This window comes from Pituophis catenifer, unplaced genomic scaffold (genome assembly GCF_029215685.1).
Source record: "Pituophis catenifer annectens isolate HBS135680 unplaced genomic scaffold, rPitCat1.0.hap2 SCAF_1, whole genome shotgun sequence".
NCBI classification, from domain to species: Eukaryota; Metazoa; Chordata; class Lepidosauria; order Squamata; family Colubridae; genus Pituophis; species Pituophis catenifer.
The window spans coordinates 17,054,203-17,122,369 of NW_027256881.1; the positions used below are offsets into that span (position 1 = coordinate 17,054,203).

At 42.1% G+C, this 68,167-nt stretch overlaps 3 protein-coding genes across 3 annotated transcripts in view; 2 read left to right on the forward strand and 1 right to left on the reverse strand.

The window, feature by feature from the left end:
* The first annotated feature begins 4,212 nt into the window (after positions 1–4,212).
* Positions 4,213–37,060, forward strand: MMP28 (matrix metallopeptidase 28). Its single transcript, XM_070931967.1, has 8 exons — positions 4,213–4,317; positions 14,449–14,525; positions 15,384–15,571; positions 23,591–23,812; positions 25,437–25,682; positions 29,198–29,344; positions 31,176–31,343; positions 35,794–37,060. Exons 1-8 carry the CDS (start codon positions 4,213–4,215, stop codon positions 36,189–36,191), a joined length of 1,551 nt encoding a protein of 516 aa, XP_070788068.1. The 3' UTR covers positions 36,192–37,060.
* Positions 37,061–44,741: 7,681 nt separating this feature from the next.
* Positions 44,742–50,627, reverse strand: CUNH17orf50 (chromosome unknown C17orf50 homolog). The gene is made up of 3 exons (XM_070946060.1): positions 50,401–50,627; positions 46,289–46,485; positions 44,742–44,803 (listed from the first exon to the last, which is right to left on the reverse strand). Exons 1-3 carry the CDS (start codon positions 50,625–50,627, stop codon positions 44,742–44,744), a joined length of 486 nt encoding a protein of 161 aa, XP_070802161.1.
* A 12,918-nt stretch (positions 50,628–63,545) lies between these two features.
* The window catches only part of GAS2L2 (growth arrest specific 2 like 2), a 20,894-nt gene continuing 16,272 nt past the window's right edge, over positions 63,546–68,167 (forward strand). The window contains exon 1 of the mRNA XM_070946073.1: positions 63,546–63,903. Within this exon, the coding sequence (XP_070802174.1) occupies positions 63,546–63,903 (358 nt within the window). The remainder of the gene's footprint in view (positions 63,904–68,167) is intronic.

Here is a 68,167-nt window from a genome sequence, read left to right on the forward strand (position 1 = left end):
TAGCTTGCCTCCTAATTGGAGTGATGGTCCATCCTTTTAAAAGCTTCACAGTGCCTTGTCAAGTGTGATTCATGCCTCTGGCTTGCTGAGTATGGCACTTTCATCTGGCTCCAGACAGTATATCAGCTGCTGTTGGGTGCTACTCAGTTGCCACTCCTCATTCTTTAAATAACTGATGCCAGAATCTGCATTCCTTGTATTTTTATGACCAGGAAGATTTTTTCTTCGTCTTTTCCCATTAGTCTAAACATTGTACCGAATGAAATTGATTGATAGCAGAAAAGACTACATCACTAACTACTCTCACTGATGTCTAGCCTCCGTTGCTGCCTAATAACATAGACCAGTGATGGCTAACCTTTTTGCCGTCGCGTGCCAAAAGCGGGAGGAGCATGGGGGGTTGTGCATGCCCACACCCATAATTCAATGCGCCCCGTTCCCTGCACTCCCCTCGCTTCCCTCGCTTTTGGCACGCGATGGCATGCTGGGCCCGGTAGGCCTGTTTTTCGCCCTCCCCAGGCTCCAGAGGCTTTATTGGAGCCTGGGGAGGGTGAAAATGGCCTTCCCCACCCCCCTGGAGGCCCTCCGGAGGCTAGAAACGGCCCATTTCCCGACTTCTGGTGAGCCCGGAAGGCCCAAAAATCAGCTGGCCGGTGCGCGCATGCATACTGGAGCTGAGATAGGGCAACACTCGCGTGTTGCTTTTAAAAGTAAAAAAGAAAGCCTCTGATGATCACGCGGCTCAGCTGGGAACATCAGAGGCTTTTAAAAGCATTTTGTTTACAACCTCTTTGGCCGAAGAGGTTGTAAAAAATGTTTTTAAAAGGCTCTGACTATCCCAGCTGAGTTGCCTAATCGTCAGAGCCTTTTAAAGCATTTTTTACAACCTCTTCAGCCGAAGAGGTTGTAGAAAAAATGGTTTTAAAAGTTAAAAAAAAAAAGTTGGCCACACTCACCCAGTCACATTACCCCCCCCCCTACCAAGCAACGCCCACAGAACCGGTAGTAACAAATTTTAGATTTCACCACTGTCTGGAGTATGTGTGTGTGTGTGTGTGTGTGTGTGTGTGTGTGTGTGTGTGTGTGTATATATATGTTTTCTCAGGTTTTCGCGGGTGTTTGTATGTAGGTCTTTGGTTATTAGGGTCTTCTCCCACGTAAAATTGGAAGTGTCTTGGCGACGTTTCGACGAAGTCTCATTCGTCATCTTCAGGCTGGTGTTCTCGGCTTCGTGCTTCCAGGAGCAAATAACGAAGTACAATAGTACTTAGTACAATAACGAAGATACACAAAATATTTATGCTAGAAATTCCCAGACTGGATGGAGACAGAAAATATTCTTTCTTTGGAACAGAAAGTTTTCAAGAGAAACAAAAGTCTACATCACTGTTTCCCAAACTTGATAATATTATGTGGACTTCAATTTCCAGAATACCCCAGCCATGAATTCCCCAGCCAGTATTCCTCAGCCAGTCATGAATTCCCCAGCCAGCCATGAATTCCCCAGCGAGTCATTCTGGAAGCCATCCCAGGAGTTGAAGTCCACATAACTTAAAAGTTGTCATGGTTGACAAACTATATGCCTATCTGAACTTCTTTAAGGAGTGGAATTGGGACGCCATCATTCCTGCCTGGGTGAGTCTATCTGATCCAGGTTTTTAAGGAAAATCAAGTGGTATCTTGTACTTAATACAGCATTCTCTCCAAGTCTGTTACCAGTCTGGGTGAGAATATGTAATGTCTCGCTAAGTAGAATTTCCTCCCACAAGACCTGGCCCCACTGATATTGGTGAATTCCTTCCATGCAGTCTGGAAAGATAAGGTAGGGCAGAAGATAATGTGCAGTGGGGCGTTCCCCCAGGATTTGGGGAATGCCAAATACATCCTGTATATATAGGGCCATGTCAAATACATCCTGGAATGGAGACTAAGAAATGGGCAGGTAGAAAGATTAAGCAGAATTAAGTGTGTAGTTAGTCACTTTGTATATATTCCATAAGCAACATAATGTCTTAACTCATTTTCCCAAAATATTGGAGAGTTTTCAACTTCCCTTGCTTTGATATTCTCCCATCATCAAATCTTGAAGGGAGATACAAGATCTCATGTGAAGTTTCTTAGAATGTTGAATGTATTTTAAGGTATTTTAAAGATTGGTATTATTCCCTTAAAATTTAGAGAGGGGTTTTTTGTAATGTTATTATCTCTGTTCTAAAAAAGTTGGAGATCATTTTGTTATAGATTTGTTTGATATATTTTTGTCATTTTTAAAATCTGTCCTGTTGCTTTTTATTTTAGTTTGTACTTTAATGTTTGATTTTGAAATTGAATACAGATATTTTGAAAAGAAAAAAAAGAAGAGCTGATGCCTCTTCCATCCTTGCATTTGAGCCTTTATCTTAAAACAATACATTAGTGCAATAAATGACAAATTTGAAATATCTGCCTCCAATATACATTACTAGTTTAGATTTGCAAAGCAGTCTCTGGATTAGAGGTCTTAGTTTGACTAGCTGGCACATTGTCAGCAAGCGAATGGTAAGATGGGGCTTTGGTGGCCTTTATAGCAAACCAGGGGTGAAATCCAGCAGGTTCTGACAGGTTCTGGAGAACCAGTAGCGGAAATTATTATTATTATTATTTTTTAAATTTGATTTATATGCCGCCCTTCTCCGGAGACTCAGGGCGGCTTACAATGTGCTCAGCAATACCCTTCATCCTTTTGTATATTTTTATACAAAGTCAGCTTATTGCCCCCACAACTGGGTCCTCAATTTACCTACCTTAGAAAGGATTGAAGGCTGAGTCAACCTTGAGCCTGGGGAGATTCGAACCTGCAGAAATTGCAAGCAGCTGGTCTTAATAACCAGCTTAATAACAGGGTGCCTTAGACCACTGTACTACCAAATTTTGAGCAGTTCGGAGAACCAGTAGCGGAAATTTTCAGTAGTTCAGAGAACCAGCAAACCGTCTGGCCCCAGAGTGGAGTGGGAATGGAGATTTTGTAATATCCTTCCCCCAGGAGTAGGATGGGAATGGAGATTTTACAATATCCTTCCCCCAGGAGTGGGGTGGGAATGGAGATTTTGCAGTATCCGTCCCCTGCCCCGCCCATCAAACCACACCACACCACGCCTACCAAGCCACGCCCACAGAACCGGTAGTAAAAAAAATTGGATTTCACCACTGTAGCAAACTGCCCAAAATGTGCCAAAGCTGACTTTGCTGAGACTTTATCTTGCCAAAACCACTGTTGAGAAAGTCTCAACTCAAACCAAAGCCATGTGGAATACCAGAAGTGCATTTCCATGGGCCGATCAGTGGTAATTAACTACCGGTATTGGACAAATGCCCGTTCTATTTCCTTTGGCTTAGCATGCCTCTATTCTGGAGATGGGTAAGCCACGCACGATCTGAAATCCGCGGGGAGCACTAGCTAAAATCTCCCTGGGATCCTGTTGGGGGGGGGGGGGGAAGAGCGCCGAATGACGTCATCGGCCAGCTTGATCGGGGAATCGATGGATCTGTTTTTTGCTCTGGCACGTGAGCGGTTTACTATAACCGAGGCTTACTTTTCTGACTGCTGTTTGCAACACATTAGTTTACCGGATGCAACCCGTCAACCCGATCTAGTTACTAATTCCCCGGGCTTGCCTTTCTTTTTTTCCTTCCTCGCAATTCCCATTTCCACGTAGCGTTTCTCCTTTCCTGCTGGAGAACACCGGCGGCTCCCATAGAAAGTCTTAGGAAGGGGATCCTCCTGTTCGGAAGCAGCGGGGACTGCAAACTAAGGGTTGGGGGGGGGGAAATCCCCAAAAACCATCGCAAGTGCTGGCGTGCAAGTTTTCCCCCCAAAGAAAAGAAGGGATCGGGACCTTCGGGAACCGGATCCAGCGATTCCCACGTTCAGAGGCGCTCAGGAGGTTCCGGGCGAGAAAATCCCTCCACTCCCTTCCCGAGGTTGGACTTTAGTTCTTTGCCTTCCCCGGTTGGGCTTCTGCCCACCCCGAAGCCCCAGGAGGCGCGGCCGAGTTACGCGGCGGGGCGAGGCGAAGCTACCTTCTCGATTGAGCCCGGGAGGGCGGGCGGGCGGGCGGAGGGCTTTTCAACCGGCGCCGTACCGGATGGGAGGAGAGACCGAAGCCGAAGGGAGCTGAGCGTGGCTAAGCTTCCCGGCTCCATCGATCGGCTCCTTCGGCGGGACGGGAGGCGATGGCCGCCGCGGCTGCTGCTGCCCTGATCGCGGCGCTGCTCGGGCTCCTGCCCGCCCAGACGAGCACCGGCGCCGCAGGGAGAAGCCAATCCGGAGAGGCTCAGGTGAGGCAGGCAGGGATGCCGGAGTTCGGGACCGAGCAGAGCTTAGTCAGCCCGAAAAAGAGAGAGAGAGAGAGAGAGAGAGCTCTGTACATGCCCAGAGACACGATCCGCATTAGATCTCGGCCTACGGTCCCTTAAGGACTAGATGAAGAGGTAACTTTCATCATAAAAAGTGAAAGAAGTGACTTGAACGAGGCTGTGGTTCTAACCGCAACAATGCCCTTCATGCTATATTGAGGTTTTCCTGATGTGTGGGTCTAAAATTCCTTCCTAGAGAAAATGGAAATCAAGCTAGTTGGAGAGCCCCAGACTGGCTCCTGTGTGCCTGATCTCTGACAATGCTTCCTTTTGTGTAGAGAGGCTCTGTTAACTCTCTACCTTAATAACTGTTTATTGTTGTTGTTGTCCTTAGTTGCGAAATCAACATTCCTCCAGGCCTTTTTTTTTTTTAATTTGATTTATATGCCACCCTTCTCCTGAGACTCAGGGCGTCTTACAATGCGTTAAGCAATAGCCTTCATACTTTTGTATATTTATACAAAGTCAGCTTATTGCCCCCAGAAACTGGGTCCTCAATTTACCTACCTTAGAAAGGATGGAAGGCTGAGTCAACCTTGAGCCTGGTAAGAATTGAACTCGCAGTAATTGCAGGCAGCTGGATGTTAAATGCTGCCTTAGGAGGCATTAGCCTCCTACGCCACTCAGGCTCCTACTCAGGTAGAGGACACTCAGGTAGAGGACAGGCCTTCCTGTCCTCTACCATCCTCTGGAGTCCATTTAAGCTCACACCAACTGCTTCAGTGACTCCATCCAGCCACCTTGTTCTCTGTCGTCCCTTTCTTCTTTTGCTCTCAATTGTTCCCAGCATTAGGCTCTTCTCCAGTGAGTCCTTCCTTCTCATTAGGTGGCCAAAGTATTTGGGTTTCATCTTCAGGATCTGGCCTTCTAAAGAGCAGTCAGGGTTGATCTCCTCTAGGACTGACCGGTTTGATCGCCTTGCAGTCCAAGGGACTCGCAGGAGTCTTCTCCAGCACCATATTAACTGTTAGTAGAATTGAATGTCCATAGAGATTCTCAGTCATCCAGGTCATAGTTGTCCCAACTATGTGCTTTTTTTCAAGAGGCAACTGGACTTTCTGGTTTTTCTTTGAAGACATTTTGCTTCTCATCCAAGATGCTTCTTCAGCTCTGACTGTTAGTAGGACTGTCCTTGGTCACTCCTTTCTTTTAAAGCCATTTAAACCGATACCCATGCTGCAAGCCACTTTGATTAACCAGGCTCCAGACTAGAAAGTGGGAGACTGAGAGTTCTAGTACCACCTTAGACACAGCTGGGTGACCTTGGGCCGATCACTCTCAGCCCTGGAAGAAGACAATGCAAACCATTTCCAAAAAACCTGGCAGAGAAAACTGCTGGGACTTGTCCAGCCGATTGCCAGGAGTCAATGCTGACTCAAAGGCACCCCCCTTTACTGGGGTCAAAGCCAGAACCGCAAAGAGGCATCCCTGGAAAGGGGGTGTCAAAAAAAATAAAGAAGGCAGCCACAACCATGCAACTGAAGCCCCATTCCCTTTTTATGTGGGCCACATGTGCGTTGTAGTCTCAGCACTCTTCCAGGGGAGAAGTTGCAGTTGGCTGTTCAACTCTCGCCATTTACACCTCAGCTATTTGTAAAAATAATAAAGGTGGGATACAAATAAAAAACAGAAGAAATAAATAAAGACAGCATTGCTGGCTGAGAATGATGGGCATTGTAATAGAACACATTTGGAGAGCGCCAATTTAGAGAAGGCTGACTTGATATTGACTTCCACTGACACGGATTCTATTTGTGTCATGTTGTTGCTATGTCATTTCAAGTATTCCCCCCTCCATGTCTATGTTCTATCATGGAACTTCGATAAAAGTATACCTCTTTAAGATGTCTCACCTACAACAGTGGCCAAAATTGTGGAAACCTTTTGGGAAAAGTGTATTTTCTAAAACTAGCTAATAACACCACTTTTGGGGGGAGTAGTGCCATAAAATTATATATCAATGGAAAGATAATTTAATCAAGAATGTAATGCAATAACTTTTATGAAGGATTTGCTATTAGAATAGCAGTTACAGTATAAAGAAGAAAAGTGAAACACGTAGAAAAAAACGAGATATACAATTTTTTTTTTAAAAAATAATCTTTATTTACATTTTCCATTAAAAACAAAAGAAGAACAATACATCATATAAATAACAAACAATACAACACAATACCAACCAACAAACAAAAAAATAAAAAACAAAAAAGCAAGCATACCTATAAACAGTACCTTAATAAACTAGTATTCGGTACTGTATATCTATATTATAATCCGGAGAAGACAGAACCTTTATAAAACAATTAGGTCTATCCGACCTCACTTTACTTGTATAATATAAGTTTCTCAATAGATATAATTCCTCATCTAATCTGAGTTATATTTTCCTCTTCTCTAGCCACCTATAGAATTTTTCCCAAGATAAACATATTTGTGTTTGGTCTCTGTCTTTTAATTTTTTGGTCAATTTATCTGCTTCTGCACAATCTAAAATCTTCTTTATAATAGCTTCCTCTGATGGGATATTTTGATTTTTCCAAAGTTGAGCATATGTCAATCTCGCTGCTGCGATGATGTGTAATGCAAGATACCATAAGTCTCTTTTAATACTTTCCGGCTTGGAGCCGAGCAGGCATGTCTCTGGACGCCATTCGATCTTTTGATTTAAAATCTCATTCAGCCATTTTTTTATTTTCCCCCAGAATTCTACTGCTTTTGGTAGATGGTACCACTGATGGTAATAGGTGCCACGCTCAAACCCACATTTCCAGCATTCCGCAGATTGTCCAGCGAACATTTTAGCTTTAGGGGGAAGATGCCACCTGGAGATATACAAAAATTATCCCCATGCCAGTTAATACTTAGTTGGGTAACCTTTAGCATGAATTATGGCCTTACAATGTCTTCCCATGGAGTGAACCAAGTCTTTTAGTTCTGCAGCTGTTATAATGTTGCTGAGCACATTGTAAGCCGCCCTGAGTCTTCAGAGAAAGGCGGCATATAAATCAAATTAAAAAAAAAAAAAAAGTGAAACCAGGATTGAATGATTGCTTCTATTAACTGGGTATTTGCACTTGTGGCCATCACAGTGTCCCCATGGTCACGTGATAAAAATTGGGGCACTTGGCAACCAGCATACACATTTCCAACCGTTGCAGTGTCCTGGGGTCCCTGATCACCATTTGTGACCTTCCCAGTTGACCTCCAACAAGCAAAGCCAATGGAGGAATCTGGGTTTGCTTAATGACTGTGAGATTTGCTTAATGACTGCAGCAAAAAAGATCATAAAAGTGGATGTGACTCCACTTAACAACTGCTTCACTCAGCAATAAAAGTTCCAATCCCAGTTGTGGTTGTAGGTTGAGAACTACCTATACTGGGTGGTCCAGAACCCCCGAGTTGCAGCCCACTACTGGGCTGGCAGCCCTGTTCAAAACTGGGCCGTGTAAGTGGCGGGCGAGTGAAAATGTGCAGCTCCACTTGCATGAATGGCATACAAGTGTGTGCAAAGCTCCATGTGGGCAAGCAGTGGTACTCGCACACTCGAAGCTCCATTTGCACAATGGAGCTTGTGCAAATGGAGCTGTGCACACTTGTGCACATGCCTGCCATTCACACAGAACCATCCCCTCTTCCCCCCACTCTCGTCCGCCAATCCAGAAAGATTGGGGACAGCTGTGACAATTTATACAATTTTGTAAACAGGAACTGGCTCCTGAGATATTCCCCCAAGATACACTGTTGAAAGATTAATTCAGTCGGAACATGTTCTCCAAAGAAGTCTGGGTCTTCATAAATAAAGATATGTGTCAGCCCCACTAGATAGCCCAGACCATAAAATCGGTTCCACAGGAAGGCTAAAACTTCCTTTATTGAGTTTGGCTCTAATACCAAAATCTTGCAAGCCTAATTGTGCTAGATTTCCTCCCACTCCTTATAGTTCAGTAAATTAGGTGGCATCCAGCTGAGCTGATTCTGAATGTTATCTGGCTGCCCTGGATAAAAAAAAAAAATCAGCCCTTTTGCCTCCTATAAGGTAATCTTCCTTACTCTCTACACTACTGGTACGTGAATTATGGACCTGAGAAAGGGCTTTGTGGCTAAATCCGGATTAAAATGAAGGCATTCATTGGGCAGAAGGTATAAGCATCTGGATTATGAGGTTAAGCATCAGCGCTGGAATCACTTGCCATATCTGTCTGGCTAGACCAGTCAGTGGCTATGAAAGTCATTGTATGGGCTAGCGCTAGCAAATAGGATTCAGCTAGAAAAGAACCTGGATAACCAGTGAAAATAGGACCGTTTAGGGCAGTGACGGCTAACCTTTTTTTCCTCGATGTGTGCCCACACCCATAATGTAATGCCCCTCACGCATGCTCCATCCCCCTGCACATGCACGTGCAACTCCCCCCGCGCTACCCCACCCCCTGCACAGGCACGTGTAACCCCCCCTGCACTCCCCCACCCCCTGCGTATGCACACATGACCCTCCTGCCCCCCATTTTGGGCCTAGCAGGCCTCCCTGAAGCCTCCGGAAGCTGGAAATGGCCCATTTCCAGACTTCTGGTACTTCCTGTAGGCCCATTTTTTGCCCTCCCCAGGCTCCGGAGGCTTTCCTGGAGTCTCCCAGGAAGGCGAAAATGGCCTCCCCCGGCCCTCCGGAGGGCATCTGGAGGCCAGAAATGGCCTGTCTCCATGCTTCTGGTACTTCCGGGATGCCCGTTCTTCACCCTCCCAGAGCCTCTGCGCAAGCTCTGTACTTACCTGGCATCCGAAACAGACCATGTGTAGATTCCTGGGAGGGGCGGGGTGGGCCAGCATGGGCATGCGTGGCAGAGACCCAAAAATCAGCTGGCCAGCAGGAGGCACGCATGCATGCGTGGTGGAGCTGATCTAGAGTAACGGCTTGCGTGCCTGCAGAAATGGCTCCGCATGCCATTTGTGGCATGCGTGCCATAGGTTCACGATCACGGGTTTATGGGTTGCAAGATACGTTGTGTTACACAAACTGCTCCATGTTCCCACTTGTTGCCAGTCTTCTCTTCTGTTCAGCATCAGTGTCACACTGTATTCAGGGGTGTCAAACTCAAGTCATCACAGTGGTGTCACATGACGTATCGGGACTTCCCCCCCTTCACTAAACCCCCTTCGTTAAGCCAGCACATGACGCATCCGGCCTGAGGGCCGGGAGTTCGACAGCACTGCTGTAGTTGGTTCCCAGACTGATAAGGATTTAGAAGACCATTATATAAACAACCAGCTGCCAGATTTCCTGTTACCAGTGAAGACACCTGCTGTAGAAAAACTGTTTGAAAGAAAATCAGAAAGTCTCCAGCCTGTAACCATATGGGGACGTACTGGCTGTAAAAGGCAGTTGCTGTCATTCTTGCAGCTCCATCCAAAAGAAACTCTGAGGAAATTGTGCTTGAAAAAGATGTGGCCCTTGGCTTTAAGACAGTTGCCAAAGAACCTGACAATCTGCCACTTGCAGCAGCTCATCTACCAGTGGGATAGATCCTGTGAAAGTGTCCGCAGGACCTGAGGCGTTTGTTGAAATGACAAAACTAGCAACGTGCCAGTATGATGCAGACTTCCTTTTTTTCTGTGTATGTTTGCAACATTACTTATGCTTGCAAAGAGCTGTGGTGGCACAGTGGTTAGAATGCAGTACTGCAGGCTACTTCTGCCGGCTGCCTGCAATTTGGCAGTTCGAATCTCACCAGGCTCAAGGTTGACTCAGCCTTCCATCCTTCCGAGGTGGGTAAAATGAGAACCCAGATTGTTGGGGGCCATAGGCTGACTCTGTAAACCACTTAGAGAGAGCTGTAAATCACTGTGAAGCGGTATATAAGTCTAAGTGCCATTGCTATTATGACACAGGTGAAAAAGGAGTGGACCTTGTATCATAACGGTGCAATGTTAGTTTTGTCATTTGTCAACCCCTTGACCCCCTTTCCCACTTCTTAAAATCTCTGGAGCAACCCTCCTTAATTTGCAGAAAGCATCTGCTTAGAAATGCATTTCCCAGCCTGTTTCTTTGGCATGACTACTTCATGTCCTAACAAGAACATGCAGTTTAATTCTTGCTTCTCAGCTGCCTTGTAGGAACAAAGAGCTTCTCTCCCACCCTCTCTAAAATTCTGGTCCTTGTGGAGCTACTTGTCATCCAAGCAGCAGTCAGTCTTGACAGGCCTTGATTTGTGGTTTCTGGGGGCAGCCTCTGGTCTTAAGCCTGGAGAGAAATTAATGAGGTGAGTGGGTTGTCTGCATCTGTGCGGCTTTCCTTTTTTCGCCTCCCCAGTTACACAGAACAAATGGGAGAGAGATCTCTTCAGTTTAGGGCACGTTTTTTGCAGGGTGTTTTCCCATGATGCTCACTTCTTTACTTCCTGCTGTTTCAGAATATCCTATAGAAAATGGAATTTCCTCCTTGTGGAAATTAGGGCAGGGGGAAGAGACCCAGATTTACTTATGACTCCGGGGGTCAAGAATAAAGCTCAGGGGTGGGTTCTAACTGGCTTTACTACCGGTTCTCTTTGTGCGCGCACTTCACGCGCAATCGCATCTTCGCTTCACTCGCATGCGCACTTTGTGCAAGTGCATTGCGAATCTGCCCAGCTGAGGTGCGGCAATCTGCTCTGCCACACCTCTCAGCTGGGTGAAAAAAGAAGAAATATAAGGTCGGAATAACGCGGGGCGGGCGGGAGGGCCCAGCTCCCGAAGAAAGAGAACCGGTTTGGTGATGTAATAGCGTCACTGCTACCGGCTCGACCGAACCGGGCCGAACCGGGAGCAACCCACCACTGATAGAGCTGTTAAAAAGCTGTTTTGAAGGAGAGTTGATAGCCCTGATTTGAGTTGACTCATGAAGCAGCTTTTAATCCTGATGTGATCTGGCCAGTTTATAGCATTATGTTTTTTCTGCCAAGTGTCATGAATGTTCCAATTTGGAGCTGATGTGCAGAGAACTCAATGTTTATTTTTTATAAACACATTTTATCTCTTTCTCAGCCTTACAAAACTTACCAAATTAGACATTTCTCCCCAATTAAAACTGTGATCAATTTCACTCCTTGAAATGTTGACTGTACAGGCTAAATATCACACGTTTAAATTCCTTTCATGATTGTTTTGAAATCTTCTGCTGACTTCTGTTAAATATGATTCCTTATAAGTTGTCCTATACACATTCTTTCTACTGTGACTTTGACATTTGTCCGTTGCTCAATTTTGGTCTAAACATCTGAATTTCCTCTTGCCCCCAATTAAACTCATTACTGCAGCCACATATTGCAGTTATTTTATTTGTATTTCTGTCAAGATGCAGATATAGCCTTTCACCTCTGCTTCCAAGGCACTTTACAAAAACTTACAATAAAAGAAATTTTGTACTGTGGGAAAGTGAGGGAAGCGATAAAAATAAGAGAGTAATTAATATATAATAGCATAGGTATATATAATTACATATTAGGGGTGGGCTTCAAAAATTTTACCAAGGGGATCTCTGCTCGGTTGCTGGGTAGGCGTGGCCATGGTGGGTGTGGCTTAATCGGCCTCCTGCACCACGGCGGGGGGGGGCATTTTTCCCCTCCCCAGGCTACAAAGGCTTTTCTCGAGCCTCTGGGAGGTTGAAATTGGCCTCCCCAGGCTACAGAGGCCCTCTGGAGGCCAGAAACGGGCCTTCCTGAACTTCAGATAGGTCTGTTTTTTGCCCTCCCCAAGCCTCCGCGTGCACCCTGAACTTACTTGCATCCAAAACAGGCCACATGGGGACTCCTGGGAGGGGCGGGGTGGAGTGGGTGGGGCTAGCCAGGAGTGGGATTTGGGGGTTCTCTGAACTGCACAGAATCCTAGCTAGAGGTTCTCCTGAACCCCTGTGAACCCCCAGTAGCCCACCCCTGCATATTATCCACACACATGCACAAATATATAAAAAAATAATCATCAGCCAAATCCATTGCATGGGTTTTTATGGAAAGATCTTACTAAGCTAGTCCAATGCAGTTGGCCTAATAGATCTTTTTTGACTATTCAATCCAAGGCCAGAAGTCACCCAGTCAGCTTCTGTGTCTAAGGGAGGATTGGAATCAGTGCCTCCCTGTCAGCAATACTTTAACTATTACATTACATTGTCTCTTGCATATGTGTGCATGATTCCAAAAAAACAATACTTCGATTTTCTACAAGGTCTTTTCCTCCCAATTACAACTGAAGCTATGGAAGCCTGCTAATTACCGGTCAGGAAAATGGCTTCCTTGCACTATTTATAGTTTCCCATAATGATACAAATCTGCTAGTGGTCACCCATTGTTATAAGGGCATTTCTCAACATCATTACAATTGTATCCATGGTGATCTTGTCACAGCAATTTCCTGAAATGCAGATGAATATGTATACGCAGTTTTCCTGGCAGAAGGTATTGTTTTCACATGGTAAAGGTTAAGGAACTCCTCTGGTTTATGCATTTGTTGTTGCACAACAATCTGGGTGATCCCCAGGGTCAGCATTAACTCAAAGGCACACATACCCATCCACCCACAACTCCATACACAAACACAACTTTTGACAAACTGTACAAGCCGATCAGTTGTCTGGCCTTTTATGATCCATCTGTCCCATCCATCCATCCATCCATCCGCCAGTAAACCATCCATTTTGTCTCTTGTAACATGCCAGAAAGGAAAACAAAAAGTGGAAGGGAAACATAATTGTATGTGTGTTATTTGCCTCTGATCTCCTCCCATTGTCCAGGGATATAGACAAAGTGGTAAAAAGCCTTGTCAATTTCACTTTAAAACTGATAGGAATAAAGTGTCAGTAACATTAATTTGTCTCCCCACTTCAGAATTGATGAAAATGGCATCCCTACCCCTCAGTGTTTTTCGGGCCCATACATTTTGCTGTTGTTTCCATATCTTTTAGAAGTATTTGATGCTGGTTTTTATAGTTTTCATTTTGTTTCTAAAAAAACCCACAACACCCTCTGAAAAAATATGGAACAAATGTCGCTTCCTTCCCAAACTTTCCATTTCTGCATCAGTAAAAATTCACCTTCATTCCACCTAAGAGAATTAAAAGAGAGTCTAATGGGGGAATCACCTGTAATTTGACACTTTCTGCTGCGCTAAAGCATAAACAAAAACAATTAAGGGTTTTTTCCCCCTCTCTATTAATCTCTTTCAGATTTCCTCCTTTTTCAGGCTTATCCTTTATTTTTTCCAAGAAAAATGTAGTCATAGTACATATCCCAGATATTGCATTATCAGGTCTTCTGTTGTGGGGGATCTCTGTTGATTATCTGGTCTTTGGAGAAATAATAGGGCTGGAAAAGGAAATTCTCTCCCTTTTGCTCTGCTCAGTCTGGAATGAATTTGTTTTAGGAATCAAAAGCTGATAAGGAAAGGGAGTGCTGGGAAAAAACAGAGCTGATAGAGACTTTAGAATGAAGAAGTTTCTCTGGCAGATACAATAACTGCAAGACAAATTGCAACTCAGAATTGAAACTGGATTCTCAGCAGGCACAAACAGTGTTTGAAGTGGGAGGCATGCAGCTACAAATGGATATTCTTTGAGTTGGGCCCAGTTAGTATTTAAAAGAGGGAGCTCACTATAATTTCTAAAACTGACCAAGAATATTCAGAATATGAAGTATGCAAAGCCTTTGCATACATTTCACAACCTTTGCGTAGAAAGATTGTGGGTTTTGTTACAAGGAAATCAGTGGTGGGTTTCAAATTTTTTTACTACCGGTTCTGTGGATATGGCTTGGTGGGCATGCAGGGGAAGGTTACTGCAAAATCCCCATTCCCTCCCGATCAGCTGGGACTCGGGAGGCATAGAATAGGTGGAGGCGGGGCCAGTCAGAGGTGGTATTTACCGGTTCTCCGAACTACTCAAAATTTCCGCTACCGGTTCTCCAGAACTGGTCAGAACCTGCTGAAACCCACCTCTGAAGGAAATAATAAAAGAATGCCAGGGGTTTGTTTATTTGTTTGTTTTTCATATAAAGCCTAGTGTCTTATCTATTATTATTTATTTTGATTTGATTTTAGAGGTTTCTGGAGAAATATGGCTATTTTGAGTCTGTGCACCAAGTACCGGACTTAGCAGGATTCCCAGATGCCATAAAGTAAGCCTGTAATTCTCATTCTTCTCTTACTGGTTTTAGTTGTTCACTTCCGTCTCCATGTAATAACTAGCTAATCCCTAAATCCCATGCCTTCCTATACAGTCTGTTGCTAGCTTAGACCATGCAGCTGGCCAGCTTTCATTGACGACGGGTTCTGCTCAGTGGTTTCCCTTGTATGGGCTTAGATTCTTTCTTACTATGACCAATGCAGCAGTTTTGACCCAGCTGGTAGATTCCTCAAATGCCAATGCTGCCTTCTGGATTCAGGCCATCTTCCACTACTCCCTCTGAGTTGCTTTCTTTCTTAAATCTTTTATTTCCTTTCCCTGCTACCAGCTTCAAGTTTTATAGGGTTATAAGTGGCAAATGCTTAAAAATGGTGCGGTGGCCTAGTGGTAAAGTCACTCGCCTCACATTTGGATGGTTGAGGGTTCAATTCTAGGTAGTGGCAGATGTTTCTTTCCTAGGATGCAAAGAAAAAATATCTGTTGTGAATTCTGCATAGGTGTCAGGAAGGGTATCCGACCGGTAAATGCTCAGTTCTATCCAGTTGTGACTCTATCCAAATAGGGACTATAGGGTCATAAAAAGGGGGATTTGTGTGTTTAAAAATCAAGGGCTAAATTATTATTTCTCAATTTATCTATTTAAAACATTTATATAGACACCCATCTTTCAACCAACTCTGGATTTCTCCAGATCAATGCTGTCAACTTTTAAGATGTGTGGACTTCAATTCCTAGAATTCCTCAGCCAGCCATGAAGTCCGCACACCTTCAAGTTGCTGAGGTTGAGAAATACTGGCTTAAATGAAGGAAGCGTCATGCAACTTCCATCCCACTTCATGTACACTTACAGGGAATTTCAATGGATTTCTCACCTGCCCCTCAGTGGCACCCTGGATGCCATCACCCTCCGTCACATGAGTCTCCCTCGCTGTGGTGTCAATGACGCAGAGAGCCACACGGCATGGAAGGAGCGCATGGATGCCCTGTTCTCAGGAGGGAAAGCCAGGAAGAGTCGCAGGAAACGATACTTGCATCAGAGTAAGTCTGCCTGAGTGTGGAAATATGTATCCTTCTTCTGGGCCAGGTTGTAATTTCCAACCATTGTTTTAAAGTGGGAACTCCAAGGAGATGTCCAGCAGCCCCATGGAGTTTCTGAACATCTACTCTATGGCTAGTACATATCCGGGCACAAGAGAACTTTGGAAACTCTCCACTCAATTTCTGGAAATAATAATTGGATGGGTAATTTCTCCAAGGGAAGGTGACTTTCTCCGATCATCTTTCAAGGAGAGAGCTTCTCCTTAGCAGCGTTATTCCTGAAGTCCAGTGTAAAGAGTTCCGTCCTGAGGTCTTCTCTTGATGTTGAGTGGGATGCCTGGGAGAGTTGCAAACCAAAGAAGAGTTGAGTGCAGCAATAGCAGTAACAATAGCATTATAGACTTAGATATCGTCCCAAAGTGCTTTACAGCACTCTGTGGGCAAGTTTACAATGTAGAAGCATTATTTGCTTATTGACCCCAACAATCTGGGTCCTCATTTTACCGATCTCGGAAGGATGGGAGACTGAGTTAACCTTGAACCCCATCAGGATCGAACTCCAGGTTGTAGGCAGAATTTGCCTGCAATATTGCACTTAACCACTGCGCCACATAAGTGCACAATGAGAGACAGTCATATGTGCTTGCATACATTCATAAACAATAGAGTTCTTGGCTGCATCCTAATTAAGTGTGCCATGCGCTAGAAATTCTTTTCTTTATGAGGAAAAGTTCTTTCATCAATCTATACAAGAATGAATAGAGGAAAATACAATATATGTTCTCTATCTGCACTTAGAAAAGTATGGAGGCCCATTTCCCAGACACCACCGTAATTCAGGAAGAGCATTGGCAAAAAACCCGGTTACCTAGCCTTCCAAAGCACAGTCACTTGGAGAAAAGACCATTAAGAGGGATAGTTAGGACAACTCTCCTCCTTTTCTCCCTCAGGCTGGTCCCATTGATCCTCTCCTATCCCCTTGTCTCCCTCAGGCTTGACCCACAGAGGCCTCTCCTATCTTATCCCCTTCTCTCCCTTTCAGGTGGGGAGTAGAATGTCTAAACTCCCAGCCCACAGGCCGGATGACTCACACACTGGCCAGGCCCATGCCCAAGTGGCAGTTGGAACAGAGTTCTTTTCAGGTGGGGAGGGGGAGTAGAACATCTAACTCCTTAGCATCAGAGCGTGTTAATAATAATAATATAAGAAATACTTATATTTCTTATAATATTATATTATAAGAAATGATCTGATGGTCATTTTGAAAAATCCTTTCTTAGTGAGCACCTAGAAGCCAAGAGGAACATATGTGCCAAATTTCAAGTTTGTAGGCTTTACAGTTCTGGAGATTTTGTGATGATATGTGAGTGGTATTTCGCTTTTATATATATAGATTTACTTATAAAAATTACGTAGCTGCTCATCTCGTGACAAGTGACTCTGGGTGGCATACAGCAAAAAAAAAGTATAAAAGCAATAAACATGTCAAGCACGTTTATATTAAAAAAGAAAAAAATCACACACGAGAGATTTAACCAGCAATGAATGTGTCCTCCTCGCTGGACTCATTCCAGAAAATTAAAAAAAAACAACAAAGTGCTGACTAAATAAGCTCTGAACCACTTATTCACGTGGGGATTTCAAGTGCCAGGCATTAGGCTCTTTGCCTACTTACCAGCTCGGTAGGCTTAATAGCTTTCCTAGACAGCAGAAGTCAGAGAAGCTGAGAGAGCAGCTGTTTTGAAGACAACCCCCCAGGAAACATTTGAGTGGAAGGATTAGGTAATTGCCTGTGCAGGCTTCAAATTGGGCCTGACAAGGCTGCATCTGGGTAGGAGGCCAGAAACACCGGGTTGCTGACCCCCCACCTGCAAAGTTTCCATGGTTGTCTTCTCTAGCATGAAGCAGGCCTGTTCTTTGTCACAAATGCATGGCCTTCTCCCCCCCATCCTGCATTTGTGCCTGAGGAGACGTGCCTGGATTGATTCATTTATTTATTGAATTTGGAGGCTGCCCTGACTCTAAATGACTCGGAGAGGCTTATATTTTTAAAAAAACACGAAGGCCAGTGAAATAATAAGAAAAGATAATGCACATCTAGAAAAAGCAAAGTAATAACCAAAGAAGAACGAGAACCAGTTTGGTCTAGTAGTTTTGTCTAAAGTACCAGGCGAGAAACTGGGAGACTGTGAGTTCTAGTGCCGTCTTTAGCATAAAAGCTGGCTGGGTGACTTTGAGCCAGTTACTCTCTCTCTCTCTCTCTCTCTCTCTCAGCGTAATCTACTTCACAGGGCTGTTGTTATGGGAAAAATAGGAGGAAAGAACATTAGGTATGTTTACTGCCTTGAGTTATTTATAAAAATAACAAAGGTGGGATAAACACATTCTAAGATAAGCTAAAAGAAGAAAGTATGGGTTTTTTTCCCTGTCTGTGACCCCATGCGGGGTAAGTCTATCCTATTTCTACTGCATCGTCTTGTCTCAAGTGAAATATATGCCTCACCCTCAACCTCTCTTCACAGGATTTAGCTTTCAGTCCTTCAATCATCCTCACTGCCTTCTCTTGCGTTTGTTGCAATTTGTGAAAAAGTGAAACCTTTGTAAAGTGTGGTAACATGAACTGGACACTGTACTTATTCTGGAGTCTAACCAATGCAGAACAGAATGAGATGAAAGGTAGCCCTTGACTTAGGATCATTCACTTAGCAACCTTTTAAAGTTACAGTGGTGCGGGGAAAAAATCCAGTCCTCACACTTCTGACCGGTGCTTGCATTTTCAACTATCCCCTTAGTGATGTGATCGCAGCTTACATGTGAGTTGGCTCACATTTACGACCGGTTGCAGTGAACCTGCATACAATCACATGACTACATTTGACAATAATTTTGCTGAAAACCGGCATTTACTTCAGGTTATCAGCAAAACTGGCCTATAGAAAATCATTGGTTCACTTAACAACCAGGGCATTTGCTTAATGACCACTGCAATAAAGGCCACATAGGTGACCCCATTTATGAGTGTTGTGACTTAACAACCATTATGGTCGTAACTCAAGGACTACTTGTAAGCTACCTTTAGTATGACAGAAGACAGGGCAATAAGGCTAAGAAGCACCAGATTGGTAGCAAACTACTGAATAATCAATTTTTTAAAATGATGTAGGAAGCTTTAGAAAGGTTTTACAAACAAATGGTGGCAGTTGGAATTGGGCCTTGTTCTAAGCAAGGGAAAAAACACCCCCACAGTGGCTGCTTTTTTTGCCATGAAAATACTGCGAGAAAACCTTTCCCCTTTGTAAATGATTTTTGCCTTCCTTCAAGGAACACACCTACAGTATACTTTAAGTCTGAGAACCCTGCGGCTCATTTTACAAGCTTTGAGTCATGGTTCCCTCCCCCCCTCTTAAAAATCTTAATTGCAGCTGTCATTTGTTAGCTACCACTTTGTGGGGAAATAAACGGTTTGCACCCATCCCAAATGCAGGTGTGCTTCTTCGGGCCTGTTGAAACTGGGCCGTGTTTCACTTCTAGAAGATGAGCATCGGAAGTTAGGCTCTTATAAAATAGATGATCCTGTTATCAGTTGATGCCTGTTAGGACAGACTTTTGTTACGGTTTTTAAAACTTTTGTACTTGAGCCTCTGGAGATAGAAAGAGTAGCTCTATTCACAAATCATAAACTTGTCAGTCCCATTTTAGCCTAACATTTTGTCTAGAATCAGTCGGTGAGATTCGTTTGTGGATCATGAATTCTGTAGATCTAGAAAACTGGAATAAAGTAAACCAGGTTTAAATTAACCAAGCCTGAATTCCCACTCAACCCGATGATCAACATAATCCATTTCCTGCATTTGCACAATTCAAACTTGATTTAAAAACACACTAAGCCACAAATAAGCTATCATGCTTAGCCTTAATCACATTTAGCCTGCTCTTGAATACACATTTTCTTCCAAGCCAGGTTCAGAAGGTTTTATGTGAACACAGCCTAAAAGTGCCATGGAAAACACAATTGGTGGGTGCCTCAGAGCATATCTGGCTGTCGGATTTTGGAGAGTGTTTGGCAAGTCTAGGTACAGAATTAAACAGCAATGGCTGCGGGGCAGCTGTGTATCCCTATTTACAGAGAGTGATTCTCTGATAGAAGAGAATAATTGTAGGTTGAACTCTGGCTTTCTTGGTGCTGTCTGAACTTGGCTGTTCTCTTGCAGGCATTTCATCACCAAACTAGACAACACCATCAATGCTAGAAGAGAATGGCGTTTGCTCTCTTTTTGTATGCTAGTGGCTTGCCCTGTAGGTGTTAGTGGAGTACTGGTGATGGTTCCTTGTTGTTTATTGTTAGCTTGTTTGTCTGACTTGGTAGTTCCTTGATTGAGGTATTGTTTACTTCTTGATTATTTGTCTAGCACTAACCTTGGTGTTAATGACACCAAGGATGCGGTGGCTGAGTGGCTAAGATGCTGAGCTTGTTGATTGAAAGGTCGGCAGTTCAGCGGTTCGAATCCCTAGTGCCACGTAACGGAGTGAGCTCCCATTACTTGTCCCAGCTTCTGCCAACCTAGCAGTTCGAAAACACGTAAAAAATGCAAGTAGAAAAATAGGAACCACCTTTGGTGGGAAGGTAACAGCGTTCCTTGCGCCTTTGGTGTTTAGGCATGCCGGCCACATGACCACGGAGACGTCTTTGGACAGCACTGGCCCTTCGGCTTTGAAACAGAGATGAGCACCACCCCTTAGAGTTGGGAACAACTAGCACATATGTGTGAGGGGAACCTTTACCTTTACCTTAACCTTGGTGTTAACCCTTGCTCACCTTGGTGTTGATTGCTGGTGAGATGCTTTGGTCTTTTTGTTTCCTTTTTGGCTTTTTGATTGTCTTTTTTGAATAGTATGTAGATGTTGTTTATCTCTATGTGCCTGTTGATGGCTGATTTGTCTGAGGGGCAATCTTCCTCTGTGATGTTTGAAGGCTTGTCAGAGTAGCCCTTTGACTGAGGGTATCCTTTAAGGGAAGTCTTACTGGAGCAAATCAAGTTCTTAAAATTAATTATAAGGAAGGAGAGTAGGAGCTTTGAAGTTGTCCATCTATGGCAGAAGTGGGGAACTGTGGCCCTTTTATGAATTAATGCTGGCTCAGGAATTCTGGGAGTTGAAGTTCACAAGTCATAAAAGGATCATAGTTCCCCACCCTTGATCTATGGTAAGCATGCGAACACAGGAGGAATCTCTCTCAAATCACTCCCCCCTCAAAAGTTGAAATAACCAGGTTTTAATTGCTTTCCTCAACTAGTTGGGTAGGAATCTCTCGGGGAGAGGGGGATGCCATTCCAGTGTCTGTGTACACAATGGAGAAAGAGCCACTTCTGAGAACTCTGTAGATCAGGGGTCTCCAACCTTGGCAACTTTAAGACTTGTGGGCTTCAACTCCCACAAAGCTGCCTGAGGAATTCTGGGAATTGAAGCCCACAAGTCTTAAAGTTGCCAAGGTTGGAGACCCCTGCTCTAGTGGGATCAGGATAGGAATAGTGTGACAGTCTTGGTGCCCCTTGGTCTTTCAGCCATTTTCAATACCTTTGATCATGGTACCTTTCTTCAAGGAAAGCTGGCTGAGGAATTCTGGGAGTTGAAGCCCACCAGTCTTAAAGTTGCCAAGGTTGGAGACCCCTGCCGTAGATGACATTCATTAAGAGAGGGTACCCACAAGAAGTCTGCCATTCTCAATTTAATCGGGTGGAAGTATATGATCCCCAAGAGGTATTAGTTGAACAAAATGGTTGAAGCTTGGTCTATATCTCCCATTACCCTGAATGCTAACAAGGGATAATAGGGGTTGTAGACCCAAGCCTCTAATCAGTGTACAATTTTGGAAGAGTGTTTTAATAGGCATACATAGGCAGACTCTTAAAACATTTGTTAACGGTTTCTTACAACCAAGCTGTGCTTTTTTTTTTTATCCCAATCAAAATTTATGCGCTAAGCCATTTTGCAGTTCATAGAGTCTTTAATCTTCTCTCCAGGGCTTGTTGTGTTTGGCAGATATAGGGCTGGAAGGATGATCTATTAGAGTAATTGGAGGGAGGAAGATTGACATCTTGGCCCCAAACGATGGTCTGTGAGGCTCCCTTGATCCCTCGGATGAGCTCACTCTTTTTCCTGTGCCCAAAGCAGGAAACAACTCTTTGGGGAATGGAACTGTCTTTTTCTCTTAGAAAGGAAATGCTTTCAAGAATCCAATGTCTGAAAGAAGCAGTCCGTGTCCTTTCGTTTACCGTGAGAATCACAACAGGCTGCCGAATGTGGAGCCCTTTCTGACCGAGACAGACTGTCAGTCTGATGTCGACTCAATCTCTCAGAGATCTAGAATCACACTAGATTCAAATTCCTGGGAACAAGCAAACTACTTCTATATTCTCACTTGCTCTAAACTGAGGAAATGTTTTTTTTTTTTTTTAAGGGCTAGATACACTGGCATTTCTGGATGGAAGGTATGCCCAGGGGTGAAATGCTACCAGTTCGCTCCAGTTTGGGCGAATCGGTAGTGATAAAAACTACCGGTTCAGGTGAACCGGTATTAAAAATATGCAGCACAGATGTGAATCTTTTTTTTTTACTTTTTTAAAGCATTTTTTTTACTACCGGTTCAGGCGAATAGATAGTAAAAAATGCTTTAAATTTTTTTTTTAAAAAAGTTGACCACACCCACCCAGTCACATGATCTCCCCACCAAGCCACACCCACAGAACTGGTAGCAACAAATTTTACATTTCACCACTGGGTATGCCCCCATTCCAGTAGTAGCCCATTGTGGGAATAATCACAGCTTATTTTGTAAGAGAATAAAACCCATTTCCACTGCCCCAAAGCCACCCATTAGCCAAAAAGGCAAGAAACAACCTAGCTAAAGATTGCTAAAAGTGCACTGGTCCAAAACAAAAGAACTGAGACAGATCAACATGGCAAGGGAAATTAAAAAGACAAAAACCCCATGCCCATATTTCCCTTCACCCACAAAAGGGATAACTAGACACCATATACACAACAAAGAAAGAAGCACACAGTTATAGAAAAGAACAAATAGAATTGCCCGCTCTGGTTATAAAGCACCAGAAGGCAAGACAAGAAACAATGGATGGAAACTAATCAAGGAGAGAAGCAACCTAGAACTAAGTAGAAATTTCCTGACAGTGAGAAAATTAATCAGTGGAACGACTTGCCTCCAGAAGTTGTGAATGCTCCAACACTGGAGGCTTTTAAGAAGATATTGGACAGGCATTCATCTGGCATGGTATAGGGTCTCCTATTTAAGCAGAGGGTCAGACTAGTAGACTTCTAAGGCCTATTCTGTTATATTAACATGACTCAGGATTGGAGGAGGAAATTACCAAGCCCATCTTAGCCTGACATGTGGATTGTGTCATATGTGGTGAAAATGATGTTGTGCATCCTGCTAAAGAGAAGGAAGGGTTACTGTTGTTAGGGAATGAATTTCTTCAGCTGTAGGGAATTGGGGTGGTAGGAATTTTATGAGGAAATTACAATTGGAGAGACAAAATTTGGATGTTGGTGTCCTTGACTTTTCAAATGGCACCTATGAACACCCCATTTAGTTTGAATAAGACCCTAAGCATAATTTATGCCCTTAGTCCCTTGTGACTTTATCTTCTTTGTAAATGAATGTGGGCTGTAATTAATAACGCTTTCATTTTCACTTGAATTTCATTTAGTGGTTTCCTGCAGAAAATCACAGGATTTCAGAATCAATACACACAGACACAAGATACTGTTGTGGAAGAATGAATTTTAGTTGTATTTCTTAAATTTCTGCTCTCCTCTAACTCCGGGACTGTTTACATATTTCTTTAAAACATTCGCTTTGAAGATGCTGAGAACATGCTCTTATTGTTATTATTGATGTGCCTTTAACGAGGATGCTGGAATTAATCACCTTATGTCTGATTCATTTTTTCTGATCTTCCCTCCACTAATTTCTCTCCCTCCTCCATCTCAACCTTGTAGGTGGCAAATGGTATAAACGACACTTGACTTACCGGCTAATCAACTGGCCTTGGTACCTGCCAGAGCAGCAGGTCCGTCTGGCAGTGAAAGCAGCTTTTGAGCTCTGGAGCAACGTCTCTTCCTTGGTTTTTGGGGAAGTAGCAGAAGAGCCTGCAGATATTCGCCTGACATTCTTCTATGGGGATCACAATGATGGAGTTGAGAATGCCTTTGATGGCCCAGGTGCTGATTTGTTATGTCTTACCTCATGAGCATCTTTTGGTTACAAAACCATATTGGTCCAGAGTTCTGATTTCATGCATCTCCTGTCGTGGGGTTCATACCAGGGGTGAAATCCAGCAGGTTCCGACAGGTTCTGGAGAACTGGTAGCGGAAAATTTGAGCAGTTTGGAGAACCGGTAGCGGAAATTTTGAGTAGTTCGGAGAATCGGCAAATATCACCTCTGGCTGGCCCCAGAGTGGGGTGGGAATGGAGATTTTGCAATATCCTTCCCCCTGGAGTGGGGAGGGAATGGGGATTTTGCAGTATCCTTCCCCTGCCACGCCTACCAAGCCACGCCCACCAAGCCACACCATGCCCACCAAGCCACGCCCACAGAACCTGTAGTAAAAAAATTTGGATTTCACCACTGGTTCATACTATTTCTGAAGTCACTTTCAACAAGTCAGGACTTCAAAAAAAAAAATGTGACCAAGAGCCCTAGACTTAGAGAGGGGCAGAGAGAAAGCTGGTAGGACAGAAATTAGCTTTACCCATCCTGATGTTCTTCAAATGTGTAGAAAACACCATTTCCTTGATACTGTAATCTGGGTTTGCTCTACACTGTCAAGACATGTTGTAAATAAAATAAATATTGGTAGTCAACCTGGCTGAAGACTTGAGATTCTGATCCTAAGTTTGAGGAGCCTCATAGTTTCTGAGATTCTTCTACATGGGATTTATGCAAACTTCAAAATGAGTTTTGCACCTGTATGCAGAATTCCTCCCTCTCCTCATCTTTGTCTGGCAACTAAGCAATTTATTTCTCAGAAATTATCTTATTTTTTTTTTAACATTTTCAGTGCTGAGGTCCTGCAGCAAATATTCCCCTTGAAGAACAATTTTTGAAGAATCCCTTTTTCTTCCTGGCTTTCAATCATCCCAGCAGGTCTTTTAAGGGGAAAGGTGGCTTGGTAGCTTTTCACTTTCCTCCCCATAGGAATCACTTAGATTTCCCCCCATACAATTAAAAAAAGCACACAGTATTAAGTAAGAATATGACAGCAGGGGTGAAAGCAATTTATTTTATATATCTTTGGCCTGGAATTAGGATGTGGGCTTTTTGTTTCTCCACTGCAGCAACTTCGAGTCAGGCATTTGTTCTTCTGCTCCTAAAATTGGGAAGTTGGCAGCAATAAACATGATTTCAAAGAGCCTTGGTGGTGCAGCGGACTAAGTGCTGTTATGTAGCACTTAGCTGCCAGCTGCCTGCAATTAGTGTAAGTTCAAATCTCACCAGGCTCAAGTTTGACTCAGCCTTCCATCCTTCCGAGGTAGGTAAATTGAGGAGCCAGATTGTGGGGGCAATAAGCTGACTTTGTAGAAACACCGCTTATGGGGGGCCAAAAGCCCTAATAAGCAGGTATATACAAAAGAATGAAGGCTATTGCTATAAGTGCATTGTAAGCCGCCCTGAGTCTTCGGAGGAGGGCGGCATATAAATTGAACTAATAAATAAATAAATCAAATGATCATAGAAGAAGCATCAGCAGTATGGAATTCTCTGATGGATGGAGTTGACTGACTTTCATAGCTAAATATAAATAGTGTTCAAATTGATCTGGGATCTGATTTCTCTTTCCTTAGGGGGTGCTCTGGCACACGCCTTCTTCCCACGCCGTGGCGAGGCCCATTTTGACAATGATGAGAGATGGTCCCTGGACAATGGGAAAGGCCGTAACCTCTTTGTGGTGATGGCACATGAAATTGGTCATACGTTGGGCCTGGAACACTCCCCTGTGTCCAATGCTCTTATGTCCCCCTACTACAAGAAGCTGGGCAAGGGATTTGTCTTGAACTGGGATGATGTTCTTGCCATTCAGAATTTATATGGTAAATAGAACTTAATTTCTCAAGAGTAAAACTTTCTCAAGGCACATGACCACATCTTCAAATATAGACTGCAGCTTTGGAACCAGTTGGAGTGAATGAGACTCTAGAAAGAGTGCAGACAAGAGCAAAAAGGATAATTAAGGAATTGGAAGCTAAAACAATGATGAATGGTAGCAGGAATTGGCTAGACTACAGTCTAACGAAGAGAAGGACTAGGGGTGAAATAACAAAATAACAGAGTTGGAAGGGACCTTGGAGGTCTTCTAGTCCAACCCCCTGCTCAGGCAGGAAACCTACACCACTTTAGACAAATGATTATCCAATATTTAATATTAATATTTTAATATTTTATTAAATTTCTATACTGCCCTTCTCCCGAAGGACTCAGGGCGGTGAACAGCCACAAGATAAAACACATAAATACAAAAATTTAAAATAAATTAAAAACGAATTAAGTAATTTGGCTGAATTTAAAATACCCCATAATTTAAAAACAAATTAAAATTTCCATTTAAAAGGGGAGAAGATTTAGGCCAGGCCAGCTTGATGAAATAAAAAAGTCTTAAAAATATCTTCTTAAAAATTTCCAGTGTTGGAGCAGTCACAACTTCTGGAGGCAAGTTGTTCTACTGATTAATTGTTCTAACTGTGAGGAAATTTCTCCTTAGTTCTAAGTTGCTTCTCTCCTTGATTAGTTTCCACCCATAGCTTCATGTCCTGCCCTCAGGTGCTTTGGAGAATAGCTTGACTCCCTCTTCTTTGTGGCAGCCCCTGAGATATTGGAACACTGCTATCATGTCACCCCAGTCCTTCTTTTCATTAAACTAGACATACCCAGTTCCTGCAATCGTTCTTCATATGTTTTAGCCTCCAGTCCCCTAATCATCTTTGTTGCTCTTCTCTGCATTCTTTTTAGAGTCTCAACATCTTTTTTACATCGTGGCGACCAGAACTGTATGCAGTATTCCAAGTGTGGCCTTACCAAGGCATTATAAAGTTGTATTAACACTTCACGTGATCTTGATTCTATCCCTCTGTTTATGCAGCCTAGAACTGTGTTGGCTTTTTTGGCAGCTGCTAGACACTACTGGCTCATATTTAAACGGTTGTCCACTAGGACTCCAAGATCCCTCTCACAGTTACTACTATTGAGCGAGGTACCACATATATTGTACTGTGCATTTTGTTTTTCTTGCCTAAATGTAGAAGCTTGCTTTTTTCAACATTGAATTTCATCTTGTTAGACAGCGCCCAATGTTCAAGTCTGTCAAGATCCTTCTGTATCTTGAGCCTATCTTCCGGAGTGTTGGCTATTCCTGCTAGCTTGGTGTTGTCTGCAAATTTGATGAGTTCGCCATCTATCCCCTCGTCCAAATCATTGATGAAGATGTCAAAGAGTATTGGGTCTAAGACAGAGCCTTGGGGTACCCCACTGCATACCTCCCTCCATGTAGATGCAGTTCCATTGAGGACTATATGTTGATAGAGTCTTCCTATATTTGAGGGGCTGTCATAGTGAAGATGGGGTCAACCTATTCTTCAAAAAACCTGAGGACAGGACAAGAAGTTACAGATGGAAGTTTATCAAAGACAGATCCAACCTAAAATTAATTTCCTTTCAGTGAGAACAATTAATCAGTGAAATGGCTTGCCTATAGAAGATATGGGTGCTCCATCACTGAAAGTTTTTAAGAAGAGATTGGACAGCCATTTGTCCAGAATGGCATAGTGTCTTCTCCTCAAGCAGGGGGTTGGACTAGAAGACCTCCAAGGTCCCTTCTAACTCCATTATTCTCTAATTTTGGAGTAGAGGATTTGCTTAGCCCTTTCAGAATGGCTGCTGTTCTAGTTGAAATTGCTGTTGCAATTTCACTTTCTGCTTTACAAATGTTATCTTTCCATCCAACTACCCAATATTCAGAGATGGGTGATTTCTATATAAGGCTGTGCTACCTGGTCATTATCTTTATGACACTGGGAAATTAGGAAATTTTTGGAATCAATTTTTTAAATTGCACCATGCAATTAAAATTAAAAGGGACGTGGTGGTTCAGTGGCTAAGACACTGAGCTTGTTGATCGAAAGATTGGCAGTTCAGCGGTTCAAATCCCTAGTGATGCGTAACAGGGTGAGCTCCCGTTACTTGTCCCAGCTTCTGCCAACCTAGCAGTTTGAAAACCCGTAAAAAATGCAAATAGAAAAATAGGGACCACCTTTGGTGGGAAGGTAACAGCGTTCCGTGCGCCTTTGGCATTTAGTTATGCCGGCCACATGACCATGGAGTTGTCTTTGGACAACTCTGACTCTTCGGCTTTGACATGGAGATAAGCACTGTCCCCTAGAGTCAGGAACAACTAGCACATATGTGTGAGGGGAACCTTTACCTTATTCTTCAGAGAACCACAAAGAGCTTGTGATTTTTCCTTTTCCACCTTTTATTTATGTAGTGAAAAAATGACTGGCCCAAAATTACACTATTATCCTGTCTGCAGCTCTTGCTCATTCTCCTGAGATGATTCTCACATGCTATACCGTATTACAGCCATTGACTAATCTTAAGAGTAGAACTTTTTTCTTGCAAAAATTGTAATAACCACCAGATGGCAGCAAAAAGAGAGCCTTTCTCTTACTTCCCAGTTTGGGAGCTCCACATTGAAGGATCTGGTTGCTTGTCCTTCTAAGTGGAATGGTAACGTCAAGAGCTGTTTTGAGGGCAAAGCAGCTAGTAGGGATTTTTCAAAGTTTAAATTTATTTTTGGAAGGGTCTTTAAACTAGAGAACAAACCTAAGTCAAAAAAAGAAAATCAATGTCAATATGTTTTATTTAAGGCATCCAAATAAGCCTACTTCCATAATATGTTCAATATGGTCATAATATGTTCAAAGAGCTGTGGTGGCGCAGTGGTTGTAATGCAGTATTGCAGCATAACTCACTACTCACTGCCAGGAGTTCGATTCAGACCCAGCTCAAGGTTGATGCAGCCTTCCATTCTTCTGAGGTCAGTAAAACAAGGATCCAGATTGTTGGAGGCAATACGCTGACTTTGTAAACTGCTTAGAGAGAGCTGTAAAGCACTATGAAGAAGTATATAAGTCTAAGTGTTACTGCTATTGCTAAACTGCTGAATTAGGGTGTTGTTTTTTATGAGAAGCAAGATTTCACTGTTTTCCTGAAAATAAGATCCAACTGGAAAATAAGCCCTAGCATGATTTTTTTCAGGATGCTTGTAATTTAAGCCCTATCTCCAAAGTAAGTCCCAGTTAAGATAGTCAACCAGATGGATGCATTTAATATCATATTTCCCCCAAAATAAGCCCTAATGCATCTTTTGGAGCAAAAATTAATATAAGACCTGGTCTTATTTTTTGAGGAAACATGGGTAGCTAAATTCTTCAGCATATATAGTCTGTGTAACTATATAAAGATGTTGATTGGACTCTCCTGCTCAGTTAACACCAACAATACATACAGATCTTGGTTTGAGCTTCTGATTGTTGTCTTTTCTTTTGAACAGGAAAACCATCCCGAGGCCCGATAGTCCAGCTTCCAGGAAAATCATTTGCGCGCTTCCAGGATGGGAAGCAGTACCTTGAAAACAGGGAGCAAGAGACAACTTTCAGGTTCCATTACTGCATGTCATTTTTTGATGCCTTAACTGTAGGTAAGAATGAATGGACTTGGGTATTGTAGCACAGTTTCTCTAGAGAGATCTGCTGCGAACCCCACATAGGTGTCAGGAAGGGCATCCAACCAGTAAACGCTCAGCTATATTCAGTCACTCTGATGCAAAGGATTATAGGGTCATTAAAAGAAAAAAAATTATAGCAATAGTTAAATGTCATGATCATTGTTTTGCTATGGACAGTTTTTGCAGAAAGCAGATGTATAGGCCAGTTTTGGGCTAAAACGTAATCAATTGCAATTATATGACCATGGGACACTGCAAATGGCTGTAAACGCAGATTGGATGCTGAGTGCCCAAAATACAGTCTTGTGACCACTAGGGGAGACTCAGCAGTTGGAACTTCGGGACCTGGTTGTAAATACCTTTCGGTGGGTCCATTATAACTTCAATCAGTTGCTAAGTGACCAGTCATAAGTCAAGGGCTTCTTGGGCACAGTCACATATGCTCTCATCATCTTGCAGCTGGACTACAGTAATTAGCTCTACAAAGGCCTATCCTTGAAGGCTATTTTGATGTTTCAGCTGGTACAGCATGCAGTTGCCCAAGTACTTATGGGGACATTGAAATTTGTCCATGTAACATCACTGTTTCAGGTGCTGTGTTAACTACCAGTCAGCTTCCAGGTGCCATTCAACTTGTAAGTTATCTAAAGCCAGAGTCTGTATAACTTGGGACTTATGGCTCTGCCTTTTGCGGACTGAATCTGATCATGAGATCCAGACAGAAAGCTTACGAAGGATTTCTTCTTCGACAAATGCCACTTATAGGGACTCTGGGGAGGTAGGGGCTTTTCAGTGATAATCCCCCAGGTACGGGACTGCTTATCCCTAGTTATCTGATCTCCTCTTCCACCTTTCTGGTTTTCTAAAGGACTTTATATAAAATTTAAGCCCTTAGGAAAAATTTGGAGATATGGAGGCTGAGCGATTCTGTCACAGCAAGTTGCTAGAAGCATTTTACAAGATTAGATGCAGTTAGCATTTTTGGTGTTTTGTAAGCCTCTCAGAATCCACAGGAATGGAGCAACATAGAAGCACAGGTTTTTTTTTTAAAAAAAGTGATTTTTACACTTCTCCTAAGCTGTTTTATAGTTTTTCCAGGTGAAAAGGCTGCAATACTCTTAATACTGTACTATTGAACACTAACATGGTTATTATAGAACAATGGTTCTTTAATAAAGTTTTAATGGATTTTATTCATTCAAACATTTGGTTTTATCTTTTTTCTCTCAGAAGCTCACAGTTGTTCCTTACCTTTTTTTTTATCTTCATAATGGGGGGGGGGTGAGATTAAATTGAAAACCTCCTATTATCTAGTCAGCTGGAGGGAAATATAAACCTGAATTTCTTCAGCTATGGTTCAATGTTGATTAAGTTTTGCTATAATCTTGATTTCATTATAATTATAATTTTGTTGTGTCTTTATTATTATGTTATTGTAACCAAATAATGAAAGACTATAATTTAACATAAAAATGTGTATTATTATCAGAACTATATAAGCTTGTTAAATGTGACAAACGTGATCGATAGTGTTCTATTTGTACCAAAATGTATAACACTCAGGTGCCACACTGTTCACACTTTGAAATGTTTTTAAAAAATAAAAAACTTGGGGGGTGGAATATGTTATTGTTACTTACCTTGAATGCTATTCTGGGGAGATATGGCAAGTTGTACATTTAAATAAATATATATATATATATAGCAGAATTCCAATCAATGCACATTTGTATTGATCAACAGATCAGTGATTATTATGTGTTTGATTAAAATATTCAAGGCATTTACATTTTATTTTATATAGATACGGCAGATAATCTGTACATCTTTAAAGGCAAGTATTACTGGATTGTATCCAAAGGAGAGTCTGCTGCTGGTCCATACCTTCTCCAAGCCAAATGGCCAGGTCTTCCTTCCACCATTGATGCTACAGCCTTCTCAGAGAAAGACAGGAAATTCTACTTTTTTAAAGGTAGTTTCATTTGATTTGTGGATATCAAATCAGATCTTATTTCAGCTGCATCATTGTCCAGAGGCTATAGATAAAATATAATCTTTCATCCTCCACCTTTCCATTTACAATTTGGCTGTAAAAATTACAGCACACCTCTTCCAATTATTCTCAGAATTACTGAGATACACTGCTTGGAATATTTCAAAAGCCATTCTCTATCAATAGAAGATGGTGCTGATTTTTTAATCACATTGGAGAATTCCAAAGGGCAGTCTGGATGAGCGATTGTGGGATTGCAAATCCTGCACAATTTTTTTTTTAAATTAACAATGAACTCATAATCCCTTGCATCAGTGGTGAAATGTAAAATTTGTTACTACCGGTTCTGTGGACGTGGCTTGGTGGTGAGGTAATGTGACTGGGTGGGCGTGGCCAACTTTTTTTTTTTTACTTTTAAAAGCATTTTTTCTATAACCTTAAGTGGTTGCAGAAAAAAATGCTTTTAAAAGCCTCTGACTACCAAGCAACTCAGCTGAGATCGTCAGAGGCTTTTAAAGGCTTTTTTTTTTTTTACAACCTCTGACGATCCCAGCTGAGCTGTGCGATCATCAGAGGCTTTATTTTTACTTTTAAAAGCATTTTTTCTACAATCTCTTCGGCCGAAAAAATGCTTTTAAAATAAATTAAAAAAAAGACTCTGATGATTGTGCGGCTCAGCTGGGCATTGGGGCGAGCAGGGATTTTTGCTACCGGTTCTCCGAACCACCCGCCACCATCGCTCCCGGATCGGGTGATCCAATCCGAACTGGGAGGATTTCACCCCTACCTTGCATCAGGCTGGAGTTGGAGCAACTGAAAGGAGCTGAGATGCCCTTCCTGTCACCAACGCAGAGTTTGCAGCTGATATTTATTCATTGTGCCAGAGAGAGAAATATTTGCAGCTACCTAGGATCGAACTCACAGCCTCCTGATTGTGAGGCAAGAGCTCCACCTCTAGGCCACTGCACCACTCCCTGCGCATTAGATTCAAATTAAAGTCCTTTTAAACTGTGAGTTATTTTTTTAAAACTGATAAATTTAAACTGATTTCAAAGGGAGATTCAATACAATACAGTATCCTCATAAACTGATTAGATAGATCTGTTGTTATAGAAATGGCTAGTTTATACTACTACATAAAAGTAAAAAGTTGAAGTTGGATGTTAATACCTTATTATATTGCACCAAAGGGAGTCGGACGTCAATGCCTTTTCTTTCTTTTTCCCTTCTTTTCTGCACTCTTCCCTATTTTTCCTGCTATTTGTTTTTGTATTTTTTATATTATAAACCAATTAAAAAGTGCAACAACAACAATAATACTGTAATAATAATAAACAGGCAGGGCCTTTTTTAATAGGTCTTTCTCCGTGTGACCTGCTTTTATTCTCCAGTTAGAAAAAAAAAATCACCACATAAGCATTGGTGCCATCTGCTGGTTCTCTGTGAAAAAGCATGCTTGCCTATTCTACTTTAATTCTGTCTCTGATTTAAATTAGTTCTCAGCTTAGCTGTGATGACCCATTTTACAGGGTTGAAATGCTGCCAGGAATAATTATATTGTTTGAACAGTATTCCATTGTTGCATACAGAAAAAAATTGCTGTATTAATATCAAGATTTCCCCACATGTAGAATATGGGCCCTGCCACAGCTATCACTCAACCATGAATAACACCCTTGCAGCCCATTTCAATAAAGGTAACGATTCCTCTGCACTTAAAAAAATGAAGTTGGAAGAGATATTATGAACCCATGAAGAGTCCAGCCAGGCCTCTTTCGCTCAATCCAGCTTTCTGTGTAATCTCTTGGTTAGCCAGGTGCATTGAGGAAGGTGAGAATGCTCATGTTACAGGTAGTGCTCAGCTTATGAGCCGTCGCTTAGTGACAGTTCAAAGTTGTGATGGACCTCCCCAGAGCTACTTATGACCCAGTTTCAAAGTTCTGACAGCGGCCTCCCCTCATGGTCATTTAATCACATTTTGGGTGCTTGGCAACTGGCCGACATTTTCAGCCATTTGCAATGACCCATTTTCATGTGATTGTGATTTGGGCATTTTTTTTTTTCTGAAAGCCAATTTTTACTTCTGGTTTCCTGCAAAACAAAAAACAAAAAAAAGCCCATTGGCTAAAACAGGTCTGTTTAACGATCGTGGCATTTGCTTTAATGACGATTGCAAGTAAGGCAATAAAGCTGGGTGCAGTTACATGGTGACCCCCTTAATAACTGCCACAACTGATGGAATTACAGTCATAATTCCAGGCTCAGTTATAGATGTAAACCAAGGACTCTTTACTGGTTTTAAGCTATCTCTGGCTCACACGTCAGTTTATATCCATTAGCGCAGGTCATTGCTTTATTACTTGCAACAATTAGTACAATATCGGCATATCATCCCCAACAATCTGAGTCCTTGTTTTATTGAGCTCAGAAAGATGGAAAGATGAGTCAACCTTGAGCTGGTGAGACTCGGAACTGCCGAAATGCTGGCCGTTGGCAGTCAGCAGGATCGAACTACAGGCTGTGGGCAGAGTTAGCCTGCAACACGGCATCCTAACCACTGCGCCACGACCACTGCTCCTTGCAATTTAATGCAAGCAATAATGAAAATTCTCTATCAAATTATACAATAAAATACTTAGGCATCTCAGTCTGTAAACAATGTACTAGGCCTTATTGCACAGTAAATGAAAAGTGGGCCAGCCTTGCTGGCTATAATTGCAGATGCCAGAGGGATGGAACTGATTTAGGGTTTTTGAAGCTGGGCTGTGGAACAGCAAAAACAATAGCTATAGAATGCCATTCAAGCATTAGCTCTTCAGAGAAGGAGAAAGCAAGGCGCAGGCAGGAGATCTTTGTTCCCGCAACAGGGTTTAGATGGCAGTGGCTCTTGCTTGGGCTTGGCTCTCTCCCAGCTTAGAATAGAATAGAATAGAATAGAATAGAATAGAATAGAATAGAATAGAATAGAATAGAATAGAATAGAATAGAATAGAATAGAATAGAATAGAATAGAATAGAATTCTTTATTGGCCAAGTGTGATTGGACACACAAGGAATTTGTCTCTGGTGCATATGCTCTCAGTGTACATAAAAAGACAAGATACATTCGTCAAGAATCATAAGGTACAACACTTAATGATAGTCATAGCGGTACAAATAAGCAATCAAATCATACTAGGAAACAATCAATATCAATATAAATCATTAGTCCTTGCGAGTGAGAGAGTGACATCCAGGCAGGGCCCCCTGTAAAAAAAGCATTTGTTCCTGAAATCATGAATCCTGTTTTACAGTTCTGGATATTCTGAGCCTTTCTGTGGAAACAACAAAGGAATTGGGGATCTATCTGGATACTTTGCAGCTGCTGTTTTGGCTTATTCTCCTGACATATATCCCACAACAAATCTAACATACCAAGCAGGTTATATACCAGGCATGCTATATAAAGTCTCTTTAAAGTGCTATGTCCTTTAGGGTTTGGGTTTGTATTTGCTCTTGACTCTTTTTGTGTCCCAGCTGAGTCTCTTTGTGAAATTGAGAAGGAAGGAAGGGAAGGAAGGAAGGAAGGAAGGAAGGAAGGAAGGAAGGAAGGAAGGAAGGAAGGAAGGAAGGAAGGAAGGAAGGAAGGTTATATTTATACAACATTCTTAACTGGTTAGTTACAGACCAAATGTCTTCATTCACACAATATGCTAAGCATAACAGGTTACAAAAATACATAAAAATAATATTAATAAGACCAATGTAAAACAGAATAAAATTAAGAATATTCAGTATACTATAACTCACCTACCAATAGGCGTACTGACCTCCACCAATGTTCTGGCCCAATGCTGACGAAAAAGCCAGGTGTTTGTGGACTTCTGAAAAGCAAATAGGTTCAGGGCCATCTGGATCTTGAGGCTGTTCTAAGTCCAGTCCTGTGACAAGGAAATCCTGTCTTGTGAAATAATGTGGATGACATTATTTTAGAGAAGGCATCTGGCACATGCCCAGCCTCCACCATGATACAAGTATGAATGTATGTTTCTTAATTTAAGTAACTGTGGTCTTCAACTACAGGTATGGTTTTATGATTTAGGAGCCCTGGTGGCACACTGGTTACAATGCAGTATTGTAACTGCATTGTAACTCTGCCCACTGCCAGGAGTTTGGCTCAAGATTGACTGGTTCAAGGTTGGCTCAAGGTTGACTGGCTCAAGGAGTTTGGCTCAAGATTGACTGGCTCAAGGTTGACTCAGCTTTCCATCCTTTCAGGATTGGTAAAATGAGGATCCAGTTTGTTGGGGGCAATATGATGACATTGTAAATCACTCAGAGAGTGCTGTGAAACACAATGGAGCAGTATATAAGTCTAAATTCTATTGCTATTTAATGATTGACAGGCTTTGTTTCCTTACAGCACTCTTTCCTCTGTTGCTTTCTACAGGTGGCCGATGCTGGCGTTACAAAGGATCTTCTCTAGAAGTTGGTTTTCCCCAAAAGTGCAGCCTTACGGGTGATCTCCCACGCCACCCTGACACTGCCCTGTTCTTCCAGCCACTCCACCAGCTGGTGCTTTTCAAAGGACCTAAGTATTATGTAGTCAATGAGGAGGTCCTCCAAGTGGAACCATATTATCCCCGAAGCTTGAAAGACTGGGGAGGGGTTCCAGCTCTGGCAAATGGTGCCGTCACACATCAGGATGGCTTTGTCTACTTCTTTCGAAATGACCAATTCTGGAAATTCAACCCAGAGAAGCTAGAAGTAGTAGAAACTGGAAAGTGGGCTGTTCAGCTAAGGTGGCTAGGCTGTCAGGATGTCAGTCTAAATCAAGCTGGGGCCTGATATTTCTGTTTAATCTCTGGATTTGTCACTCTTTTTTCTAGCAAAATCTCCAGAAGGCTAGAACTTCTTAATTTACTCTGTGCTCAGTAGCGTTTCCAAGTTTGCTTTTAACCTGGTCCCACAAAGAGATTACAGAAAAACCAAAAGCAGTACACAAGGCCTGAGCCAAAAATTGCATTTTCTGGATGAAAAATGCAAACCCTCCGGAAGCAAAACAGTTTGATATGAGGAACCATCAATCAAGATTGGCACCATCAATGTTGAGTGTTAATTTATTGTGAAGCGGGTGAGACACACCGATTCTTGATTTGCAGTGATCATAAGACACTAAATTGATGTCTAGTCAGTCAGGCATTCTAGAAAAGAAGTGTTATTCTCCGCTGGCAATTGGTTGCACCTTCATATAGAAACGGATCTTCTTCTTACAGCTATCAGCTTAACTTGGAGTCTTCTGTATTATTGTCCATCTTTATTATCCAGAAGTGACTGCCATGGAGAATGCAAAACCAGAAGGTCTTTCCAGCAGTAAATTTTCCTCTACAACTGAGCCTCAAATACCGGTGCCTAATCATGTACCGTCTGCCTAGGGAGTTCATTCCATTTGTTACTTCTTGAGTATGGAGCTTTCCCCACCATCCAGCTAGAGCTAAAGAAGCTTCTTGGATGAGAAGCAAAACGTCTTCAAAGAAAAATCAGAAAGTCCAGTTGCCTCTTGAAAAGCATCTTTGGGACAAGCATGACCTGGATGACTGAGAATCTCCATAGACATATGGAGCTAAGGGTGTTCCAAATTACTACCTCTCTTTCCTCTTAGATACTGTAATGTAATTTCTGTATGGTGCTTTTAGTTTCTTTCTTACACAGGTAGCCATTTTGTAGGATCAAGCTGTTATATTATAGCAGTCCTTTATTCTTTTTCCATGTATATAGTTTCATTGCAACAATTGTATAAAGAAAAAATATGGGACAATGGTACACTCAAGAAAGAACTCCACACCATCACAACAGATTGAGACATGAATCTGAGTCTTCCCTTTGGATACCCAGGTCTCCTTTGCGTGCATTAAATTGCTACAGGATTTTTTCTTTACCTAATATCTCCTGGATCTTCTAACATATTGATATTATTTCTGTCAGTCATGAAAAATCAGGATCAGATATAAGTTCCAGTTCAAAAGATTTATTGCTCAAGCCTGTACATAAGAATCTAGTCAACTAATAGTCGACATCAGTGGTGAAATCCAAGTTTTTTTACTACCGGTTCTGTGGGCGTGGCTTGGTGGGCATGATGTGGCTTGGTGGGCATGGCTTGGGGAAGGATACTGCAAAATCTCCATTCCCACCTCACTCCAGGGGAAGGATACTGCAAAATCTCCATTCCCACCCCACTCCAGAGGAAGGATACTGCAAAATCACCATTCCCACCCCACTCTGGGGCCAGCCGGTGGTATTTGCCGGTTCTCCAAACTACTCAAAATTTCTGCTGCTGGTTCTCCGAATTGCTCAAAATTTCCACTACCGGTTCTCTGGAACCTGTCAGAACCTGCTGGATTTCACCCCTGGTCGACACTAAATTGGTGCTAATGTAGAGAAGAATTAATGGAATTCAAGAGCAGCTGGACTTGGAGAGTTTATGGACACATAACGATTCTAGGCTGAGTCCTCTCTTGATTCTGTCCCCAGATTCTGCCTGCTCTTCTACAATTTTCAGTAGACATGCCGTTCTGAGGTAATTTTTCTCAAACGGATATATTTGAAAGATGGTGCTATTTTTAATAGATGTCTCTATTTAGAAGTTTGAAATATTCTTTTATCATTGTTCCCAAGAACGTATAAAGAGACGTTCTGATTCAACCGATATGAGATCGACTAGTATTTGATTTCCCACATCGAAGCCAATAGGCAGATGTTCCCAGCAATGGTGATTGAGATGGTTACGTTTCCAAGCTTTGGTGATATTAGTGTCATGTGAACTGTCTTCTATAATTCCTAGACAAGCTCCTCTGGCACTCAGAATTTGGTTGTTCTGGAGGACTGAGCTCAGATAGTATTATACTCTATCAAGCAACCATGCCAGCAGCCTTCGCCAAAGCACATGAAACAATTGGTCTTGTGCTAAATATACACTTGGATAATGGGTATAATAACCCTGTGTCTGGGCTGTATATATCTTAAATTGTAGGTCAGGGAGAGCACAACAGTTTGTTTCATTCCACATATGAAGGCATATATGTGTCAGAAGGAGTTCAGAATATTTTTTGTTACTTGTAAGACTAGCTTTTATGGGTTTCAGTGTGGATTGTATGTGTATGGAATCATGCATAGCTTTCAGCCACATGGGGATTTTTCTTAAATGACTGGTATTCAAGCATTTTCCTTTTTTCACACCTATTTACAATATAATGCCTTGGGGAAAGTAATTTGTTAGAACTTCATAGCAGGAAATGAGCTCCATCATTTTTCTCTTCTTCCAAAACTTCTGGAATAACATAGTGCCAAGTTTACGATTACTGAATTTTATCTTTCAGGAATTGAATATGACATATTATATGACAATTATATTTCATATCAGGGTATAGGGGATTATAGCCATATTCCGACTTTATGGTTTCTGTGTTCTTCCTCACTTTAGCTGTCAGGAAGTGACAGTGATCTATCCTGATACTTTTCTGCCAGGTTTCAAAGGGATAGATAACTGAATTGGTGTGTTCACTTGCAGCAATGTTAGAACATGCAGTGTAGTTTGTGATTTTTCAAATTTACTGGGGATAAGCATTCATAGGCTCACCGTGGAAAAAGATGGAGTTCCAGTTTTCACACCTAATTGATGCTTCCCACGCTGAGAAATTTCCAGTTAAGTATTGTAGCTATATTCATGGATTTACCAAAAAGGAATTGTTGAGCATCAAAGAAACCATGGCTTCAGTGCTAAAGATCCAGTTCCATCTCAGACATCTCTCAGGTAAGCCTTCAAAAGCTCTTCTTGCATCTTTAAAAAAATGGTGTTGGGTTAGAGTAGACAAGACTTAGTCCATGAGCCATACCACCCCATCACTCATCAGGCTTAGAAGCTGTTTGCAATGGAGGATAAATTCTTTAGAACGCGATTTATAAATTGCTTTCTGGAAATGGTTAGGACGTAAAGGGTGTAGCAGGAAGATAATCCTTAATCAAAGTACAGGTAGTCCTCGCCTTACAACAGACTGTTGGAAGTTACAATGGCATTGAAAAAAGTGGGTTATGACCAGTAATGGGTTCCATTTACCTTCGCTACTGGTTCGGAACTGAGTGCGCTCGCTCATGCGCGGTGCTTCTGCGCACGCGGAGAGCATCTGTGATGATGTCCAGGAAGGTGGGTGAAGCCTCCTGCTGCCGCCACTACCGGTTCTCCCGAACTGGGGTGAACTGGTAGAAACCCACCACTGCTTATGACCAGGGATGAAATTCAGCTGGTTCTATCTGGCTCAGGCGAACCGGTAGCGGTGGCTGCGGGAGGCTCCGCCCACCCGCATGGACATCATGACATCACTCTTTTGCAATGATTTTAAGCCTCTGCGCATGCAGTGTGCACACATTTGCGAACCGGTAGGGAAGGTAAGTGAATTTCACCCCTGCTTATGACCGTTATCACAATTATGACCATTGCAGCATCCCAACAGTCATGCGATCAAAATTCGGAAGCTTGGCAACTGGTTCATATTTATGAGGGTTGCAATGTCCTGGGATCATATGATTAACATTTGGGACCTTTTGACAAGCAAAAGTCAATGTGGGAGGCAGATTCACTTAACAACCATGTTACTAATTTAACAACTGCAGCAATTCACTTAACAGCTGTGGCAAGAAAGATCATAAAATGGGTAAAACTCACTTACTGTCTCACTTACCAACAGAAATTTTGGGCTCAATTGTCATAAGTCAAGCGCTACCTGTATTGTAGTTCATGGATGTTTCCTAAGGAAGAATTTAGAATGGGAACAAATTAGTGGTGAAATCCAATTTTTTTACTACTGGTTCTGTGGGCGTGGCGTGGTGTGGCGTGGTTGGCGTGGTTTGGTGGGCATGGCAGGGGAAGGATATTGCAAAATCCCCATTCCCTCCCCACTCCTGGGGGCAGGATATTGCAAAATCCCCATTCCCTCCCCACTCCTGGGGGAAGGATACTGCAAAATCCCCATTCCCTTCCCACTCCTGGGGGAAGGATATTGCAAAATCCCCATTCCCTCGCCACTCCTGGGGGAAGGATATTGCAAAATCCCAATTCCTTCCCCACTCCTGGGGCCAGCCAGAGGTGGTATTTGCTGCTTCTCTGAACTACTCAAAATTTCCGCTACCGGTTTCCAGAACCTGTCAGAACCTGCTGGATTTCACCCCTGAAACAAATGCTTCTAATCATGGCTTACTATGACAGCTAAGCTAGGACAAACTGCAGTTAAGGTAAGGAAAAACAAGCTGGCTTCAAACCCTTTCTTATAAAATGGATTTGCCTTCATTCACCAAATTTATAATAAACCATTCTTTAGGGGAGATTTGATTAATTCCTTTGACTTTCTACACTATACCACTTGGGAAGACTGGTCTGGAAAGATGGTTAAGAAATACATTAATTAAATAAATCCAAATGAAAAGCTTTCAAGCTCTTTGTGGCTGTGAAACAGGAGAGGGGGAACTCCAAGAGATGCTGCAACTGGTTTTCATGTCATGTGATTGAACATTATAGGTAAACCAGATACAATTTGGTAAGCTTGGCAAAACATTGAACTGGAGATTCATAGTCTCCAGGCTTTGCCAAATTCTCTAGGTCATGGACTTTTAGAGGGCAGAACCTATTAGTTAAAAATATATTATTAGACACCCCTGGTCAAGGAACAAAACTTTATTATAGAAAATTGGCTATTAAACAAAACTTCTGTGCATTGTAATTTATTTATTCAGATTTCTATTTTAAGGTTACTTAAATTTCACAAAAACAATTGGCCCAATAACCATCCCAGAAAGCTCATCCGTTTAGCGTAACTTTAAAAAGTAAAGAGTTTATTGTAAGTGCAAGATTATAATTTCCAATGTAGAAAAATGAAAATTTTCACAATTACTTGGGAGATTAAAACCAACAATTTATTATATATCCCATTTTAGGATTCCATGGAACAGTTTGAAAAACTCTCAACTAGAGAAATAAACAATGCTTTGTAGTGGCTGAGTTATACAACTCACAACCAGGACTGGGCAGTTATAAAACATGTTTCTGAAATAATGATTGACACATCCAAGCCATGGCTACTTCACAGCTACAAAATTAAACCTCACCAGTATTCTTCAGCTATGAAATCTTGGTATTCCAGGCAGATCTGGTTATTATGATAGTTACCAAACTGAGTGCTGTTGTGGTGGAATGTAGTCTGGATTCCCAAGAGGGAGGTGCTGCACTCCAGAAAGCAAAGATGCAGTAAAGCACAGGAGGTTTGGTAGGGAGAAAAATAGTTAAGAAGGCTCCTCCCTAGTGATTCCCAGACTATATCTATAGTGATGCAAATAGTTGCTTTAGTTTGACAAGATTTCTGTCTAGAAGTGAGGAAAAATAAAGTAAATTACTCAGAAGTAATTCCATATGTCTTTCTTGGGGCCTGATGGGTGAGGAATTATGTCTGATGCTTTGGAGATTGACTGGTGGCATCTTATGTGAAGATGGTCATCGTGTCCTTATTTTTGCAATATTTTATCATAATGGCAACATAATAATTTTCTTCTGTTGATGATCAAGACTACTGAGGAATTGTTTTCACCTTTGATTTCTTGCTGCAATGTGCCATTTGGTCTCTTTTTCCTTGACTGAAGAATGCAAAAGGGAGTTGGTCATTCTTTGTCCTCCTTCATGTTGCAACATGCCAATGTTGACTTTTGTCAATCCCATATTGACAAACTGCTTAGAGGGCAGCAGCCTGTTTCCTAGGATTAGCCATTTGTTTACCAGTGAAAAAGCATGTGTGATGCATACATATACATTGAGCAATTTTGCAATAGGTGGCAAAGCTGGAAGAGGACAGATAAGTCTTTTTTGGACAGCCAAAGTGGCAAAAGGGATACTTTGCAATGGATTCTCAATGGTAAAAATGGGCAACTAGAAGACTTAACATCTATCAATGTTGTTTCACCTGCTTCATCACTTACATTTCTTTGCTACCTGTCGCTGAGCAAAGAGCTCTTGTTAGAATTAATATTTCTTCTGATTCTCAGAAACCATGCATTTCAGAGTTAAGGACTTTACAACTATGTTTTCCCAACATGGTAAACCTCACTCTTGGGTTAACAAACTACTGGAGATGGGCAAAACACTATCTGTTTCTCACTGGAAACAACCCGTCTATGTATTCCCAGGGCTGGTTCAGGTTTTTCTAGAAGTGGATTGTCCAGAACAGGAAGTAAAAGTCTTAAAATAATTTGTGTCAGGAATACCACAAACCATTTCCTGCTCCTCCACTTCCAGAAATGCATGAATTAGTCCTGGAACACCTGGGTTGTCCCATTGTGAGTGAAAATGGCCAATGATTCATATACTGAAGACACAGCTGCTATGAATAGAACACATGCACTGTTTAAACACATATTGTTTAACATAATACAGTTCATATTATGCTGAGATGACACACTGAACCACTGTATCAGACCAGGAAAAGGAAATCCTCTAGGCCAGGGATCCCCCCAGCACCAGACTATAGCAGGTTAGAAACCGGGCCGTGCAAAAAACCAAATCCGTGGGATGTAGGCAGTATGTGAAATCACGCCTCTGGTCTGTGGAAAAAACTGTCTCCATGGAACCAGACCCTGATGCCTAAAAGATTGGGGGCCACTACTCTAGGCAGTTTAGCAGACATGCAGATCTCGTGGAGGCCATTCACTACTTGTATAGGGCAGATGGAATGGCCTTGAAGAGCTGCCACCAAGGCGAAAGTCAGATAAACGGGGCTTGAGCCCAGACCAATACAATAACCTGAGAAAATGTTTCTGATAGGCCATTTCCTAGTTCACATAAAGTGAGGGAGGGGGAAGCACATTCAGGCCTGGAAGATTCTGTTACTATAGCTGTTCAATAAAATCTCTATAGCATTAATTTCTTAGCTGGTTTACCTTCTTGGGCTAACAGAGTTTCTGCCAAAGATGTTACTGTTTTGCTTTCAGTCATTCATTTCCTACCAATAATGGGATTTTAGGTTGACTTCCAGATGAACTTTTCATTCTAAATAATACAACTAAACTCATTGGCTAATGACAATAACTTTGGGAGAATTCCCTCACGCTATAAACCACATATGATGGTCATAAGAGGTTCTGAAGGTATAAAGACATATTTCTAGACCAAACATGAAACATTGGTAGGAGAAGCTACCAACATGGAGGTAACAGGTTGGAGAACATTGATCCTTTCTGGATCGGGACTCGTTAAATACGGTCAATCATGCCCTCGTCACTTCCCGCCTGGACTACTGCAATGCTCTCTACATGGGGGCTCCCCTTGAGGAGCACCCGGAGGCTCCAGCTGGTTCAGAATGTGGCCGCGCAGGTGGTTATGGGAGCGACGTGGCACTCCCATGTGACCCCCCTCCTGCGCTAGCTGCACTGGCTCCCGGTGGTCTTCCGGGTGCGCTTCAAAGTTTTGGTTACCACCTTTAGAGCGCTCCATGGCTTAGGACTGGGGTATCTATGAGACCGCCTTCTGCCACCAGTAGCTTCTCACCGACCAGTACGCTTCCATAGAGAGGGGCTTCTTAGGGTGCCGTCGGTCAAACAGTGTCGACTGGCGGCCCCCAGGGGGAGAGCTTTCTCTGTGGGGGCACCCGCCATCTGGAATGAGCTCCCCCCGGAGATACGGAGGATCCCGGATCTGTGCGCTTTCCGCCGTGCCCTCAAAACATTCCCATTCCAGCAGGCCGGCCTGGCCTAACCTCTCTTTTAAACTGTTTTTAATTTTTTTTAATTTTAAATTTGTCTTGTAAATGTGGGGTGTTTTAAATTTTGTTCTCTGGGCCAATTTGTTTAATTGTATTTTAATGGTTTTTTAACATTTGTATTATATGTATTTTATCTTTTGGCTGTTCACCGCCCTGAGTCCTTCAGGAGTAGGGCGGTATACAAATTCAATAAATAATAATAATAATTAATAATAATTAATAATAATTAATAATAATAATAATAATAATAATAATAATAATAATAATAATAATAATAATAATATAAATAAAAGTATGAAACAGACTAGGTCATAGTCAAAATCTATGAGCTGAGTAAACAGAGGTAGAAATTAAAACCATTTTAATCCTTAGGATGCTATAGTTAAGATTCTTCTGGTATCATTCCAACCTTGCTATAACTCTTTATGTTTTTGGAAGTCTCAAAGCCAAATAGATTTTATTTACAACAAAACAATTCTATCTCCATACACATATAAGTGGTTATGGTGAACTTGGCCAAACTTCCATTCTTTTAGGTTAATAGATTAAGCAGACGGCTGGTGGTGTTGGTGGACCCTCAAGAAATAAATCCATTGTTCCTTCTTTATGGCCATTTTGTCTCTCTGCCTTCTGCTTCCACTGGAGCACCAACTAAATCTATGGAACCTGGAATAAAAACAGTTAAATCAGACCAAGGTTTATCCAGTCCAGCATTGTTTCCACTGGTGATAAGCTAAATACCTTTCCTCTTTAGCCTTTGCATTTGGCATGGTTACATTTATAACTAATAATGAGAGATGTTCCATTGAGACATGCTATGTGCTAAATTTTGTTTTCCATAAATGTGTGTTTTTTTAAAAAAAGCATAATATCACACTTGCTACCTCAGACCAAAATGTCCTTCAAGTTCAATATCTGCTGTCCAATCATTGTAGCCAACTACTGGTAAATACTTCCTCCTAGAACAGTGTTTCTCAACCTGGACAACCTTAAAATGTGTGGACTTCAACTTCCAGAATTCTGAGAGTTGACGTCCACAGATCTTCAAGTTGTCAAGGTTGAGAAACACTGTTCTAGGAGGAAGTATTTAGTTGACTACAATGATCGGAGGTTGAGAAACACTGACCTAGAACATCCAGATAGTCCCTGAAGGAATATCTTCTCCCAGTGGGTTGTCTCCATATGTTGAATGCTGAGAGGCAGGTGGTTTTTGAATACCAAGTCCAATACAATTTCTGCAGAACTCTGGGATAAAACCGGTGCAGAATAGTAGTTAAGAAGTTATGGTACGATTTGGAAAATCCACATTCAAACTCACATTCATATTCAGCAGGGATGAGTTCTACTTAACCTTTACTACTGGTTCGCAACGGGATCGTGCACGCTTCACTCACACACGTGCCTTGCTTCACTCGCTTGCGCGCCTTGCTTCTGCGCATACGCAGATCGACGATGATGACATCTGGGGTGGTGGGCGGGGCCTCCCGCCGGTTTTACTACCGGTTCTTGCGAACCGGTCCAAATCGGGGGCAACTCACCACTGATCTTCAGCCATGGAAACACATTGACTGAGGGCTAAGCTGAGCCTACTCACAAATTTGAAGTGCTGTAACAAACTTTGAGTTCTCAATTGAGAGCCTGGGGAAAGGGTGAGATATGAAGCTGACAAACAGGAGACAAACATATTTATTAGATGTTTATCCCTTGTTTATTTTTAGTCAGCGCAAAGCATCCATAGAACAGGAACTCAGTGGGATGGATTGGGTTGAGAGACAGCAGCTTGTTCAAAGTCATCCAGCTGGCTTTCACACCTAAGGCAGGACTAGAACTCTCAGTCTCCTGATTTCTAGGCCAGCACCCTAGCCATTAAAATTAAGGTAACCAAAAGTGCTTAAATTATCCCTTTTGGGGGCTATTTCAGGTTCTGTTCTCTCCAGGGAGCGAATCAGATGCTGCTGGGAATTTCATAAGCAATTTTACATTTACCATCACCAGAAAAGAAATGAAGCAGCCTCTCTTTCCATATCATTAGCACCATTCCTGGTCTCGGAAAATTTTCTCAGCTTTACCAACTTGCTAAATAAATAAACCCAGCCACCGGTGGCTGAGTCTACAAATTCTACAATGTAGAAACCCAGAAATGTGACTTGCCTGTGCTCACTGCGGGACTCAGAGCCTCTGGCAAGCTCTCTGTGCTGTGACCCAGGAGCCCATGTTCAATGAAGACCCGGCTGTAATGTAACGTCTCACATTTTTTGCAGAACATAATCTCACATGCCGGGCACATATTACTGGATGTTTTTTTTCTCTGGATTTGGCAGCAAACGGGCTCCTGAATAGGCTTGTTTCTGCATCAAAGAAAGAATTAAGACACTTAAAATGACCCAGACAGTGGTGGGTTTCAAATTTTTTTACTACCGGTTCTGTGGGCGTGGCTTGGTGGGCGTGGCAGTGGAAGGATACTGTAAAATCTCCATTCCCTCCCAATCCAGGGGAAGGTTATTGCAATATCCCCATTTCCTCTCGATCAGCTGGGACTCGGGAGGCAGAGAATAGATGGTGGTGGGGTCAGTCAGAATTTTTACTACCGGTTCTCCAAACTACTCAAAATTTCCGCTACCGGTTCTCCAGAACTGGTCAGAACCTGCTGAAACCCACCTCTGGACCCAGAGTAAAAACCCAGAGCAGATGATGATTTTTGAACTCTGCTGCTTAAGGTTGTAATTTAGGACAGGATCCTGGGGAGGTTAAATGCAACCACATGTTTATTGGACCCGTGCCCCTCCTGGCTGGTACTGGCCACCCGGGAGGTAACACGAGGCTGGCTCCAGAGGATCATAAATGCTTCTCTGAGAGAGGGTTTCTTGCCTCCCGCCTTGAAAGAGGCGGTGGTGAGGCCCTTCCTCAAGAAGCCTTCTCTGGACCCGGCCGTTTTGGCAAACTATCGTCCGGTCTCCAACCTTCGCTTTGTTGCGAAGGTTGTGGAGAGTGTGGTTGCGCGACAGCTCCCACAGTTCCTGGATGAAACCGTCTATCTAGATCCGTGCCAGTCCGGCTTCAGGCCTGGGTACAGCACGGAGACAGCATTGGTCGCATTGGTGGATGATCTCTGGAGGGCTCGGGACAGGGGTTGTTCCTCTGTTCTGGTCCTGTTAGACCTCTCAGCGGCTTTTGATACCATTGACCATGGTATCATGCTGCGCCGGCTGGAGGGATTGGGGGTGGGAGGCACCGTGTTGCGGTGGTTCTCCTCCTATCTCTCTGACCGGTCGCAGTCTGTGTTGGCAGGGGGGCAGAGGTCGACCTCGAGGCGCCTTGCTTGCGGGGTGCCGCAAGGGTCGGTTCTCTCGCCGCTCCTGTTCAACATTTATGTGAAGCCGCTGGGTGAGATCATCCGTGGTTTTGGGGTGCGATGCCATCTGTACGCTGATGACACTCAGCTGTACATTTCCACCCCAGACCACCCCAATGATGCCCTCGAAGTGATGTCCCAGTGTCTGGAGGCCGTGCGGGTCTGGATGGGGAGGAACAGGCTTCGGCTCAACCCTTCCAAGACCGAGTGGCTGTGGATGCCGGCGTCCCAGTATAGCCAGCTGGTGCCATCGCTGGCTATTGGGGGCGAGTCACTGACCCCCACAGAGGGGGCTCACAACTTGGGCATCCTCCTGGACACACGGCTGTCTTTAGAAGAGCATATGACGGCCATGGCCAGGGGGGCTTTTTATCAGGTTCGCCTGATACGCCAGTTGCGCCCCTTTCTGGATCGGGACTCCTTGTGCACAGTCACTCATGCCTTGGTTACGTCACGCCTGGACTACTGTAACGCTCTCTACATGGGGCTCCCCCTGAGGAGTACCCGGAGGCTCCAGCTGGTGCAGAATGCGGCCGCGCGGGTGATTATGGGAGCGACGTGGCGCTCCCACGTAACACCTCTCCTGCGCGAGCTGCATTGGCTCCCGGTGGTCTTCCGGGTGCGCTTTAAGGTGTTGGTTCTCATCTTTAAAGCGCTCCATGGCTTAGGGCCAGGGTATTTGCGAGACCGCCTGCTGCTACCGATAACCTCCCACCGGCCAATACGCTCTCACAGACAGGGCCTCCTCGGGGTGCCGTCGGTCAGGCAATGTTGCCTGGCGGCCCCCAGGGGGCGAGCCTTCTCTGTGGGGGCACCCGCCCTGTGGAATGAGCTGCCTCCTGGAATACGATTGATCCCGGACCTCCGGACCTTCCGTAAAGCCCTGAAGACGTTTTTATTTCATCAAGCCGGCCTAGCCTAAATGGTTTTTTTAATTGGGATTTTAAATTTTATGGATTTGGGGTTTTAAATCTGGGTAGCCAATGATTTAATTCTTTTAATTATCTTAACTTTTGCATTTGTATGTTTTTTAATTTTGGCTGTTCACCGCCCTGAGTCCCTTCTGGGAGAAGGGCGGTATACAAATTAAATAAATAAATAAATAAATAAATAAATAAATAAATAAATAAATAAATAAATAAATAAATAATAATTACAGGTAGTCCTCGACCATTTATTTATTTAGTGCCTGTTCAAAGTTACAACATCACTGAAAAAAATGATTTATGACCATTTTGCGCACTTACGACCGTTACAGCATTCCCGTGGTCGTGAGATCAAGATTCAGATGCTAGGCAATTGACTCATATTTATTTATGACAGTTTCAGTGTCCTGGGATCATTCATGTGATAATCTTGCGACCTTCTGACAAGCAAAGTCAATGGGTAAAGCAGACTTGACTTACTTAAATTAATTTAACAATTGCAATGATTCACTTCACACGTGACGACAAAAGTTTGAAAAATGGAGTAAAACTCACTAAATAAATGTCTCGCTTAGCAATATACTTTTTGGAAGATCAATTGTGATCGTAGGTTGAGGACTACCTTGTATTTGCAAATAATCAAACAAGCAGATAGCGCCAGATGTTCATTTTTACAAATGGTTAATGGGGGTTTTTTTCCCCCTGGGGGAAGATGCAAAACAAAATTGTGCTTTCTAACTGCAGTGGAAACTTTCAAAGCTGATTCTTCCTCTGAACTCAACCACAGAGCTAGGGTATCAAACTCAAGGCCCGTGTGCCAGATCTGGCCCACAGGGTGCTTAGATCTGGCCCACGGGGCCGCCCTGGAAACAGCAAAGGGCTGGCCTGTGGTACCTCTGCCAGCGCGGTCCTCCCGAGCTCCATTTTCTCTGGCAGAGGATTGCAGGAGGCTGTTGCAGCCAGAAATGGAGCTTGGGAGCCCGTTTTCGCTGGAAAAGCACTTGGGCCATTACAGACGCCCCCGACACGAGTGACATCAGGCTGGCTTCACCCATCCTGGCCACGCCCACCCCAGCTCCTCGAGGTCAAACAGAACCCAGATGCGACCCTCAATGAAATAGAGTTTGATACCCCTGTCCTATTGCATTCATCAATGATGATGGAAGGTGGGAGTAGCAAAAATGCTGATATGATTGCCTTTGAATATAGCCATTCAGCAATTTACGACTTTCTCTAAAACACGGATGGTATAGTTCTATTCAGTTCATTGACTGTGAGCTTGATTGAACCCAGAAAGACTTAAAGTCGCAAGTAAACATTTTAAGACGGTAGGGCGAGAGAGGGAGAATCTGTTTAATAAAATGAACAGTCTAGCACCCTTTGGAAAACGTAGACAAAAGAAAATTATATTTTTTCCTCGGATGATGTGAAATTTAGGGCTGTCCTTTGAAAATAAACACGGGAAGATTCAGGGCTTAGAAACAGAAGGATTTCTTTACAAATTATGTTTTTCGTTGCTATGAGATACAGGACTTGTTCACATGGCCACTGGTTTTGCTCCCTGCCAAAGAGGATTTTAATGTGAAAAATACTTAATTGCATGGTGTCCAGCTGGGAAAAAGAGGCAGGACTTATCATAATATGAGAGTTTCAATTGATGAGTAGAAGACTCATAGTTTAAAGACCTGGGCTCTTTCTTGCATCAAGAACCATCTTTTCAACTGTCCCTAACATGGTGCTCAACACCTTAGTTAAACTTCAGCCCCCCCATCCCATCATGGGGAATCCAGAGATTAAAGACCCATCACAACACCACCAGGGAAGCTGCAGATCTGTAGCACTGAGTACAGAGATGGAGTAGATGGCCTCCAAGGATCTCCCCAGTGTTAGGATTCCACATTTCTACCCTCTGGATAGCCTTAAATGGAGCCTTTCAAGTCTGACCACCATGAAGAAGACGCCTGGTTTAAAGCATTGGCTAGTACCTGTCTCCCAACCAGGTCAGCCCAGAGAGAAGGGGGAAGGGAAACCATCCCCAAAGCCAACTCTCAGGCTTCAGTGTTTGTTCCGCGGTTGAAGTCTGAGGACCTTCTAGCAGGCTAAAATCGGTTATGTCTGCATTGGCTTCCAACTCCTTTTCCGCTGCTTCTAACTCTTGGTGGCATTTTTCATCTGACTGGTTGTCTTCCTGTTCTTGTCTGTTTTGGGACATTGGAAATCATTTAAAACCTGCCCCCCGAGAAAGAAGAGAAGACAAACGATAACAGTATGTAGCAATAGCAGTAGCACTTAGACTTATATACGGCTTCACAGTGCTTTACAGCCCTCTCTAAGCAGTTTACAGAGTCAACCTATTGCCCCCAACAATCTGGGTCCTCATTTCACTGACCTCGGAAGGATGGAAAGCTGAGTCAACCTTGAGCTGGTGGCTCAAACTGCTGAAATGCTGGCAGTTGGCAGTCAGCAGAACTAGCCTGCAATACTGCATTCTAACCACTGCGCCACCACAGCTCTTAGTAGTAAAGAATAGGTCAATGAAGACTCAACCAGGCCAAAGACGTCTAAAGGTCAAATCATGGCAACTGGACCAAGTTTTGTTAATCTGAGACATTTCGCTGCTCATCCAAGCAACTTCATCAGTCAGAAAAAAATTAGGCAGGGAGTCAAAAAGTCGTTGGAATGTACCAACTCTTGACATGCCAACTTCAGGGATTTCTCCACAAATGTATTGCAATATGTCAATGAAGACTCAATCATGCAGATCAAAGGTGTTTAAAGGTGAAGAGGTAAAGGTAAATAGTAAAGAACAGGAGACACAGACCCTAGCTTCTTTGAGAATATGTTTTGGTGTTCAAGGACACTGGTTGTCATGGGGAGGGGTCTTGCCCATTTATGGTGCAAAATAGCTGCAGCAGTGGTTGCCCCTAGCTGCTCTCAAAACACCCCAGAAGATTGCTCCTTCCTGTCCTCTGTAGCCACCCTTCCCATCCAAAACATTTGTTGACAGTTCCCAATTTATTACTCTCTTGTGTCTGAGCAGTTGAGTACTTTTTACAAGCAAAGCAATGGGTTTGCCTTTATTCTTTTCTTTCTTTCTTCCTAGCAAGTGCAGGATTGGCTTTTTTGGATCAACCCAGTATTCATCCACTGATTGCAACAGGAATTGGCTAACTGACTTGTTGTCTAAGCCTGACATCATAGGCTGAAAGCAAGGGTGGGCTGCTGGGGGTTCGCAGGGGTTTGGGAGAACCTCTAGCTAAGATTCTGTGCAGTTCAGAGAACCCCCAAATCCCACTCCTCCACCCACCCCACCCCTCCCAGGAGTCCCCAGGCGGCCCGTTTTAGATACAGGTAAGTGCAGGGTGTGTACGGAGGCTCAGGGAGAGTGAAAAACGGGCCTACCGAAAGTTCGGAAATGCCTTTCAGAGGGCCTCTGGAGCCTTGGGAGGCCGTTTTCGTTTTCGAGGAAAGCCTCCAGAGCCTGGGGAGGGCAAAAACACTCCCCTGCTGTGATGCAAGAGGCCGACTAGGCCATGCCCACCATGGCCACGCCCACCCAGCAACCAGGCAGAGAACCCCTTGCTAAAATTTTTGAAGCCCACCCTTGCTGAGAGAGCGCGACTGGCCCAAAGTCACCCAGTTGGCTTTCATGCCCAGGGCAGAACTAGAACTCACAGGTCCTGGTGATCATCTCAAGGTCACTTAATCAGCTTTCATGCCTAGGGTAGGACTAGAACTCACAATCTCCTGGTTTCTAGCCTGGTGCCTTAACCACTAACCAAGCTGGTTACCAAATGGATTTGCCATCATTCTGGTGTTTTATTTATTAAGAATGGGCCTTTATGGAATTCAAGTTTTTTTCAGAACTTGTATTGAGCTTTGCAGTAAACCAGAACCATTGTCACTCGTGTTTAAGATTAATCTTTAATTTAAAATAAATGACTCAAAGACCTTCCAATATTTACATTTCAAAAAAACAAACAGTCTCATTATGAATACCATCATAAAACATAGAAACTCCAAATCAAGCAACATATCATTCTTTAAAATCTCACAAGGAAGTTTATGGAGTGTGACTACAAACATACAGGCTGCTGACAGATCTGCCAACTGGACTGTATTTTATTAGCTTTGATTAGGAAAAGAAAGCAAAGTTGTGAAGAATCATTGCTAACACAAATCAGGACCTTTCATCAAAGAAAGATTCAGCTCTTACTGGATTTTCTTTTAATTCTCCCGTTTTACTAATTTGCCAAAACAATAATAATAGTAATTCCTGAAAGGCCCTTAAGGATTCTGATATTCCAACAGATGTTGTCATAATTTCTATGTTAATCATTGCCAGCAATTAAAAAAAAAATCTGCATTTATTTTACTTTCCATTACTGTGAATGGAAAAGAAAACTACTTTTTTCCAAGCAGCCAAAATGCCTCATTTCCCACAATTTGGAGTCTATTGAAGTTCCACGGAGATATCACTATAAAGGTCAATGCTGGACAAACACATGCATTGAGCCCATGGGCTACAAATGGCATGTAAACCACATAGGCATTAAATCATGCACTGCAGACATCATGATTTATAATATATTTGCATTTCACATTTGCAAATATGAAAGGGCTGGGTCTACCTCTAGATGTCAGGACGTACATTTTGTTATTTTCTTAGACACTGAAGTTAGCAATGGATGCCTATGTGGTTTACATGCCATTGGGCTACAATTTCCTCAACGTGGCCAACTCGTCATGGCCAACTTGACGTAGGACAAAAGTTACACTCAGTGGTGGGATTCAACTAATTTAACAACCGGTTCTCTGCCCTAATGGTTTCTTCCAACAACCAGTTCACCAAACTGCTCAGAAAATTAACAACCGGTTCTCCCAAAGTGGTGCGAACTGGCTGAATCTCACCACTGGTTACACTAATATCAAAGAAATGGTGGAGTAGAATCATTAAAGAAAGGATGCCAAAGGAGAGACAAAATGAAATACAAATGACAAACATTAAAAATATTTTAATAATTATTTTAAATAATTAAATTGAAGTGTTGAATTGTCCCGTGGCGAGTTGTCCCTCGGCAAGTTGGCCAGGGCAAGTTGTCCCATTCTAATTTACTACTAGTTTAAAATCTTTTATCCTTGCAACCGGCTTCTTCGTTTTATAATCCTTAGCGGGACCACAGGAGCCAAATGGAAACAAATGGAAACAAGGCAGGGGTGAAATCCAGCAGGTTCTGATAGGTTCTGCAGAACTGGTAGCGGAAATTTTGAGCAGTTCGGAGAACTGGCAAATACCACCTCTGGCCACGCCCACAGAACCAGTAGTAAAAAAAATTGGATTTCACCACTGAAATGAGGTCTATGATTTCTCAGGGTTTCAAACAACCCATTCTCTTTCCAGTATTAAGGCATAACATCTCTTTTTTTCCAGCCCAAAAGAAAAAGGAAATAGTACCTTCTATCTAATCAGATGATGACCTCTCCCATCAGGATGTCACACTGTACCTAACTAAACGAAAACAAAATTGGCTTCAGCCATTGTGAAGTCATGTGGAATTTCATATATGGTAGTAAGTTCTGGTGAAACAGCACAGGATCAGCAAGGAACATTCTCTCTATTCAATTCCTGGTAGGCTACCCATCAAAGTGAATAGTTTTTTCTAACCCCAAACCAATTTCATTCCCATCTCGCTTTTTTTTTGAAATCTGCATGAGCACCGAATAAGGACAGTCTTTGCCCAGCATTCATTGAAAGTCAGTTGGATCTTTCCCTGAGAAAAATGAATCTGGCCACAGCAATATATGATTTCATTATGTTTAATCTAGACAGTTGTAACCTATGTAACTGACCTTCACATATGTTGGTAACTTCAAATAATATAAAGGAGCAAAACAGATGGTTGATATCATGTACTTTTCGACAGGGGTCTCCAACCTTGGCCACTTTAAGACTTGTGGACTCCCAGAGTCTTAAAGTCTTCAAAGTCTTAAAGTGGCCAAGGTTGGAGACTCCTGCATTACAATGTATCTCTGATCTTGAAATAGCTATCCCAGCTTTCTATTTATGTTTCGAAACACAGTTCTAAGTGCTGGGTTTTGACCTCTAAAGCCTTAGATAGTTCTGGATTCTTGAGCATCCTTCTCCCTTAATCTACTGTGCTGAATTTTAGATATGTAATCAGTGTTTTTCTGAAACCCCAGCAATGTTAAGGAACAGTTTGGGGTATTCTGGGAGTTGAAGTCCACGCATCTTAAAGTTGCTGAGGTTGAGAAACCTACACCTGACCTACATCTTAAACTGACCTGGCAATCAGTTCAACTCTAGTAGAACAAGGTAACATGCAAGCATCTTCTGAGCCACAACATGCTGCTCCAGCTGTGAACTCCATTCCTTCTTCGAGGACCATCCAACAGATAATGCATTACTGTCAGACGTGCCTCCGTTCAAAACCCAAGAAAGAAAAACTCCCACTCAATGTTTGTAGAGAAGAGGTACTTTTACTAAGCTTGAAATGATAGCAATGAAAGAAAAGCAAGATCTGAGCCAAAAGATGTTAAAGTTACATATTGAAAGTTTCCCCAAATCCCTCCCCACAGGGACCCAGGCTGAATGTCCAATCCCCATCCCATATGTGGGGCACATCTTCAGGTGTTTTCATCCATCTGGTATTCCAGGACAGTTGACCTTGACTGGGTATAAACAAGTCCATTCAGCTGCGCAGTAGCTCATGAGAGCATCTTTCCCTTTTTGTTCTTCACTCCAACTCACTTCCTCACCCAAAAGCCAATCTTCCCCCCTTCCCCGTTACTATAGCAGCCGATAGCAAGCAAGCATCAAAGAAGTTGACACATTACAATAACTCAGTTGAGGGTTTAGTAGCACTACTGAGATCAGGTTATCTCCATCCAGAAATGGATGAAGATGACTCACTAGACAAAGTGATGCCTAGATCACCAAGCTTACATGCATCTCCAGCTGTAATTTTGCATCCAAGAGCACACAGGGAAGAAGGTCAATTTATTCTCCATAGCACCTGAGGGCAGGACAAGAAGCAATAGAGGAAGCTCTTCAGAGGGAGATCCTACCTGGAACGAAGGAGAACTTTTTTGATAGTAAGAGCAATTAATCAGTGGAAGAGCTTGCCTCCCAGAGTTGTGGTTGCTCCATCACTGGAGGTTTTCAAGAAAAAGTTGAACAACCTTCTGTGTGGGATGGAATATGGACTCCTTCCTCAGACATGGTTTGGACTAGAAAACCTCTAATGTCTCTTCCAGCCCTATGATTCTATGATTTCCTTAATTCTCAAACCTGAGGTTGTGAAAGAAGTGCCATCTTATTCAGCACTGAGGTTCAGGACAGTTCCTCGATTTGAGAACTGTTGAGCCAGAATTTTTGTCAGCATCACTCCCTTTCTTCAAGAAGCATTCGTCTACCTTCTACTGAAGGATGAAGATCTAGAGAGAAAATACTTCAGCAAATACTTGGGCTTAAGAATAGATGCCTATGTATCTATGTCTACTTCCTCAGGTCTCAGGAGCTGAAACTGATCCTGCATTAATTAATTAGATGGTACATTGACAGCTACTGCCAAATCTGCTTCAACTTTTGGCAGCCATATGTGGAGCTGATGTCATTTGGTATGCGGTCTTTTTTAGCCTAGTAACCATGGTTCTGGGACTGCTACTTTTAGAGTGACTTGAGAATCTGAACAATGGGGAAGAGACAGGGGTGAAATGCTACCGGTTCGCACTGGTTGGGCGAATCAGTAGCGGTGGTGGTGTGTGGTTCGGCGAACTGGTAGCAACAGCAGCACGAGGCTCCGCCTGCCCATCCAGACATCATTACTTCCTGCTTTTAACAGGAAGTAACCTGTTTTTGACTGTCTGTGCATGCGCAGAGGGTCCAAAATCACATGTGATGCACATGCATGTGTGAACACACTTCCGAACCGGTAGGGAAGGTAAGAGGTAAGTAGATTTCACCCCTGGGTAGAGAGTTCCTCCCTCCCTCCCTCCCTCCCTTCCTTTCCTTCTATATAAAATCAGAAGTTTCCATGCATATGGATGGCAAATGGGTTAGGAATTGGGAATTATGAAATTAGCTATCATGAACAGCTTTGTTTGAGTTCAATACTTTATACTTGGAGTGCTTATACAACTATTACTGTATTAACCCATTTGCTGGATGCGCACAATATCTTGACCCATAAGCTAATCAGATGGGCCAAGTTCATACAAAACAAATAGTGTTGTTGTTGTGTTAATGTTTAATGAACATTAACTAAGCTTAATGGTTTGTGTGAATGTACCTTCCCTGGAAAATAGAATATACAGTAACCATTATCTATTCTGAGTGAAATAGTATTTATTTATTTAGATTTCATATTTTTTAACCACCCATCTCCCTCTTTCTAAGGCCGAGGTGGCGCAGTGGTTAGAGTGCAGTACTGCAGCTACTTTAGCTGACTGCTAGTTCAGCAGATCAGCGGATCAAATCTCACTGGCTCAAGGTTGACTCAGCCTTCCATCCTTCCGAGGTGGGTAAAATGAGGACCCAGATTGTTGGGGGCAATATGCTATTTAGTATACTGTCTTTGGTGTAAGCCGTCCAGAGTCCTTGGAGAGTGGGCGGCATAGAAATATGAATAATAATAATAATAATAATAATAATAATAATAATAATAATAATAATAATAATAATAATAATAACTTTCAGAAGGCATGCCAGGAATTGAAGCGGGGCTTCCTACATAAAGAGCATGCACTTTTCTTGGGTCTATGACAATTGGGTTGCCAATACATGGAGAACCACTTCTTTTTGTGCCATATCCGTCATTGGATATTGGCAATCATGTTAGCGATCCTATTTTTTATCAACAGCCGCATGAAAAGGTGCTGCTGAGTTTTGTCCAAACCAGTCCAGATTTTGAAAACTACTAGATACCAGCAAAGGACTTCTTGTAGCTCTTTGCTGCCATCTGATGGTCATGCATATTTTTGCAGAATGGATATGGTAATCCTAACTGAGCTATGACCCTCCTTCTGTTCAGTGGGGGCAGATAGCAGAGACAAGCTGATTTCCTCGCTCCTTCCAAGAAGACTGCACTCTGGAAATGTTAATTTAAATTACCAAGGATTTTTCACTTGGGTGACAGCTCAGATAAAACATGCAGATTGTTCAGTTCTATTAACTGGAGGTGCCAACTTGAAGCTAGGATTTTTGTGGGCCAAGTTGAAAAACAACTCCTGAAGAATACACAAGTTCATCTAACTGATAACTCCAATTGACAGCATGGCTCTAATACCCACAATAAGCAAAGATTTCTACAGAAGATTCTTTAATTAATTAGAGTGCAACTTTGATAACTTTGCATGCAATTTATTCTTGAATTATGGTCCTTTGTTGTGAAGCAAATTTAGGAGGAAACCTCATGTAGATTTTTTTTTTTAGCTCTGCCAGTCCATAATCTTCCTTAGGATACTGATAACTTGCATATTTTACTTCTTGAACCTGTTACACAGTGGACTAATCTGGTCTCCCAGTGATACCGTATACATAAAAATGAAGATGTAAAATAAAAAATATTAAAAGCAATTCTAAAACAATATATTGTTAAATGCTTTTTTCAAAATATACTTTTCAGGACCCTTTTTAAAGGATGAGAAAAGGATGAGAAAGAGTTACAGTAGACATTCTCAATTCAGTAGGAAGTATGTTCCAGTATCCTAGAGAAGCATCTAAAGCAAATACTCATCTCAAGATAAACTGCCTTGAATGGGGTGTGTGTGTGAAAGGATTAAATAGCAGGAAATAAGTTGGATCCAAATCATGGAGGTCTTTACAGGAAATAAACACCTTATGTCACTGGGATACACATTTCTAACTAGGGAGATGCTTTCCACACAAAAAACTGATATTTATTTATTTGCAAGGCTTATAGAGCATACCATTCCTGCCAAGAACAATTCCCCAATATGTAATTGTAATCAAGAAAACATACAATCGGTTTAAAAAACAGCCACTAGAATATGGGAATCACCAATAAAAATATTATCAATAATGAAAAGAAAGCTAATCTCACCAGAAGACAATTACCTCAAACCAACCAAGAGGCCTGGTGTCAGGGTTCCAGGTAATACCCCCAACGAAATCAAACTCTGAGGCTTGAAGTTCCTCAAAGCTAACTTTTATTAGAGATGTCATATTGGCACATCTGGGAAAACCCGAATCTGAGAGCTTCCGGGTTTTCCACACCCAAAAGAAAGTTCAGGACCTTGCCCCTCTCCCACATATCCACCACACATCCAATCAGGTACCATGCGGAACAGAAGATACCTCCTCATGCTTCTCAACACAGCTGCAGGGCACCATGGCCTTGACTTCCTATAAAGAATTTTATTGTGACTACATATCTTCTTCCCTCTATGCAATCCCCCCTCCCAATTTCCCACAGTAGGATTTGTGGCAGGCTTGAAGCCTGAAGGCACAAAGGTAGAAAGATGGCTTCCAGGTCTGACACCTGGTGGAACAAGGTTTTCATCAGCTTCCTAAAATACCAGAAGGGAAAGAAGTAACCACTCTTCAAGAGGAGCTCTATTGGTGACTAAAAGCATTCTTATGCGGCCCTTGAAGGTTACAATATCTAGTTGAGGGGATATCTAGTTAGTCTACCCTACTGGTCTTTATCAGCTAGGCAGATGCTGCTGGGAGAAGGTAGTATTTAAAAACGCAGGCCCTGAAACATGAAGGACTTTTAAAAAGTGGCAATCAGCATCTTGAATTGTCCCCAGAAGCCAACTCTGAGTAGAGGTGTTATGTTAGTACCTTGAGGCGTGTCCATCACCGCTTGCATTTTGTAGCTTCCAAACATTCTTCAAGGACAGCTCTATGTATGGTTTATTGCAATGATCTCGTTGAGAAATGACTTAAAGCATTATTTGACAGTGAGTAATACTAGCTGTTCTGGGAAAGCTTACAATTGGAACACAAGATGGAATTGCGCAAAGGTTGTCTTAGCCACAACTGCCCCCTGCTTTTTGAACAAAACCTGCGAGTCCAAGTAGTTCCCTAGATTGTGACTCAGTTCTACCTGGAGGAAGGTTGCCCATTCAGAATTAACAATGGAATCTCATTGGGTTGAATCTTGCTGGTTTTGCCTCAGTCTATTTGTCTGCATCCAGATCTGGAAAACATCCAAGCACCTTGATGGCACTTTGACAGCATCACTTCTTTTCCAGGGATTAAGATGTACAGTTGGGTATCCTCAGTGTACCGATAAAACCTCACCCTATGCTGCTGACAATGCTATACCCAGCAGTTTCGTGTAGATATTGAATACGAACGGGGAGAGCATCAAATCCTGCACTACCTCCCTCCCATTAATGGGCCTAGGATTCAATGTTCCCCTCCAAAATTGTCCCATTGGGAAGGAGAACCAGTATACTACTGACCACACTCTTATCCTTGAAGACAACTCAGAAGGCTACCATGATCAAAGGTATTGAAAATGGCTGAAAGACCAAGGGACACCAAAACTGTCACACTATTCATATCCTGATCTCACTAGAGCAGGGGTCTCTAACCTTGGCAGCTTTAAGATTTGTGGACTTCAACTCCACAAGTCTTAAACTTGCCAAGGTTGGAGACCCCTGCAGATCACCAATAAGCATCGTAATGCTGTCTCCGTAGCGTTTGCCAGAAACCAAGCTTGAACCCAGTTTGAAATGACTCCAGACCATCTGTTTTCTCCAGGGCCTTCTGCAACTGCAGCTCAACCAAAGGTGTTTTTTCAGCAGGCAACTGAACTTTTTTTTTTCTTTGCAGACGTTTCGCTTCTCATCCAAGAAGCTTCTTCAGCCCTCACAGAATAGTGAGGAACGGAAGGGTTTATATTCCTTGCAGACAGGTGGCCATTTGCATCCTTTGAGAGGGTTGTTGAAGCACTTGGAGGTTTATCTGTGTCCTCAGGCTTCTTCGATCAGAAGCTAGATGTCTTCAAAGAAAAAAAAAACAAGGAAGTCCAGTTGCCTCCTGAAAAAGCACCTTTATTTATTTATTTATTGGTCCGATTTATATGCCACCCTTCTCCGGAGACTCAGGGCGGCTTACAATGCGTTAAGCAATAGCCTTCATACTTTTGTATATACCTGCTTAGTAGGGCTTTCGGCCCTCCCCAAGCGGTGTTCTTTTTTATACAAAGTCAGCTTATTGCCCCCACAATCCGGGTCCTCATTTTACCTACCTCGAAAGGATGGAAGGCTGAGTCAACCTTGAGCCTGGTGAGATTTGAACTTGCAGTAATTGCAGGCAGCTGGTGCTGCTTAACAGCACTTTAGTCTGCTCTGCCACCAAGGCTCTTTTGGGACAACGATGATCTGGATGACTGAGAATCTCTACAGACTTGTAGTTCAACCACTCTCTCCGCAACTTTCCCCCAAGTATTACTAAGTCAAGGGATGGTTTCATTCCCTCTCTCAAGGACACATTTACCACCCCATGAACCAGCTCATCCTTCACTCCTCCTTGCAGAATGTCACCCACCAGAACGGGCAGAGGTCCAGACTGCAAGTGACTGAGCTGATACTGCAGGAGATCCTGCCCACTTCCTCAGGATTCACAGGATCATAAAACCCATGCAGCAAGATAGACCTCAACCATCTCCTGTACATCCCTCTAACTGGCTTCAGACTTTGAGTTCACTCCAAGAAGTCTTTGAATTCTTCCAAAGAACTGACTTGGCTGCTGCATTTGATAATAATTGATGTTTCCAGACCAGGCACATAAACAGTTTTGTGCAAGTTATTGTCACATACTGCACTCTGTTTTTAAAACCATTTTCTTCAAGGAAGGGCATGGTCATCACATCAAATATAGTTGATAAAAGGTGCTCCGTTTCAGAAGTCAAAACTTCCTCAAACTATGTATTTCCTCTTTATGGGACAGCATAAAAATTAATTACTGTATTTTTCAGAGTATAAGATGCACCTTAGTTTTTGGGGAGGAAAATAAGAAAAAAGCTGATTGGCAGGTGGATCGGCCTCCTGGAATACCCCCCATCAGCTGTTTCCAGAGGTGAATTTTAGTGACAGGTTCCTTGGTTGTGAGCTCTGTGACTTGCTTTTTTTTGCTTTTTTTTTCTGCCTCTGAAACTTCTGGAACTCCATTTCAGAAAAAACTCTTTTTTCCTTCCTCTGAAAGCCTCCGAAACAGAGCTTCAGAAAAAAAGCCTCTGAAGCTGTGTTTGGGGGCTTCTTTTCTGAAGCTCTGTTTGGGGGCTTTTTTTCTGAAGCTTCGTTTCTGATGCTTTTTTTCAGCCTCTGAAACCTCCGTTTGAGAAGCTGGGTGGGGCTACATTCGGAGTATAAGACGCACCCAGATTTTCACCCTCTTTTTGTTCTGCCCCAGCTACGGACCCCCCACACAAAGTCCGTTCAGACCTTGGTTTACTAAATAAATCAGTCTTTTACAACAACGGCTGTTAATTAACTGCATTGACAACCACCAAGAATTCAAAGAATAATAACTGAAAGCTTACCGTGGTTGGCAGAATGCCCAGAAGCAATTTGCAGGAAGCTGATAAGCAAGATAAGACACGAAGGTATGTGAATGAAGTTGTTCCCTGCAAAGTGCTTCAGTCGGTGTTCCTCCTTAAATAGGCTAAGGGAGTGGCCAATTAGCCCCAAGCCTTACTCTCGAGGAGACCTCCTCTTGAGGAGCCACTCCTGCCTTTTGGTAGCTCTGCGTGCCTGTGCATCGAGAAGAGGCTCCTCCTCTTCGTCCTCTTCACTTAAGGGAGCTTCTGGAGGTTCTGAAGACCCTGGCTGAATCCCCGCCTCTGGCACCACATCTTCTCCAGCCTCCTCATTGTCCGATTCGAGTGCCAGCTGCACAGGCTGCTGGTGCAGCACCATACCAGCCTCCTCGCTGTCTGAATCACCTACTAGCTGCACAGGCCACATACGGGCCACAACACTTTTTTGGGGGGAAAAGATGCTTCTTATACTCCGAAAAATACGGTAATTACTCCTCAATCAACACTAGATCTATTGCAAGAGACATTCCACAAGCCACATGTACAGTAGTATACATAGCTAATTGTGGGAACCTTGCAAAAGCTGGCAAAAAGAATATCCAGTTCTTTTCTTTGCCTCCCTCTCCAGCTCAATTGCAGGCTAGATTGAATCTCATCCATAATTTACCTGACTCTTTTGCTCTGGCTTGCTGGCATTCACAGCTAGAAACATTTGGATACAAAATTTTCTATCCCTACCCTACAAATGGGATGTGTGTTGGAAACCAAGAAGGTCTTAGATGTTTGCCACCCTTCCAAGTATGCCATTGCCAAGCTATTGCTTGGAAAATTCAAGAAGAAAACAATAGATGTCACCTGTACTGTTTTTTGCAAACACAATAATGCTGGGCTGGTTGAGGTGTAAATGTGTGCCTGTCTCTTATGAATCAATCAGAAAGCAAGAATGTCAATCAACTGATAACTCCTTTTACTCGTGTTTCCAAGAGTCATTTTCCCCCTCCTCCCCACATTCATAGAGAGTGTTTGTTCCAGCTGAAGCAAAGCGACATTTGATCTATCAGGGTTAACAGGGAGTGTTTTGTAGAGAGCTGCTGTCACCAAGGAGAAGAGATCTTCAAAGTGGAAACACAGGAAAACACTGATCATGGCACGCTAGGAGATTCTTCCTTTTCTAGATCCTGCTCCCAAAATTCTAAAAAATCCCCTTATGTGCTTAAAATTGTAGAATAGCTGAGATGTCTGGTTTAAGAGGAAAGCAAGGGTTCAAGCAAGTAGCCTCCTTCTAAAGTCGCTGATCGCATGAAGACACCAAAATGCTGAGATGGAGATAATCTTGAGACGATCTCTCAGAAGAGCATAAGGAGGATCTACCTACCTGGGTCTTTCCTGATTCTGTGAAATCCTGTGAAGGACAGGATAGGAGTGGGAGATGGGTATGTAAACCTCGTCTTTAAAAAGATTAATGAGGTGGGTCCTTAAATGCTATAAATGGTTGGACATACTTCTAGTGATGGGTTGAACAAGAAGAAAACGGCTAGAACTCTAAAAACAGCTCAGCGGATTACAGGCAAAGCTCCATCAGGGATTCTGCCAGGAAGATGTCAGGGATTCAGGAAGCCAGTGTGCGAAGCATTCGCCCTTACAAGACTAGCGAACAATACTTGTATGCCATGAAGGAGGACTTGGCAGAATGGCTTAAGGAACTCTATGATGTCAGCATTGATGTGCGATCTTTTCTGGATGTCCTGGAAACAGGCGTCCTTCTCTGTCATCACGCTAACAACATCACCCAGGTAGCCAGAGACCTCAACCAGGAATATCCAAGTTTGGTCAAAAAACTCCAACTTCCTATATATGGTGTAACCTGTAATGATTTTGCTCAGCCGGGCACCTTCCAAGCTCGAGACAATGTGTCCAACTTTATTCAGTGGTGCCGAAAAGAGATGGATATTAAAGGTACACAGATTTGAATTGATATACTGCGCAGTGCTATAAGACAGCATTGCTAAAAGCAAATTGTTTGAATGATTAAAATGTGAATACTTTTTGCTTTCCTTTCTTGATTTTCGTTTTTCATTCCTTGTGTTTTGTCTTTTCTATCGATTTGTCGATCATCCATTCAATTGTTATCCATATCTTTCTAAAATCCAAACTCAATTTATTTAGAACATTGCTTGGCATGCACATATCTCTCATTCTGCTAGAAAAGAAACACAGAAGATGATTGAATTCCTAGTGTTCCTCTGTCCTCAGATTTGTTCTGGAAATTTGGCTACACTTACTCAAATTAATGAAAAGAGAAATAACATCCTCACAGTCTAATTCCCTTCCTTGGCCTTTCACCCTTATAATGCACTTCCATTGTTGGTTCCTTATTAAATTGGTTGTTGCCATCAGAAAGAGCAGTGTTTGCAGTTCAGGATAACACCTGTGGATTTTTTAATCAGAAATTAACCCTCCTTAAGTTGTAGATATAATGTAAATCTTCAAGAATGGAGATTTAGAAAGTCAGTTCACACATAGTTTAAGTGCAGGTAGAAGCTAGAAGAGCTGAAAGAGTAAATTTTAAAGGGAGCAATGTTTAAATTGTGTGGAATTTTTACCTGTATTGTGTTTTAGCTGTCTCTGCTTCCTCTGTTGCATTTTTTCCCTTTGACAAAGTAGAGGGGATGAAATGTTTGGAACCTTGCTCCCCCCATTTTAATAGAATGATATATTTTTAATGTGTATTGTTTTGGTGTCAAACTGTTGATTTCTTGTGTTTCTCACCATACTTTATATGGTGGTTTCAGGTGGGTTTTTTTAAAAGACATTTTTAAAAATGTTTTTCATGCCAAGCAGGTGGACAATTGTGTGAGTTGCAATCCCGAAGGAGAAAGAGTCAAGATGTTGGCCACCATCATGTAACGGAAGCCCTGATCTCTTTCTTATTTGTGTCACATACATTTCCTGTTAGGAAGAAATAATGAGAAAAGTGGAGCATTCTAAGGCATTTAAAGGCTGGATCCTAAGATCTTCACTTTCCATCACATATACACCTGAATAGGAAGGCAATTTGCCTTTTTTTGCAACTGTTCTTTCATTTTGTCATTGTTTAGCATGAATTTGGAGACGTTTTGGCTCTTTCACCATTTCCTTTTATATATATATATGTAAGTTTTCACGGGTATGTATGTGTGTATATTTAATATTTCGGGTTTCTTCCCATGTAATTGTGGCTATATCCCTAAAAGGGTAGAAGTGACGTTTCGACAGAATCCCATCTGCCATCATCAGGCTTATGTCAGCAGTCTTTTGCACTAACTGCAATAGACACATACTGGGACTCCCAACCAATCAGAATGAAAAGGTGGAGCCATCCCAGAATACCAGCATCAGATTTGAAACACCAACGGCAGTTAGTGCAAAAGACTGCTGACATAAGCCTGATGATGGCAGATGGGATTCTGTCGAAACGTTGCTTCTACCCTTTTAGGGATATATCCACAATTACACGGGAAGAAACCCGAAATATTAACTATACACACACACACACACACACACACATATATATATATATAAAATCATTGTGTGAACAGTGTGGCACCTGGGTGTCATACATTCTAATACAAATAAAACTAATCAAGTTAATCATAATCCTTATATTCAATCCGCTTATATATTTCTAATAATAACACATACTTATATTAAGTTATAGACTATCATTGTTCAATTATTCCACATTTTCTCTTGTTATTTATGATATAAAAATGTATAAACTAATATCCTCCTTTTCTTATTTCTATCACTTATTTTAGCTTTTAATCACATCACCCTTTGTTAAAGACTTTCTTTCTTTCTTATCTAACTTCTAATCATATCACCTACTTAAAAAAAAGAAAAAAGAAAAAGGAGAAGAGAGAGAGAGAGAAGGAAAAACAACTCAGAACAACAGAAAAGAAAAATCATCCATCTATCATCTCTTTCCCGCTTCAATACTTTAATTGCTATGCTTTAGAAGAAAAATAGGAAAAAAACAATTTCCATTGGCTCTCTCTCACTAGTCTACTGGACAGATTTATCCAGGACTTAGAACAATTCATGGAGGACAATACAGGAGTCAAAGCTATAACAGTCATAGTTATGTGGAGCCCCCAGATTCAGAATCTGTGAATAATACAGATAGCCCTCAACTTATGACCACAACACGGCTCAAAATTTATGTTGCTAAGTTAGAAATTTGTTAAGTTAATTTTGCCCCATTTTATGAATTTTCTTGCCACATTGGTTAAGCGAATCACTGCTGTGGTTAAATTAGTAACATGGTTGTTAAGTGAATCTGGTTTCCCCGTTGACTTTGCTTATTAGAAGGTTGCAAAAAAGTGATCACATGACCCTGGGATAGTGCAAACATCATAAATGTGAGTCAATTGTCAAGCAGCCGAGTGTAAATCATGTGACCCTGGGAAGGCTGCAATGGTCATAAGTGTGAAAAATTGTCATAAGTCACTTTTTTCAGTGCCGCTGTAACTTTGAACAGTCACTAAGTGAACTGTTGTTAGGTCGAGGACTACCTGTACCAAATGGTTGAAAACTACCATGAGAAAAGCCTGCTGAGTTGTCAAAAACCTCTTGGCCATCAGAGGTGTCAGAGTTAATTAGGGCATTCATCAGAGCCCTGACAACAGGAGGCAAATAGATCTCAACTAGAATCATAAACATTTTGTTTGTTTGTTTGTTTGTTTGTTTTTTGTTTGTTTGTTTGCTTGCTTGCTTACTTACTTATTTGCTTGCTTGCTTATTTATTTATTTATTTATTTGCTTGCTTGTTTGCTTATTTATTTATTTATTTGCTTGCTTGCTTACTTACTTATTTGCTTGCTTGCTTACTTACTTATTTGCTTGCTTGCTTATTTATTTATTTATTTATTTGCTTGCTTGTTTGCTTATTTATTTATTTATTTATTTGCTTGCTTGCTTACTTACTTATTTGCTTGCTTACTTACTTATTTGCTTGCTTGCTTGTTTGCTTATTTATTTATTTATTTGCTTGCTTGCTTACTTACTTATTTGCTTGCTTGCTTACTTATTTATTTGCTTGGTTGTTTGCTTATTTATTTATTTATTTGCTTGCTTGCTTACTTACTTATTTGCTTGCTTGCTTACTTATTTATTTGCTTGCTTGTTTGCTTATTTATTTATTTATTTATTTGCTTGCTTGCTTACTTACTTATTTGCTTGCTTGCTTACTTATTTATTTGCTTGCTTGTTTGCTTATTTATTTATTTGCTTGCTTGCTTACTTACTTATTTGCTTGCTTGCTTACTTATTTATTTGCTTGGTTGTTTGCTTATTTATTTATTTATTTGCTTGCTTGCTTACTTACTTATTTGCTTGCTTGCTTACTTATTTATTTGCTTGCTTGTTTGCTTATTTATTTATTTATTTATTTGCTTGCTTGCTTACTTATTTGCTTGCTTACTTGCTTATTTATTTATTTATTTATTTGCTTGCTTGCTTACTTATTTATTTGCTTGCTTGTTTGCTTATTTATTTATTTGCTTGCTTGCTTACTTATTTGCTTGCTTGCTTACTTATTTATTTGCTTGCTTGTTTGCTTATTTATTTATTTGCTTGCTTGCTTACTTACTTATTTGCTTGCTTGCTTGCTTATTTATTTGCTTGCTTGTTTGCTTATTTATTTATTTATTTATTTGCTTGCTTGCTTACTTACTTATTTGCTTGCTTACTTGCTTATTTATTTATTTATTTATTTGCTTGCTTACTTACTTACTTATTTGCTTGCTTCTTGTTTATTTATCTGTTTGTTTGTTTGTTTGTTTGTTTGCTTGCTTGCTTGCTTATTTATTTATTTATTTATTTATTTATTTATTTATTTATTTATTTATTTATTTATTTATTTATTTATTTATTTATTTTCTATGGCTGCCTATCTCAACCAGACTCAGGTCAGCTTACCACCCCAAAAGTTAAATCAATTTTTATTTTTTTAAAAACAGTAAAACAATAAAAAAAAACCCATCGAAAAAAATATATAAATGCATACATAATCTTCCTTGGACTTTGTATCCATCGGATGATCTGGGCAGCAACATCTATGATTCACAAAAGTGGGGAAAACATGCTGGCTGCAAAGGATGGTAGCTGTTATCCAATCAATGTATTGTAGATAATAACTGAAGGGGAAAAGCTACATTAGCAGTCAGAACACAACATTCAA

Excerpts from the sequence above, each read along its gene's own strand:
- MMP28 (XM_070931967.1), top strand. The coding sequence starts at position 4,213 with ATGGCCGCCGCGGCTGCTGCTGCCCTGATCGCGGCGCTGCTCGGGCTC. Across the intron at positions 4,318-14,448 it reads GCCAATCCGGAGAGGCTCAG|AGGTTTCTGGAGAAATATGG; the intron begins GTGAGGCAGGCA and ends ATTTGATTTTAG. Across the intron at positions 23,813-25,436 it reads GAATGCCTTTGATGGCCCAG|GGGGTGCTCTGGCACACGCC; the intron begins GTGCTGATTTGT and ends CTCTTTCCTTAG.
- CUNH17orf50 (XM_070946060.1), bottom strand. The coding sequence starts at position 50,627 with ATGTCCCAAAACAGACAAGAACAGGAAGACAACCAGTCAGATGAAAAA. Across the intron at positions 46,486-50,400 it reads CTGACCTGGTTGGGAGACAG|AAACAAGCCTATTCAGGAGC; the intron begins GTACTAGCCAAT and ends TCTTTGATGCAG. Across the intron at positions 44,804-46,288 it reads GAGTCCCGCAGTGAGCACAG|GTTCCATAGATTTAGTTGGT; the intron begins GCAAGTCACATT and ends TTTTTATTCCAG.